The following is a 70753-nucleotide window of genomic DNA, read 5'->3' on the forward strand; positions in this document are numbered from 1 at the left end:
CTAGGAGATCTCGGCATATCCTAGTGCGATCTCAGCTAATTATCCCGTTTCAGGATTGCCAGCGTTCACCGAGTACAGACTCTATAAGCGAGCAGGCTACGTGTGTCGCGCATATAAGGACATTGTGACGTACAAGACGACTTACGGATATTGCTTTAGCCGTAGCAAGGCTAACTGCGGTGCTAGCAAGCTAGTTAATAAGGGAGCAGAGCCTGCTGTTAAGGATGCTACTAGTAGAGGAATAATAGCAGATATAGAGGTAAAGATAGTAGCAATAGAGGATAATATTAAGCTGTTAACGGATGCGAATTTAGAGCTAGAGAACAAGGGCAAGGCACTACTAAGTAAGATCGAACTCCTTAAAGGTAGCTATAGCGCTAAGATTAAGGGACTCGTAAGTAAGATTAAACTCCTCAAAGATTAGTAGGTAGATTTGTTAGCGAGCTATAAGCTAAACTAGGAGGAATTAACAACGGTAAGAGAGGCGTTAGAGGAGAAGGATGCTGCGATTAAGCGGCGTTTAGCGAAGTTAGAGGGCAAATAGGTAAGAAACGCACTAAGATACGGTAAGATCGGCTCTCGAGCTGCCAAATAATACCTAAGTTTCCTCTGTATATGCTTCTATTATGTCTGCTTCCTTTATATATGCTGCCCTTGCTGTATACCACACCGAGAAACGCACTAAGATTACACTAAGATTCGCTCTCAGCCCTCTTCTTCTCCGACGTAATCCTCTTCCTACTACTGCGTCTCGGTCTATTGCTCTCCTGCTCTACCGACTTATTAACGATAGGCTTATTAACGACAGGCTTATCGACATGCTCCTCCACAGCGGCAGCGGCAGGCTCGTCGACCGCAGACTTACCGACGATAGGCTCGTCTATAGATAACTCTATCTTTACCTCCGGCTCCTGCTTAACAGGCGTATTTAGTATCTTAGAGCGCTCTTGCAATAGCGTAAGGTTTGGAGCGGCTAATAGCTTGCGGACACGGTCGTAGATGCTATCCTTCTTCTTCTTCGGCTTAGTTAACGAAGATCGTAGAGTCGCTGTCGTATTAACTGCTCTAGAGGACGTCAAAGATGCTATGGCTATTGCCTTAACTAGCGTCTGTGCTAGCGGCGGCGGTGGTAGCGACGGTAGTAGCGCTACTAAGCTAGATTCGGCCGCCTTCTCCTTCTCTCTTCTAGCAACAGCTGCCTTAGCCTCTGCTATTATATCGTACGAGCTGGACGGGGCGTTAACGTCGTTAAGGATAATAATGGAGTCGTTATGTCTTACTAGTAAGGATAGCTGCGGAAGCTCTGAACTAGCAGCTCGCTTACTAGCCCTCGAGGGACCGGCAGCAGGCTCGGCCTTGACCTTTAGGGATTTAGCGATCGCGGCATCGAGATTAGCGTTAGGATTATCGCTGAGATTATTGTCGTTAGTCTTAAGAGCAAGGGCTGCGGCAAACGCAGCGTCCTATGGATTGCTAGTGTCCTTGCCCTTGCCCGCGGAGGTGCCGGCGGAGGTGCCGGCGGCGGTCTTAGTAAGATCCTTGTTAAGATCGGCTCTAAGAGCGTCCTTGGTCGCCTTGTAAGCTAGCTCAGCAGCGCGCTTCTTATTAAGGTCGGCTTGTCTCTAGGATTTGCTGCTTCCTATAAACTTCCGGTAGGCCTCGTTCTCGGCTATCTTATTAAGATAACCTCTACGGCGATTGCGGGTGTACTGTTCGTTCACAAGCAGCGTAATATATACAGTAGCTTTAACGAGCTTAACTATAGTGTTAGGGTGGAAGGGCGCTAGCATCCGGTAGAGATCCTGCGATACAGTACTCTTATCGCTAGGCCTAATATGCTAATTTAAGCTGTTGTATTTTACAGTAAGGAAGCAGTCGTAGTAGGCGTTGCGTTCGACACGCTTGCGAGCATGCTCGCTCTCCTTAAGGAGGTATTTAAGCAGGTAGCCCTTTCTTATGTTCGCTAAGAGGGCACTAAGATTAGAGTTTATCTTAGCAACAACGCCTTAGCTAGTCCACTCGAAGGGCTCCTTCCGAGGGCTGTAGGTATATACCGCAGTTGTAGTATCCACTTCGACCGTATACATAGTACACGCGAGGCTAACCTCCTACACGATAGGCTCTTATAGCTTGTTGCCTTGCTGCTTAGTAGTTAAGGCTAGAGGTAGAGCCGGACTAGAAGATCGTAGTGTACTATTGCCGGCTATAGCAAGAGCGGCGGCTCTAGCTTAAGCGGCATACCTAAGCAATAGAGCGCGAGTGCCGGCATTAGTAGGGCGAGTGTGCTTCTTAGAAGTGCTCTATCGGACGGTATTAGCACGACCGGAGTAGAAGACGTTGTAGCCCTTATAAGCGCTAGTATCTCTTACCGGCGTAGCGATCTTAGCAGCGATCTCGGTCGTTAGGGGGTCGCAGCCGCAGTTGCTACAGTTCTCGGTAAGTCCGATATCGTAAAGGGCCCCGCCGTTAGTGCAGAACTTGGTAAATAGTCTAGGAGCTATAGTTCGGAGCTGTTACATGTTTATTCGAGTGTGTAGATAGTTAGAGGTAGATAGTTAGAGGTGTAAGTAGTCAGAGGTGTAAATAGTATAGGATATAGAGAAAATAGAGGGTAAGGGTGCAGACGATAGAGGGTGCGAGAGAGCAGAGTTTTTATTTAAGGGCCTATTATCTCGCGATCTTAGCATAATCTACTCTGTATCTTACAGAGGGAAGCTATTCGCTGCAAATACCTCCCTTGTGCGATCTCTTAGCTGCAGGCTAGCGCCCTGTGCAGGCCTCTAAAACTCCACTAGCTTACTACCGGCGGCGAGGTAAGTAGCGGCTACAGCGCGGAGGTGGAGATATGCAACAACATAGAGCTTCTCGCCATTAGCAGCCTACTTACGACTATCTAATTTAGTAGGGAAGCCGCCTTCGACAAGCGTATAATTAACCTAATACATCGTAGCTAGGGGAAGATATAATATAAGGTCTGCATAAATTAATTAGCATATTAGCGCTGGTGTAACGCGGCATGCACGATCTTAGGTAGATCTTAGCGGCGATCCTAGCTAATAGCATACGCACCGAATTCGTCCTTGTTTTGGACTATTTGTCGGATCTTAGGATAAGCAGTGTTAATGTAGATGCTATAGTTCTCGGTCCCCTTTAACTCTAGATATGCGTAGAGTGTGTTCGGAATACCGGCAACATGGCTAGTAATCTTAGGGTGCTTGCGAATGCGGTGTCGGTTGTAGCTGCTAACGAACAGCCAGACTATGTATCGCATAATTAGCACATATACAGCGAGGAAGGCCACACGGTTAGCCCGCTAATCCTCGTTATATAGACGGTTGTTGCGGAGCTTAATAAAGAGGTTACGCTACCGGTTAAACGCTGCTAATGCACTAAGACCCCAGAAACGCTCAATAGTGTTATTGCCCTTGCTAGTTGTATACCAAAAGGCTTTATTAAAACGGAGTTAATAGCCCTCTTAGTTCTCACAAAAGCAAAGGTAGGCGTCGGCTATTATTAGAGTCTCCACGCTATAGTTAGCTCGCAGGATCTGTGTATACAAGTTAGCCTGTGCACCGAGATGTCCACCGAGACGTCCACCGAGATTAATAGATACAGGGCTTACCTGTAGAGTGAACCCGAGCTGATCTACTGCACCGAGATACTAGCTAAAGACCGAGAACTTCGTCTTAGCCATAGTGCCGACGTACGCCTATATAATCTTCCGTAAATACACGTTAATGCAGCAATAGATCTAAATGCCGAAGAGTTCAAGCTTACAATAGGCATCTACCGACTATATATAGTTTGGTCCCTTAGCCTTTAGAAGATAAGAGCGGACCTTCACTCGCTTACTAATGCGGCATGCATCAAACGGCGCTAAGTTCATCCGATAGGCGATCTTAAAGATCCGGTTCCTGTATATAGCGGTTAGTACTAAGATAAGCACTAAGATAGCTGAAATCACGAACCTTCCGATTAGCTTAAACTCGTTCCGCATCTCCCTTGCGAGGTTGCGGTATCCGTAATCTTCCAGCGCTCCACCCTTAATTACTCCGACTAACACGCTCTTAATAATCTTATTATAGGATGGCTAGTTATCCTTTAGAATCCTCCTGTACAATCCTATGCTCTTCCTTAGCTCTACGAACTGCTACTTCGAGAGAGCAAAGCTATTAATAGTAAGGATCTTATAGCATGTAGCATCGTCCTCGTCTGATTCCTAGAACAGCTCCTTAATCCGAGCCCTTAGCCGCTCCTTATTATAGGCACTAAGATTAGCTCTACGTGGTCTTGTTGTGATCCCCTAAGCAGCGATCATACGCTCGAACGTAGCATGCGATATATCTACGCCCTTCTGCTCTTTTATCTATGCTCGGACGGCGTTGTAGGTTAGGCCTAAGACTTAAAGAAGAACCTTAATCTCCTTACGCAGGTAGTCGTAATTCGGCGGTGGGCGTAGCATGGCGAGATCGCGGTAAGATTAGTAGTAAGATAGCGTGAGGGCGGCGGCGAGTTCGTGTGTATATACGCTAAGGGCGTAAGATCGATGGTAGTATGTATATCGCTAAGGGCGTAAGGGCGTAAGGGCGTAAGATTAATAGTGGTGCGAGAGCGTCTTGGCGACGACGACGACGACGACGACGACTATGGCAACAGTGTAACACCAGCATAGTGGTGTGTTGATATATAGCGATATCGCCAAAGGCCAGAATCACGAAATCGACGTAGTAAGGGAAACTCACGAACGGGGCGCTATCATTTGAGCTTCCCTCAATTATCGCTCTGGTACGCCATCACGGTCGTGAAGCTTGCGAAGGCAAATCTACAGCTACTGTCGTCAGGCGAGTCTCGTGGACACAGCTTGATAGCATCGGTTCATGCTCCAAAGATTGCACCAAGCGACACCAGCGGGCTCAGGCACGTTGAGGCTGTCACCTACACCTAGCAGCAACAGCCAGCGAAGTAAAAAGCACATGCGGTCAGCAATAACTTGCAACCTCGACCCGGGCATAGAAGACGCTGCCAATGTCTGTAGCAGCGTTGGCGCATCAAGCCCGCCGGCCGGCGAGAGCCTCCTCATATCCGGACTGCGATTGCTCAGCGTCTTGGGTCGTCATCTGGTCTGCGACCGGTGATGAGGATGTGCTGCGTAAAGGTAGTTATTGCCGAATGTCGCTGGCAAGCTGGCGTTGTCGAGGGTCTTTGAAAGGGCGGTAGAACTAAGCGTGCATATCTCGTCAGCGTCGGGTGCATGAGATGTGTTGGCTAGTCATCGCAAACTTTCCACATTCTTCGTCACACGGAACAAGTGGACAGCGTCGAGGTCGCAAGACAACGACTACCTACTCCGCTTCAAGGACATCGACGCATAAAACAGTCTCCCGGCATTGCGCGATCACAAGGACACGAAAACGGCGGAAAGGAAACAACGGACAGATCAAAACCACAACCCGAAGTGACATCGAGAGCAGGCTCGACAGAGTTTTCACTTGTCCCTGTGAACTACGGCCATTTCAGATCCTCCGTGATCTGGGCGAAGATGCGCTTTCGTGCGAGTGTTTGAGAGCTCTACGGAAAGTAGCCGACAGTCCCGGAGCATTCGAACAGCCGGTCGACTGGATCGTATTTCTACCTCGATTGGACACTGCCGTAGCCGCCCGGAGACAGTCCCATTGGGTTGATGAACATGGCAATCGAAAACGGCAAGAAAGTTGCAAGAATTTGGCGCCCCGGGACGCTGAGGAGGCTAGAAGACATTTCTTCCAGCGGTACGGTATCGACCTGCCCGACTACCTGAGAAGTCCGAACACTAAGGCCGGCCGCGAGAGGTCGACCGCCGCAGACAAGACGACTACTTCTACCTCGGAGCGCTTGGCCGCGGCCCAGCAAGAGACGTAGGAGAGGCAGATAGACTTCGGCGGCTACCGCATCTAACACTGTCGCTCCGGTAGATGTTATAGCGCTTGTTCTAGACAAGCGATGGAGGATGGCACCATGTCCGCGGTGTTTGACGATCTCCTTCGCAATGTACCTACGGCATGCTGCGACAATTCTTCGAGAGAAATCTCTCGATGCTGGAAGTCGATGTACGTCCGAACAGACATGGTGGATCTCGACGAATACGAAAGTCCTCCATCTTCGACCGCCGGCTGGATCGCTTTAAACCAACTTGCTGCCGCACTCCGGCATCGCTATCCTCGCAATGTCAAGAAGGCCGTACATTTTGCGCACCATCTACACGAAACAAGTCGGACGCGCCCCGTACAGATGGTGAAGGAGAATTGTGAGGGGACAAGGCAGGCGGAGGCGTATTCCGACCTCACATCACCGATGTCGCCACCCGATTGATGCATGGCCCATACATCCCACAGCTCACGTTAAGGTGTACCCTCTTTCCATTTTACTACCGCCATGGCTTCCACTTCTGCTGTTTCGTCCAGCGCAGCCCGTTTGTCGACCGCCTCGAACAACTTCCACTCCAAGGGCTTGAATAAGGAGCAGGAAGAATATTAGAAGCGGCGAAAAGGAAAGATGGGGAAGTGGGCTAGGTTCAAGCATAGAGGGAGGCGTATGTCTCGGGGTTGCGGTGTGATGTTCATGCCCGTTGCTAGGTCCGTCATCAGGCGTTCCGAAAGAAAACCCTGCCTCTGCCAGCAATCTGGTACCACTGGTATACACCTCACTAAGCAGAAGCCGACGCATGGCAAACTCCGACGATGGGACTCTGCACCCCGAGCTCTCGACACATCAGACTCTGCACACAGCAGTGACCCTTTGATACTACAGACGCGGATTAGATCAGCTGCATAGCCGGGAATGACACGGTCTAAATTGCATCGAGGCGGTAGAACAGCATTCCAGCCATTGACTCGCACAGCTCAACGATCCTGCCACCGTATCCGCATAGCAACTTCACCTCCAGCGGTGACATATCGGACTTTCTGGACGAACACGGAAGAATGACATGTTCCTCGGCACAGTGATCATTTCCAATTACCCTAGCGCTCAATGTCGCCGCCGATCATGGACGGCACAATCTCTCTCAACGGCCGTTCTCGTCCATCCAGCGCCTCTCTACCATGTCGCTGTGCTCGACCGCAAATGCCGACAGCTCCGATGTATCCTCCCCCCCAAAGTCTTCTGTAACTTCATCCCAACATTCGAAGAACTGCCCTTTCTCTTCCTGCTCGTCTCCAGGTTCACAGTCGGAAGCAGATCCTCATCCACAATCGGAGGCGGAGAGACTTCCTTGGGCTCGGATTGCTGGCTGTTGAACTCGAAGTGTGGGACCTCGGGACCAATATCAGGACCTCCGACTCCGGCGCTATGGTACGATGGCTGGATCGCACGTCTACCCTTACTGTCAAAAGTCCGTCGTGGAAAGGTCTCATCTTCCGCGATCGTAGGCATTTGCATGTCCCGCATAAGCTCGATCAAAAGCTGTCTTTCTCGGTATTGCTGCCGGCTCGGGCTCAGTATCCGTTCCTTCTCGATCTCTTCCTCTTCTTCCACCTACTCTCCGGGCTCCGCGGCGGCGATGGCGGCTTGGGGTTTGAAGATTGCACAGAGTCCAGCACGACAGACTCCAGTTCTCGCAGACCATGGTCGTCGGTACCTCCGAGAATGCGGAGACATTCGTAGAGGCGTAGCCGGATAGATGTTCGTGGTCGGTAGAGGCGGAGGCGCGGGGGAAGATGAGTCTTCATCGGGAGAGTGATTCGTCGGGAGGATTGTGAGTGGAGTGATGGACGATTAATGAAGGAGGCGGTGCTCGTTGTCGTTCGGAGGCAGCAGTTGTCGTTGTTATGAGATCCAGCTCTCGTTCGGAACATGTGTCCTGTTTAGCAACAAAGTCTGTGTTAATGTCGTTGTAGTCAGAGCAAGGTACGGAGCCAAGAGGAGAGCAGGATGAAAGGGAAGGCAAGGGAAGGAAGGCAAGGGAAGGAAGGGAAGGGAAGGGAAGGGAAGGGCTGGGATGGAGTAGAGAGAAGGAAAGGGAAGAGAATGAAGAGAAGGAAAGGGAAGAGAACGAAGAGAAGGAAAGGGAAGAGAACGAAGAGAAGGAAAGGGAAGAGAATAAAGAGAAGGACAGGGGAAGGAATGAAAAGAAGGAAAGGGAAGACTGTCTGTTCCAAGGCGGTGAGAAGCTCGACGGATTGAGGCAGCTTCAACCGGTGATATTTGATCGTTGAAACATGTGCAAGGTTGAGTGGCCGGCTGCTCCACTTCAGAGACACCTTCCCACTCACTCTGGTCGCCATCGTCAACAACGACGATCCGGGAGAGGCGGCCGTGGCATGAAGGGAGATTAGAGAGTGAGCCGGTTCCTGTCGGACACTTTTTTCTCATGCCGTCCTGAGTCCAAAGACTTGGATCCGATGTGCTCTCCAATGCCTACGAGCAATTCACAGCTTTCACCGCATTCACACCACATTCTCCTCAGCTGCATCATCGTGGGGACCTGGTGAGCTGGGTCAAAAATATTGACACCGTCAACTTTTGACGGTCGATTTTTCCAACCGTTAACTTTTAACAGTCAACTTTCGACGGTCAACTTTTCGATCGCACGATATGTAGCATTGCGAAGCTGTCAACCGAGATTGCCAATGCAGCCCCTCCAGTGGCCAAACAGATGTCAGCATCGATGAGTACATCGTCGTTGCGGAACAAAATGGCGTGTCGCAAAAATGCACGATCCCGCACCCTCGATCGCAAATAGTCATCCATACGACAGTTTTCCTGTTGGGAAACCGAGGAGCATAGACGAAGGCGGCATGGGCAGGATCGAGTCAAACGAACATGAAGATAAGGATCGAAGGGAATGGCCGACGATGGAGCATGGGAACTCTGTGCCAAGTCAAAGCACCGGGCGGCAGAGGAGAGTGTTCAGCTGCGGTGAGAGTCGAGGTTTGAGGCGGCAAAAGAAAGTACCGGTGCTGCGAGGGATATGCGAGGCCGACGGTCACCCATTCCTCACGCCGCTCCATCTGGCGGCGCCGGATGAGCTGCTTCGTCTACCCTCTTGCCTCGAGCATTTCTTTCTACGATCTTATAATCAGCGATTCTTCCTTGCTCCATCCCTATCGCAACATCGGATTCTTCGAAGCGACGCTTTGATCGGCCACATGTTTCAAACGGACCTCTGTCCACTGGTGCCTAAGACACGGACCACACTCTTTCACGCACTCCTGGGATGCCTCTGGGATATGGCAGCTACCTCAGCGTGATTACTGACCTGCTCCCAACAGCGATCAGACTGTTCCAATTCTTGATGGACAAGTAGATGCCAAAGAATGGCATTGCGCTTGCTAGCTTCATCATGGAGTCAAAATTGCTGAAACGACCTGTTCTATGATCTGTCATCTGCCAGTTCTCGATCCCTCACACCTCTATCGGCTACTCTCGTAGCGATAATGCAGCTGACCATGACACCTGCATGACCGCTCTCGCAGCAGGATTCCACTTCGACGCCATCAAGCGACGTCGGCACTGTGCCGGCCATATCCTTATCCTCGTGGCCGCGGCCAAGGTCCTCATAGTTGGATGCACTGGCGACGACGATGCGGACGTGCTCGAGCTGGAGCTGAATCGAGATGGCAAGAAAGAGCGTGAATCACTCCTCACGTATGCCGAGAAGCTCAGTGCTTCAGTTAAGCAGACATTCTATAGACAACCATCCCTCCAGCTATCTATAGCAATGATGGCATCCGATGCGCTACACCGGATGTGGACTGTGAAGAGAAAAATGGCAATTCGAGGACGAGGGGCCTGCTGTGGAGGTCCGAGAGAAAGGACAACAACAAAGGAAGACATTGTTCTAGTGTCTGGTGTTGTGTAAACCGCTACAAAGATCTCCTGGTTCCAATGTTGAACGCGAACACTTCCTAGCCTTATCTTAAAGGAACGGAACTATACCTACGACGGTTGATCTAGCCCCAGCTCCGGCTATTCGATGAATCCACCCATCCGCTGGACTGAAGGACACCGTTGAGCACAGTCTACGAGCGAGCACGGTCTTACCTGAAGTTCCACGTCATGGAGGCATATGGACACTTCTTGATATACCGGCGGCGGAACAACCAGACAGACTGGGTGCCCGGTGACATTGCACGGAGCCAGCCTATGTCTTCCGCCGCGCACCACGGTCGAACTCCGCGACCAAATTTTGCCGGCCGCCCAAAGGACAGATGTAGCCGACCTTAGCTAATACTTCACCACAAGACATTTCTGGCCCTGAGAATGTCGTCGAGGTAATGCTTAGAGCACCCCACCGGACCTTTACTCGTCGATTGAAGTTAATTTCATTTTCACTCATTCGCGCCTGCACCACCCGCCGAACGGCCTCAACAACCATGACAGCTCAGGTCGGCGCCAACTCCCATCCATACGTTCTTGCTCGGTCCCACACAGCGTCAGGTAATGACTCTCGGCTAGGAGGGAGCCCGCTGATCCCGCTGCTTCAACTTTGGCGAGTCTTCATCGTTTTGATAACGCACACAGCTTCAGCAAATGAACGACGATGATCTCTAATCCGAGCGTTAAGGCATAGCTCATGAAGAGCTTCTACAATCTCTCTCGAATTTCCAGTCTCTAGCATCCTGAGCCGGACTTCGGATTAGTAGCCGCTGGCAGATTGAGCGTTGCTCCCCTAGGCGCTGCAGCATAGCTGGTCGCAGCCGCACTTGCAGCATTAGATTTCTACGCGGCGAACGCAAGCCCGAAGCCGGCGAATATGCAGAAGCATAGAGCCATACACCACAGAAGTTTCGCCCTTGTCGACGCCATAATCTCGAGTACGAGGAGTACAAAGCGCTAAGTTTCGAGAATCGCATTGCGATGCGATGCAACTCCCTACCTTCGCTATGTGTCGTCCGGCCATCCTGCTAGCTCCTTTCCTAGCACGCTATCCCAGCAGCTCTCCGCCATCTACTCTACTCCTAGAGCTAGGAACGGAGTAAACCATCCCTTTTACTCGGCGCGGCAGCTGGACGTCTTTCTATCCCGTCCTCGACAATAAGACGCTTTAGAAGGAGAGAAGCGCGACGACAATCACTAGCAAGACCACAACAAGTTACGGAGTCTGCGATACCCGGCGCGATGTTGAAGTCTCGCGTTAATGCCGGCGAGAGAGCGGCTCCGCCTTCAGGACGATATGGGGGCTGAATGGAAATTCTACCGTTATAAATGTTTTCCGTTATATCGTACAAGCTTGATTTCTACTGCTTCTTCTCCTCCTTCATCGCGCGACTGAATGCGAACATCTTGCCCGCCTCTCCGGCACGACGTTTTGCTCTTCCTGACATGATCCCTTCTTCCCCGTCCACGCCTCCCACCCCGTTCTCCTTCACATCATCTGCGTCCTCTTCTACTCGTCGAGGCGTTGCAGCTATTCTGCCGACAGGACGTTTCGTAGGAGTCGCGAACAGCATCGATGATGCTTTCTTCGGTGTCGGTGTCGGACGGGGAAGTCGGGAGGGAGTCTCTAGCGCGAAGACTTGAGGACGAGGAGGAGAGGGAGAGAAGATTGGTCGCTGGGATAATGTTGCTAGCTTGCTCGGTGTTGCGACAAGGATTCTAGTAGGTCGAGACGATACAGCGCCTCGCTTCGGAGATTTGATGCGGACTTGCGAAGGGTTGGTCGCGCGCGAGGGAGTCTCGGGAATGGCTATCGCTCTTATCGCTCGCTTTCCAGGAGTCGAGATGCGAAATGGGATGGCAGGCGCGCGTTCGTTGACTTCTCGGTTGGAGGGACTCATTGTGATTTTGAGATCTTGCTGGGTATTCAGAGGTGGTCGTACGAGCTACATAGGAGCAGAGTGGCACAGGGTTCGATAGTTGGAGAAGTACCGGCCTTGAGACTTGCGCTAGGAGTACTATAGCAACAGGCGTCGGCGTCCAGGACGTGTCCCGTTCCTCCTTCGTACGCTGGCGCAGAGTCCCTCGCGCTTGTCCGTTTCTCGAGCATCTATGCCGAGGAACGCTGAAACAACAGAGATCCTTCTCCTATTGCTGCACACCCAGCACCTAGCGCTCTAGGTCTTCTTTTTCGCAACGACTGCACCTTGCGCCGACATACGTCTGGTTGCCCAGAATCATTTCTCTGGAGCAAACAACGTGCAAAGCAATGCGGCTTCTAATACGGATGTCGTCGACTCCCTCTCCTGTTCAAGTCTACCTCCCTCATGGTCCTATTAAGATGCCGAGAAAGCCTGGAGGACTTACCGATCACTGGAAGTCGTGCATTCGACTGTCTGCGCTATTTCCGACACACATCATTTAGAACAACTACGATGCCCATCGCCCAATCTATAGAGTGACCAATTCGACGATCTGGCTTCTGCTCGAGGGAGGTGTGGAGGTCAATAGCAAGGTGTGCAGTGGTCGCCAGCTTCAGCGACTGCCTACGGAGATATCCTTCGCTAGGAAGAAGTGAAAACGAAGAAGTAAAGAGTGCCCACCACGTCAAGTCTTGCAGTGACTGGCCCAGCATCTCACAATATTCTGGCTTACGTCTCCAAGCAAGGACATATCGTTCAAGGCCGCTCTGGTGTGTTTCCCACGAGATCCGAGCTGCTTGTCGTACGCAGTCAGCGATTCCAAGACATCGCCCTTGTCTTCGGAGGTTGGATGCGCCACCTTGCGCCCACCATCATCTCAGAGATCGTCCAAGACTTCGCTATAAGCAAGCTCTGACGAGGGCACGCCACTCCGCTGTTGAATCATTCGACATCTCGTACCGCAATCAGAAGATCACTCGTTTTTTCCGTCTTCCACTGCGCATCTCCTGCTGAACGAGACCACGCTGGAGCACTGAGCGGGGCTCGCTTGGACGTGGATGGATTGTTATTGACAGACCTTGGCCAATCTCTCTCCTGGACATAGGCTCCACACGGACGCCAGCACCGGGCGGATGGCGGAAAATTAGCCGTCGGTCGAGTGGCTCTGAAACATCGATATGGTCGCATCGAAGGACCAACTTCAAGAAGTCGAACTTTGCTGCATCAGTCGGGGAAGAAGTTAAAAGGTGTTTCTCGCGCTTTCATTGCCCTGGCCACGCTCTGATTCCTCAGCTCGGTGATGCTACAGCAGTGTGCAGCACCGACAAGATACCACCTTCCCTTCACGACACAACCCAACAACCTCGCTGGCGCTTCCGCCCACCTATTGGACCCACGACACACGCCTTTCCAACAGGTCCAGCAAGCCAATATGCAGGTCGTGCATGCCGACAGTCCGCCAGTAGACTCCCTCCAATCTCTCACTCGCTCCGCAACGGCACTCCAGCGAACCGGATCCACGGACAACTCCATCACAGATGCCTTGAAACCCGCTACACCGCAACGCGACATCTCACTGACGTTCAGCAACGTGGCGCAGCCTCCGTGACCTCGAGTTTCATCGGCCACGGGAGGTCGTTGTTCGGTGGGAAGAAGGCGGCGGGGGTTGCTTGGCGGTGGGAGGGAGGCGCGGGCGTGGACAGTTCGGTGTTGATGACTGACTGCGTTTTCGCTGTTGAAGAGGAAGCGGAGTGGGTTGGATGATACGCCAAGAGGATGATTGGGCTGATTGGGATTTGATTGATTGGGCGGTACTTGGGTATTGTCGACTATGGCGGGTGATGGCGTTGTACGATCATGACACCGGCGTCAAGAACAGTCCAAGAGACGAAGGCCCTGGCCGATCAACGCACGCTTCGAGGAGCTCGCTAATAATCCATTCAGCGGGAAAGCATTCTCGTTCCGCATCGAAGATTGGTCTTCACGGATGATCCGAGAGCGAGATGAGCATGCGATGGAGTGTTGGAGATGATTTAGCGGCCAGCGCCAATGCGACCTGCACTGTGGCTTCGCAAGCAACAAAGAGTGCAGTCGAGTCTTGGCTTGTCAAGAGTCATGCGCTATGTGGCCTTGCACGCGGTGATTGCGCGGACAATACCCGTGAATGTCATCACTTTTAGCGCTGCAGTCGTCCCGTCCGTCGAATTTGGTACAGACGAAGGTAGAGTAGCAGGCCGAGGTGCGTGCCTGCGAGACGAGCGAGATAGTAGATCCCACTCCCCCATTGCGGTAACTGCGTTTTGGTCGAGTGGAGGAGACATGTCTTTCTCGTTGCCAACGCTAGGAGCCAGAGAATCGTATCGCGCTATCAGATCGTCTAGTTCAGCGATGTCCAACCAGCGACAGTAGGTGCCCACGGGGACCAGTCTTGATCCCTAGGCGAGTACATGGTCATCTCTAGGTAGTCTTTGTGGGCTCGTAAGCTCTGTACACGAGGATCCTCCTAACTGCGACTGCGGGTGGGTGGTGCTTAGTAAGCTTGTTAGCATAGATTGGCATAGTATAACCCCCCCTGCCAATGCTAGCTATTAGTGTTATTAGTATGCCATTAGCATGCCAGTCCAAATAAGGTATTCTAATAAGAGCTAGAAGGTAGTGTTGTAAATAGTAGATGAATTAAACGGCTCTATTAACTATTAACCTTACCCTAACTCTATAAGTCTACCTCCGTCGATACGAATAAGTGTTAGAAGGACTGTTGCTAGCGCTGTTGCTTAAGATTAGCCTTAACATCGTCTACATTATTAAAGGCTAGTGTTATAATACTAGCTCTCTTCTTAACCGGTAGACTAAATGTACTACGAAGGAAGGTATAGGCTTTAATAATGTCGCCGCTAAGCTATAAACGACGGTAGGTTATTATGTCTCTACTAGCGCTAAAGGACCTCTTAGGGTTGTCGCTTATTAAGGGGATTAAGAGGTAGTCGAATGCTATACGTAAGAGGTTTAGCTATTATTGTCGACGGTAGTACTAGTATTATAAGTAATCGAACGTAGGAATAGCCTTGTTGTATTTACCGCTTATCTACTAAGGGTCTAGCAATAGATTAGTCGTTAGATACTCCTTAAGCTCGTCGACGAGGGTAGTAGAAGGCTAGTAAGTTGTCTTAAGCCGCTTAAATTTACGTAGACGGCTATCTATACTATCCTTAGTTAGCACTATAGGTGTTGTTGTATATAATAGAGTAGCGGTTACACCCTTATATTCGCTCTAGAGCTCTAGTACTTACTTATAAACTATATCGCTCTATCTAGCCTACTCCGGCTATTACTATTAACTATTAAACTACTACTTCTTTATTAAAGGGTTAAGGTAGACAGCGGTAAAGAGTATTAGTGTCTTGTTATATAGGGTGTAGTACTTCTTAGTCTTCTTCTACGCGTAGTTATAGTAGCCTAAGATATATTCGAAGGACTTGTCGTAGACTAGCTCCTCTACAAACTCGGTCTTAAAGTTGTCGATAGTGTCTAGGATAAAGCTAATAGTCGGATACTAGTCGAATAGGTTGCGCTAATTGCCTTACGAGTCTATAGTAGCTACCTCGAACGTCTTAAGGGCATCGTAAATGCGATCGAGCTACTTCTATTACTATAGCTTTAGCCGGTTGTCCTTAAGAGCCTTCTCCTACTTATGTTCCTTTAGCTAGCCCTTTATAAACCTCTTAATCCTCTCTTATAGCTCGAGAGCCCTCGTAATTATGTAGTAGGTAGAGTTCTAGCGTATGTCGTTATCTTAGATAAGCTAAGAAGGTAGTTAGTAAGGTATTAAGGAAGGTGTAAGAAATAAGGTTAAAGATTAAGGGTTACGGGAAGCGCGGCAGCGGAAAGTCCCTTATACGGGCCGCGTACGGGGGCTAATTATAAATTCGGAAATTAGCTAGTATAGCGTTATTTTAGAAACTTACCTTTAGCTTGTCGAATTGCTCTAAAACTCTACTAACAACAACACCTACGAATCGCTTAATCCTCTACGGTAATCCTCGAATAAACCGCACCGTATTATATAGTATACTAACCGGCCCTTTCTCGCTCTAGAATGCCTCTACTACGTCGACCGCGCCCTTCTTAACCTTAGCCTCGAGAGCCGCTAACGCCTTACTAGCTCTAGCGCCGAGCAACAACGCCCTCGTATATAGATTCGTAACGTAGCTAAGGTAGCGTAGTCTATAAGTAGTCCGCTATACGGCGGTCTATCCTAGGTAGAGCTACTTAAGAAGAAGGTCGATTATAGTATCGTTAGTACTAATATTATCGCACATAAAGTATCCGAGCCGCTTTTAAAGGCTATATTCCTCGATAACTTCTATAAGAGCGGCCGCCTCGTTCTTAGCTAACTTCGTACTATAGGTCCTTCTAAAGGCTAGTAGCCTCGTTCTACGGTTACCTCTACTATCGACGAAGTAAGCGAAGACGCTAAGGATCGAGTAGTTATTTAGCGAGGTCTAGCTATCGAACGAGAGATATATATTACTAATCGAGTCCCTTAGCTCTCGCTATACCGCCGCCTTCTCCTTCGTATACGTATCTATTATCTACCCTCGAATCGTCGACGCCGTACGTAGTAAGAAAGAGCCTATTAAGGAGTTAAGGAAGGTAATAAGATCGCGGAAGTACTAGTTCTCGACTATTCGGAAGGCGACATAGTAATATACTATCTAGCGAACGAGGAGGTCTTTAAACTTAGTAATAGTATAGTCCTTAGTAAGCTATTAATAAACTATACCGCTATCGAAGGACGACTCGATTAATCCGGTAGTACTAATAATACGCTTACTAGTAGCTCTATCGAGCTAGTGTTTATAAAGTAAGTAGTTTAAAGTACTACTATTACCGTTATTACAATATAGTAAGGTCTGCTTACCTCCGCTAACCTCGTAGTAGTAGCAATAGAAGTACTTCTTCGAGTCTCTTAACGACAATACTAGCTTACTAGCCTTCTATATAGTAGACTTCCCTCTCCTACTCTTATTACTCGGCGTAGCTATAGCTACATAACGAGTATATTCGACGTCCTTAATTAAGAAGGTGTCCTTATAGAGGGTTCGGTCGTAACGAGGGTTAGCGACATTAAGGGTAATGTTATCGGTTATAGGCTTCCTTCGAAGGAGCGAGAATATAGTAACGGTAAGATAGTAATAGTAATAGTAGTAATAGCAATAATAATACAATTAATAATTAACTACTAATATATACGTAGGTATAGAGTCTACTATGTTATATAATAACACCCCTTATATTAACAATACCCTTATTAGTATTAGCATCTCGACATAGCATTAGTATAGTATAACCCCCTCTACTAATACTAGCTATTAGTACTATTAGCAATGCTAATAACTAATAGCATTACTAATACTAGCTATGCTAATAATATTCTATACTAATAAGCTTACTAGTAGTGCTAAAGTCTACGGATCGAATCCTCCGATACGTCGGACATAGTATGCCTAAGACCTTGCCCTATTAGCATAAACGATTATCGTGTCGCTTAGCGAAATATGCCTTAATTCTATAGACTGCCGTAGAAATGCTTCCCGAGCGCTTATAAATTCGAAGGAAAAGGCTAGGCTCCGGAGAGAATAGGGAGCTTCCGGCGCTAGACCTACTCCGTTCCGTAAGAGTTACTACTCCGCTCGTAGCGTAATTTGTTCCGCTTCTAGTATAATTAGATAGTAAGGAAAGACCGCGGTAATACCTTAGTATATATAGTTACGATAATACGAGTAGTAACTTCTACGCCGCTTCGTACCCTCGTCGGCTAGCTCGAGTATATTGTTATTATCCTAACTATCGTCGAATCGCGTAGCCGTAGCACTCTAGTGTCCTCCTACTAAGGTATCTACTTTACTATACCCCTCTACCTCCCGCCCCTACTTCCTCTTCGTCTTCTATACCGCTCTATACTCCCGGGTAGCTAGCGGTGCTATCGTCTCTAGTAAGATGCTCGAGTAGACGTACTAAAAATAGCGGTTTATAGCCCGCCCGCCGAAGCTATAGTTTCCCTTCCGGTTCCTAAAAGCTTAGCGTATCGTGTTCGTATAGAAATATAGCTCGGATAATTTAGCGTCGTAGCGTATAAAGGATTCGGAACGCGGATTTGTTATATGCGCCTTCGCTATCGCTAACCTCGCTGTCGGCTAGACTAACTTAATTATAGAGTTACCTACTATAGAGTATATAACCTTAAACATACCGCTAACCTCGCTGCCCGAAAGCGAAGCAAGATAATGTAGCAGACTTTTAGAAAGAGAAGTAATAGTAGATTTTAGCGTATGCGGCGGAGAGGCAATAGTAGGTATTAATATATACGGCGGAGAAGACTAGTACACTTAGCGCACCGTTCCGAGCTTCGAGCTAACGATTATCTCTCCGGACGTCTAAGGCTATAAGCTTCCTCTATTTGTTGCTCGCCTAGGATAGACCTATAATAAAGCGATACCGTACATTTTCCCTCCTCCGTATCTACTTATTCTTATTATCCTATAAGTAATCTCTTTTTAGTATCTACGAACAGGACTACTACTTATCCCGTCGGCGTTAATCGTACCTATGCTCCGTATAAACGTAGTAGCCTTACGCGGAGTCTCGACGGCGGGTTCTTACTTAATCGTAGTAGGAGAGCTAGTATCCGATAGCGCCGCTACTCCGTCGGGACGTAGGGTAGAGGTAGGTAAGACGGCGCCGGCATATAGGGTAGAGGTAGGTAAGATGTTATCGGCACGTAGTATAGAGGTAGGTAAGATGTTTTCGGTACGTAGGGTAGAGGTAGGTAAGATAGCCTCGGGAAGGACTTAAAGTATCTACCGGATAATAAATTAGTAAAGTCTATCGGGATTAGTTACCGCAACGATTAAACGTACGTATGCTATTATTATGCGCAGGTCCTTAACCTCCGCCTCTAGTGCTTCTACGCGGGTTTGTAGTTGGTGCTCGATGGATCGCTACATATTTGTTTGTTTGTTTAAATGGTCGAAAGTTGAAAGTCGTTGGAAAAAGTTCGGAATGGGGAGACGCGCCTGCACGCGTCTACGTCACTACCCCGCTTTTTTTTATCAACTCAGCTCTCTTTGCAGCGGGTGCTTAAGAAGGCCTCCCCGTCTCTGCTGACTCTCAAGTGACTTTCACTGCTAGTCTGGACTCCTGCCATTTCCCAGCCCAGCCTTTTACCTGATCAGAAAATCACATCTTTGCGCATTCATTCCTGGGTTTTTCCGTGACTCAGCCGTGAGAGCGAGGCGATTGTATCTATGCCGATAATCCTACTTTTGCGAGTATTCGGTAAGGCGGTAAGGCGGTGTGGTCGTGGGGTGAAGCTGGTGGCCGTGCAGCTAGCGATCGAGAAGTCGCGAATCCGTCGCAGTCTGAAGAAGCTGCGGTTGAGTGGCCATGCGGTCGTGCGTATGAGGCACGAGGAGTCGTGGATCCAGCGCAGTCGTCAAGGAGCTGCGGACGTCGGTGAAGATGGGATCCAGCGCAGTCGTGCAGGAGCTGCGGTCGAGAGACGTGGTATTCAGGGCAGTCGTTGAAGGAGCTACGGATGGCGGTAAATCTGGCAGTTGGTAGAACAGATGTGGCTGCTGTCGGTGTTAAAGTCAGGGGATGCGTCGTCCTGAAGGATGCCGAGGACCCTCCGTAAGCACGTGAAACTAATGTTGCCGGAATGCGGTCTTGCGAGGCTCTCTAGATCGCGCAGACAGTCGCAAGCGAAAGTAAGTATCGCGATTACCTCTAGCGTAGGCTTCTTCGGAAGGACAAGAGATGGATGTCCAATTAATAGCTTCGTCGGAAGCGATCGATGATCGTATCGTAAGTCTGCGGCTTCGTAGACCGTCGAGAAGGTACCTTCGCTAATGCGGTTGATTAGTCGATATCGTTAGCTAATGTTCTTAAAGGTCTGCTCCTAGTGGTCTATAGCGTGGAGCACGGAGTCGTCGATGTCTCCCTGCTCGTCGTCGGACATAGTACCACTACTTTCGTCCGAGTTCTACTTCCTCGGTGTCGTCTAGTCGTCCTTTCGCGAAACCTTCGTCTTCGTGTACTACTACAGTCTTATGCGAGCGCCGTGTAGGGAGCGCCATAAATTGTAGAGGAGAATCTGGCTTCTGTTCGTGCAGACAATTATATGCGGATGTTAATGTTGTAGGTTGCCGTGCGACAGGGCTCGAAGCATTGTAGCTTTGACAACGTTTCTTTAAGCGGCGGTAATGCCGGTCTGGTAAAGGCGGCAGAATTGCTTGTGCACGAGCGAGTCCAATCCTGTATCCACGCAGTTCTTGCCCCAAGTTCTTCATGCGGTCGTTGGCCGCAGCGAGCTCCAGCGTACCTCCGTACCTTCAAAGACATAGTGGGAGGCAAGGGGTTAGTATAATCGTGCTCTTCCGAGGCTAGGAATGGTGGTCTGGTCGATGCCAAGGGCTTTTGATGATGCTCGGGATGAGGGTCGCAAGCGGTGACTGCGAGAAATGGAAGTTGTTGTCGTTACACGAGATGAAGACTCTGCGAGTCGGTGTAACCAAGGTATTTTGATGGAGGTTCAGGTGGTATTTCCGGTGCTGGAGCCGTGGGCGCTGCCTCTGGTAGACTGGGAAGGGCTGAGTTCGGCTATCGAGCCATGCGAAGGCGTGTGTGAAGGCGTATGTGAAATCTCGCAAGGACTGAAGATCGCTCGGAAGGCGGTATTTGTCGCTGCGAGCGGACGAGGCTTGAGGGTCGAGGAACTCTTGTAGTGGGAGCTGGGCTTGGCTGTAGTGCGATTGACTTCCTCTTCTTGATCTTTTTCCCGCTCGAAGAGTTTCCAGATTGTGTTGAGCTGAATGGTCCCCGTCTCGTTGATACGCTAGATGTCCATGACCTTGACCTTTCGCGTATGATTTGCTCGCTCTTCTCGTCGGAGCCTTCTTAGCCAAGTCGATTTCTTGCTGCGAAGGCGGAGCATTTCCATCATTCTCTTCGTTCAAAGCCGGCGTCTTGGAGAATGTCTCCACCAGAATCTTGTCCTGCGAAGCACATATCGATGGACGATTGTGAAAGTAAAGGTCGTGGATGTAAGGCCGAGCAAGAAGTCGCGTCGGTGATACTGAGTTTCTTGCATCTCACTGCCAATTGTTAAAGGCCTTCTCGATAGCACCTCCGCAGGGTGTCCTATTCGTGAGACAGACTCTGCTATGCAATGCATTCTTAAGGTCAATGCGGTGAAGAGGCGGCGGTCCGGAGGCATGGGTACGATCATCGTAGGTAGGAGAGGAGGCGTGAAGCGCGATAAAGCTGGCGGACATGGTGGAGTGGAGTTTCTCGCTTCTTAAGAAAGAATGTTATGGAGCTTACGGGCACGTGTTAGAGCTACAAGGTCGAAGGGCCTCCACGTGTTCCTCCTTGCCGAGAGCAGCGGGACACGTTTATTAGAAAGTGTTCGGTCGTTGCATCGGGGCGAGCTCCTGCTCACATATAGCTTCTTCTGCAGGTTCAAGTCGGAGCGTCTTACATCTCAACATTTGACTTATTGCACGCCTTGTAGTGATAACGTGGAGTAGAAGAGAATTCTGAACTCTGCTCCGTCTCTACGTAGCAGCATCGATACTCTACCCATAGAGTTATAAGTATGGTTCCTTTTCGGAATGCACCCTGGACTCCGAATCGGATTGTCTATCGACAAATTTTATGCATGCTCTGCTTCGAATCCATCATCCCTTTCCTCCCGCAAACAGCTGCTTCGACCAGTCGTCCGGCGCTCGCGACTCAGTCGTTCAACGACAGCTCCCCAGTATACTCAATTTCCCGGGCGGCGATGAATCCAGCCAGATGCTGCATATGCCGCTGGACAACCCGCAAAGAGTTGATGCCCGGGATGCTAACCGGTTGTGCTTCGAGACTCTTTTCGAGAACGTTCACCAGCGCCTCGAGACGGCTGACCTCCATCCTAGCGAGTTGATTTCTTGCGGACTGCTTGACGAGATCGCGCTGGGCCTTGAGTGATGCTTTGTGACAGTCGATCTGCTGTTGAATAGATCCGACGTTGTCAGAGTCGTCACCAGGTCCGAGTCGGTCCAGTGCGACAGAAGCAAGGGAAGCGATGAGAGCGGCATCAACGAGGAGGGCCTTGGCCAAGGCGATCTTCTCTTTCAAGGCCTTGCGAATCGCCTGGGTACGAAGAACGTGTGCGCTCTCAAATCGACTGTATGGTTGGGGGGAGACGCTTTCCGAGACCGCATCACCAGATGGCAACACGTCCGTGACCGTCGCGATAGCACTGTGGGTGTCGAGATCAACAGCTTCGGGATCAGCGACCAACGTCCTCAGTGCATATTGCCAAATCGGTGGGTACGCGGCGGCACCGTCTGGAATCGGACGATGCATGCACAGGCATGTCAGTACGGCAACCAGTGACCAGTCGGTAGTACTAGTGCATGCAGGTGTGAAGTCCAGTATCGTGGATTGTCCGTCGAACTCGCGGGAAATGACGTCTGCAAATGCGTTCACCTTGACAGTGCTTCCGACCGGGACATACGTCTGCCAGGCTGGAGTGTTGGTCCGATGATCCACGTATGCAGCGGCAGCTCTTTCATCTCCGTTGTAGTATATAATGCAGGTGCGGCTGGCGTGGGGTCTTGCGGTGGTGTCTTGCAGGTCACGATGCAAGACCTTGAAATCGTCCTCGGCTCGCTCTTCATCGCCGCCCACTTCTTCGCCTACTCTTCCCGCTGACACGGCGGTCAGCCACGAGTCGAGGTCTCGTCGTTGCGGCGGAGGAGTTGCTACAGAGGCAATTTGTAGTTGCTGGCCGAGCCGTCGCTTGGCGTTGGGCTGATCGTCGGACATGCTGCCCAGCTCGCGCTTGCGCATGTCGGCCGTGCGAGAGCTCGAGTCGTTCGCGGTGGAGGGAATGGCGTTGAGGTTGATGGCGCAGATGTTGTCTGGCTTCGGAGAGGAGGCGTCAATTTTGATGAAGGGACTCGCTGGCTTCGGAGAGGAGACGGCTGTGAAGGCGGCAGAGGTGGTGGTGCACTTCGCGCGAGATGTGAGGGTCGACTGAGTGGCAGGGCAGTCAGTATGGGATTTGTCAAGCAAGTCGTGATTGACAATGTTGTAAGGTAGTTCCCGTCTTTCTAATGAATGGCGGGGCAAGACGTACTTACCTCGTGCGGGACGTCCTGCGGGATTTCCGACCAGTGCGGCGATTCTGATTCTGATCTTGCGCCCTCTGCACCATCATCCAGGCCGTTGAAGGAGGATTGGTCCAGCAGAGCCTCCCCACCACCACGACCCTGCTCACACTCAACCGACGCTTCGCTTCCATGTCCATCGTCTTCGTCTCCTCGTGTCTCGAACCCATTGTCCTCTGTATTCTCTCCGTCTTCTTTCTCGGCCGTCTCATCTACGCCCGAGTCTTCGTTGCTCTCCTCTTCATCCGTGTCCACCCTCGAGTCGTCGTTGCTCTCCTCTTCATCCGTGTCCACCCTCGAGTCGTCGTTGTTCTCCTCTCCATCCGTGTCTACCCTCGAGTCGTCGTTGTTCTCCTCTCCATCCGTGTCCACCCTCGAATCGTCGTTGTTCTCCTCTTCATCCGTGGCATCAGCTGCTTTTGACGTTTCAGCTTTGAACGCATCCAACGCCGCCTTCGCATCACCCGCCACCCAATCCGCTTTCGAATTGACATTGCGCCCCTTCCTCTGGCCTGCCCTCCTCTCCTCCCGCACAGCCCTCAGTCGACACACTGCCTTCTTGCGCGACTTCAACAAACCAATTAGCTCCCTCGTGCAGTCCAGAAACTGGCGACTGCGGAGCATATCGCCAAACATAGCGTAGATGTGTAGTTTCGGAAACTTCGACCAACCCATGCATTCAGCAAATGTCTTCGCGGCTTTGGCCCAGCCCGCCTTTGCATCTCCGCCGAGAAGCTCCTCCAGCCGCGTCACATGTTTCACGGCCAGCTTGTCAATCACATCGCTAGTCGCCCAGTACTTGGTGCCGGTTTCCTCTCTCGTTGCCTTTTCCCACCACCACGCGCGGAGGATGACAAGTGGACTGTGAGGCGCGCTCAACGCCTGTCGTTGTACCCGCGCGACCGTCGCATCGTTGTCCGTGTCATTTTCCGCCGCCTCTCTGTCGAGTAGCAGCCGAATCTCTGCATGGCGGTCGACTTGTTCGACTGAAGAAGGGCGTTCGCTTGAGGTTCGGCGGCGTCTCGTGCGCGCCATGTTCGCGGCAATTCGTAGGCTGGCTCATGCGTGAGGAGTCGTGAGCGGTGGGTGTAGTTGTTTCGCAGATGGGGTGGGTATTTCGTAGTGATGGTAATGGTCGCGGCGCGGTCGGTGGGACGTTTCCGAAGTTTTTGTTGCAGCATCTCGGAGTGATGGTACAGTTGTCGCAATGTGAGGGTCGGAAACGCGGCACGGGAGAAGGGAGACAAGAGGTTGGTGGGAGAGTTGGAGCAAGTTCTCCGGCGGATCGTGGCCAGTCTCGAGCATGCGGTTAAGCAGGCGCGAAGTGACGGGGAGAAGTGGAGGGATGCGGCGAAGAAATTTGATCGGAATTTGATTGGAATTTGATGGGATTGATCAAGTTTGTTGTAGCACTACAGGGTGTCGCGATAATTTGTTGCAGCACTACAGGGTGTCGCGATAATTTGTTCTAGCACCTCCAGGTGCCGCAATACTTTGTTGCAGCACCGCAGGTATACGTGGAGGGATGCGGCGAAGACGGTAGGGGAGCGGAACAATTGAATCGGAATTTGATGGAAATTTAATAGTATTAATCAAGTTTGTTGCAGCACTACAGGGTGTCGCGATAATTTGTTCCAGCACCTCCGGGTGTCGCAATACTTTGTTGCAGCACCACATTCAGGCCAGCATACTCGCCGTACACGACAATCCCACCGCGCACCGGCATCGAGCATACCGCCTGCCGGCATTAAGCATCATCGGACTTGGGAAGGATTAGACAACTTGATGTGCTCGCGACTCCTTTGCTCTCGCACTCTTTGCCGTCACGGGAAACTGGATAGTCAAACTCTGCTGACTTCAGACACGTCTTTAATCCCTCCCGCAAGGGTGAGTTAATACCTGGCCTCGATCGCTTCCCTTCCTCCCTCCCGTCTCTAGGCACCCTGTAGTGAAGAGCTTCTCACCGGCCTCCAACCCCTCGCCGGCGCCCGCTGTACTCGATATCGATCCTCGTCGTGCGCACACACACTATTACATGATGCGGTCGTGGTCGAGCTTGTGCTGCCGCAAATGCGCAAAATGCTAGCGGCGGATCGGGAGAGTGAAGCGCACAAGCAGAGGCATCGGGGATGAAAAAGTCACATCGGGCAGAAAGGAACCGGTGCGCGGGATGAGGCTGACACGGAGGGTGAAGCGATGGGTCTGACAACCAATTCGATGAGGAAGATGAAGTCCCATTAGTGCTAGCAACTGGCCGAAGCTCCCAACCGGGCGACGAGTTCAAACCGAGGAGCCTCGAGACTACGATTCGACACCGCGCACGATCTCCAACACAGTACAGCGCCGCCTCAATTGGTCTCGCGCAGCAAATTGAGTAAGCACGCATCCGCTGGGATCTTGTAGGAATGATGAGATAGAATCAGAGGATGGACAGCCAGAGCTCGCACGCTCAATATCGAGATCTTTAAGAGAGGAGGAGGACGAACAATCAGCGGAACATCGAGACAACCGCGCGAAGACGTCTGAGGCCTGCAGAAGACCTCTATCCACAGACCGGCATAAGTATCTCGGCCAGCACCGCACGATCCGCCTTCAGCTTGTTTGTGTGGTCGAGGCATTTGATCTCAGTTCCAGGTCCTGACACACCATTTCGGCCACATTGAGCCGCTCAAGTAAATCGTGGCAATCATCAAGATGTCTCCTCCTCTCGCCCGCGAGCTCTTCCGTTCAGCCTCCTGCTGAGATTTTCTATCCTTTCTCATCCTTTGCATGTCTCTCGTTCAACAAGCAAGGACGACTACAGAAAGCCTGGATTTGCTTGAGGAGACTGCCCCATCCTCTATCCATCGCCTAGATTCGCTTGAGGAGACTGTCTTCATCCTCCTCCGTTCCAACGAGCCTTGATTTCAAGCCCTCATCTCATTACTCCTTAGCACTCCATCAATCCATCAACGAGCAGCAAGATCAATCATGAAATCTAATGCGCAATCTCGACCTCAGTCTCCGCAAAATCGAACTGTTTCCAAGTATCGACCCTTCGCGCACGGGTGGCGGGTTCGGTAGGCGAGACTGCAACGAGCTGTTCCTTGTCTTCACGCGAATCCGGTCATGCTCCTCCGGGAATGTAGGCCGATTTTGACGTTTATGTTGAAGCATCTACCGCCGACAAGCCATCGACCCGCATGGAGCAGGAAGCCGCTGAGGTGCCTCAAAATCTCGACGCCGGGTATCCTCGTGGGCTCGCAATACGTGCGATTGTTCATCGGTATTGGACTGCACATCCGATTCGGCACATTATCGTCAGCCGCGCCATCTTAGTTCGCTTCAGTGCTTCATCTCTCACCACTTTCTATTGGACCGCCGCCGAAACTCCGAACGAGGTGTGATCAGAGAGTGCGGCGGATGAAGGCGGCTGCGTCCGTGGAGATGGGCTTGCTGTAACCTTGGAGATGGATAGCGACCACTTGGTTTCATACAGGAGCTGCGCTATCTAGGAATGTCCAGGGGCGAGCCGACGCGGTTGCGGCCCTCCTGTCTTTGGCGAAGGTTTTCGAAGCCCAGCTTGCCGACATTCTTCGCTTCTGATTGAAGGGCATCGGTAACGAGGAGATATTTCTTGTAGGTTGCCAGGAGCCAGCCGTCTTGCAGGCTGCGAGGAGCTAGCAGCCGTCGGCGGAGACGTCTATTCCGAGGATAGGAGCACCGAGAGCTAGGAGAGCAGTCTTTGCGTTAATGCCGAGACGGTCGAGGAGGCGAATGTCACCGTTGTTGGAGGCGACGGCGATATAGCCTCTCTCGGTCAAGTTCGTACCTCGAATCGACTCTTAAAGCGCTTTCCTCGCTTCGTGTTCTTACTAAGCTCTTACTTCCGCACAATCGCCAGAGTAAAATGGGGTATATCGGTGGGACATTCTGAAGCGACATACGACTTTTAAGGTATTAAATTATCGCCAGCTCTTCTTCGCCCATACCCGAGCGCTCTCTGATCTCTGGACACGCCCTACACATGATCTTCTCGTGCAGGATGTCCTCGCGCTTGCCCTTCCAATCTTACTATACTTCCCTAACGATATCCCTTCGCATTGCACGGAAGCGTCCTAGCTCCTGCCCTTGTCCTGCTTTTCCTCCTCTCGCAAGATCGTCGACCCTTTTGCTACTCGCAGAGCTCGACGCATAAAGGCTTAAGCTCTTACCCGTATCCTTCGGTCCCATTTCCCATGTGCTCGGCGTTCGAAGTGCAAGCCATCGAAGTCTTAGAAAGCTCATTGCGGCGGGAGGTAAGCTAGCGGTAATTATCTCGTTCGCCGTCGACGTCAGATTGGCTGTAGATAGTGTCAATTGGTTCAATCGTCGATCAGCTCCGGTACTATGGTCGAGGGAGTTAAGTCGGAATTTGGTGCGAGAGGAGGCGTAGTGAAGGACAAGAGATTCAAGAAGAAACACCAGACTCTTCCTCCGCGCCAAAGGTGAAGGACAAGGAGAAATGTATGAAAGAAGAAGACGTTGTCGAATGTGTAGATGGAGCGGAAGTTTTTCTCCCCAAGGTCCGGTCCGTCTTTAATATTTGTTTTTGTTCTTTCCAAAGCTCACCCGACCCGACCGTCGACCCGTCGACCTTTAGTTTCCCTTCTTTCTCCCTTTACTTTATTCCATTATCTCTTTATCCACCGCCTCTCGTCTCCCTGGACACAATCCTCCACGCTCCACCACCAACCTGTTCTGCGGAGTCTCGACACCACCACGACCATGCAGTCTCTACGCCTCATCGACCACTTAGGCCGCACATACCTGCCGCCACCCGTTTTCCCACCACCTCCAGCCTGCCACGACTGCTGACCACCGTCCCACAACTATTGGTGTCCGTCCTACTGCTGCTGTGAAGCCCCAGGCTTCGACCAACAAGACGAACAACCGCTCGAATGATCAGGAAAATGACGTCCGACCGAGCACATCCCACAGCGGCTTACAGGCTCCCAAGATGACGGCCCAAACCTCGACCAACAAGACGAACAACCGCTCGAATAATCAGGAAAATGACGTCCGACCGAGCACATCCCACAGTGGTTTACATCCCACAGCGGCTTACAGGCTCCCAAGACGAAGGACGCCCGACCCAGCACGTCTCACAGGTGTTGAGAAGAAAGTCCAGCCCGCACAGAGCAATATCTTATTCGCCGCCGCAAAACGCCCTCTGCCCATCACCGCTACCAATCACCGTGTTGGCGTTCTTGCTTTCCGTCTCGATTATACGGCTGGTCCTCATCGCTATGGCGGTATCCGCAAGGGTATGGATCTGGACTTACCTCTTAGCTTTGTGCTCCAGGACATGCGCTGACACACCCAAGATTGACCGAACTCGCGAGCCACTGCAGCGCAAACGCGACTTGGAGAGTGAGATTGAGGAGGATTTCGGGCAGATCGACCAGGCGATGAGGTCGACGGTTGCGCAGGCCAAGGTTGCTGTGGCGGTGCCAATGGAGGAGCTCACGCTGAAGGAGGGTGAGTTCGCGCGCAGATAACCAGCAAATGAACGAAGGAGAGAATGGATACAGACGTCTTCACAATCAGTCCCGGCACAGGCGAGTGGTGACATTGTTGGAATGGATTGTGGAATAATCTGCACCTTTGCTGCTCGTTGTCAGCGTGCCCGTTACCGATGAGGCATCGTCTGATACTTCATGTTAACTCCTTGCTCGACATTGTCCTCCTCTGGATCCCATCAAGCCGATCTTCGAAATGCCGAACACAGCTCGAAGCATGAAACGTCTTCCTCGCACCGTTTGATTGCAGATTGCCTATACCGTCCTCTCCTGTGCCATGATCATGTTCACGTCGCTGTCATCGGACTCAAAAGTCATGTCTATAGCGCTCTTAGTGCCGCGAGCCACCTTGCAGACCCAACCTTCTCTACCCGAATCCTCTAAACCCTTCGCGATGAGATAGAGGACGCACTTAGTAGCGGCACCCACAGGCCGACAGTTCGTGCATGTCCGCCACTCGTGCCAGTGCTGCTCCTCCATTAGCAAGACACCTTCATACGGTATGATCTTGCTCTTGCGAAACAAGCGGATGAAACATGGGTTGGGAAACGGCGCAACGCAATCGAGGTATTTCTCAGTTCTGGCTTCAATACGAGTGATGTTGGCGGTCTACAATGCGTGGCTGCTGCAGAATCTCGTAAAGGCGCAAGTGCTAGTGACGCTGAAGATCTTGCCGGGGATTGGCAGTCTGTGACCGGGCTGGCTGTAGAGTCCCTGAAGTTGAAGCATGATAGCATGCCCCATTGCTTCGCTGAGAGTCTCTCGAGCGCGCGGTCCGATGGCCTATAGAAAGCTAACGGCGGTTTGGAAAGGAGAATCGTCCAGCGGTATCTTTAATTCGGTTTTCGCTCCGGTGAAGGCCGCGTCGTGCTTTGTCGGGCGCATAATACGCAAACACTAGCAGGGCGAGTGTTAGCTCAATTTGCGCGGCTCTTCGGAAGGGAGAGTGAGGCTTACGTCGAAGACGTAGCGAAACATCAGGACCATTCCATCGTTAGAGTACAGGTCCACGAGCGAGTTCTGCTGTGCGGTTGGCTTGGATTTTGGAAGCTGATGGCCGTTGAGCTGTGCCTAGGCGGCTGGAAGTGACATCGTGACCCTGTTCACGATTGTGAATTGGACTCTTGATATTCGAAATCGGTGCGCAAGAAACAGTCCCATGTGATGTTGTGCATGCCCTGCCCTGCCCTGGATCTGGCATTGAAGAGCATGTTATCTGCGCCGCTCTTTACCGTGTTCACACTGCAAGCATCCGCCATCTTTCACTCGCCCGCCTGCCTGCTGCGCAAGCGATACTGTGAATCTTCCATCCTCCAGAGCGCTGCGCCTATGAACTCCATGTCATCATTTATGATCTTCTTCATGTTCCTCCCGTCGCGAGAACTCATCCGTCCATTTCCTCCTTAGCGTCTCTTCCGTGATGGCGGCGACGATGTCCAGCAGGACGGGAGACCGTGCTCGCGTTTCGTCCATCAACTCCATCCGCTCCAATGATCCCATCAGCCATCTCTTCTCGATTTTCGCGGAGAGGGCTGCTGCTCAACCCTGCGTTGATGAGCACCTTGCTTGTGAACATCTGCAGATGTGTCGAAGAAGTGGTGGGCTCGCGAGTAGTCCCGACCGCTGATTCTTGCTTGGCTCGTGCATCTCGGATGGGAGAGCTGCTGTCATGTCGCGCTGCGGCGTCGCCACGCAGGGTCGGTGTGGATGAGATGGCGTCGCCACGCAGGGTCGATGTGGGTGAGACGGCGTCAGGGAGGGCTTGGAGCATCAGCTAGAAGGGACCAGTTAGTTTCGTCGAGTCGAATGCTGCGACTATTGTACGCACTTGTCTCATCATCTCGTGTAGGTTGTTGACTTCGTCTTCCAGAGTCTTCACTCGGGCTTTTAGCTGCTGAATCTCGTGCTCGCTGGCTGGCTGCATGTTGCGGTCGGCAGGTAGAGTAGTATGGAATCGATGAAACGTCGTGAGTTGATGGAAGGTAGTAAAGAGTTGATGCAAGGTCGTGAAGAGTTGATGGAAGGTCCTCGGTCGTGGAGAGTTGATTGAAAGTTGAAGCTCTCAGCTGAATTGCGGGGAATCGGAAGGGCGAAAGCTGAGGAGACGCGTATTGCACGCGTTTCGAGGCACGTGACGTCACTGACCCTCTTCGGCAATTGACCTCACTTCCAATCCACAATGCCCAGGTGGAATTCCGCTTTTGATTATACCTTATCTTTACCTACTACTAATATAGATAATAGTAGTATACTATTACTACCTTAACGACGAAGGGTAAGAGTAATTACTATAAAGAGGAAACTCTATATATTTCGGTATCTACTATAATATATATAACCGCCGGCGCGTAGTATACCGTATCTACTATCTAGCGGTCTATTAGTACGATTAATAGCTAGGTACCGAGTAGATACTCGTTATAAGGAGTAGTATATACCGACTTTAACCCCGAAATTCTAGGTAGGATTCGTATAAGTAGTAGCTCGGTAGACTTAAGTTTCGTTGTACTAGATCTAGGCCAGGGAAACCACGACGAGTACGAAGATTACTGGACCGCTGGCACCAATCGCATCCTAGGTCTGGCTCATACTCGCAGCCATATGCCTACATGCCGCATGTAACTTTCTGGCGGGTTCCTACAGCGGGAGATGACAATCTCGAGCTGCGATCCGAATACTCTCGCATTACCTGGTTGCAGAAGGGCCCGAAAATCGACTCGATCACTTGACTTCTCATCTTTCAGCACAGCATCACGACGATATGGTTGACCCGCCTTAGCACAGCCATGTTGACCACGAACATGCAATCCGCGATATCCAGCTATGTTAACTACGAACATGCGGTCTACGATACCTACGGCACCCACCAGAGAGGTAATCGCTCTCGCCACAGCCATGTTGACCACGAACATGCGATCTGCGATACCCACGGCACCCAGCACGACCTTTACTTTCACTTTCACGATTGACACTGTCACAGTAAGATGCACAAACCTCGCATCGTCGACACGTCTCTTTGCTCGGCCCTTTCAAGGTCTCTTTGCTCGGCCCTTTCAAGGTCTCTTTGCTACAATCATCAATGTTTTAGCGCTGACCTTCACGACATCAGCTACTATGGCCATCGACATGTGCTTCGCTCTGGCGAAGTTCTTACATGTAACGAGACTAGAGGCGACTACCAAAGGTCTATAGAACCACATCGTTGCCCACAACATGTTCGTAACGATTCGACAAATCTCATCAGGATCGTGTCGACATTGGCGCGTATCCTAATCTTTTAAAGCGGTTCCAAGCGAGCAAAGAGAACGACGGCCTCCAGTATGCGATTTATCACCTCCCAAGCGAGCAAAGAGAACGACGGCCTCTAGTATGCGATTTATCACCTCCCAATCAGCAGAGAGGTGATCGCTCTCGACATTGCCGCGTATCTTGATCTTTCAAAGCGGTTCCAAGCGAGCAAAGAGAACGACGGCCTCCAGTATGCGACTTATCACCTCCCAAGGGGCATAGCTCGGTCCACGGCACTGCACCTCTTGCCATGACCATCGTCCAAGGAACAACTTGTCAAGCAGCTCCAAGCGAGCAAAGAGAACGAAGGCCTCCAGTATGCGACTTATTACCTCCCAAGGGGCATAGCTCGGTCCACGGCACTGCACCTCTTGCCATGACCATCGTCCAAGGAACAACTTGTCAAGCAGTTACAAGCGAGCAAAGAGAACGACGGCCTCCAGTATGCGACTTATCACCTCCTAATCAGCAGAGATGTGATCGCTCTCGCCAACGGCGAAGCCAATACAGTACAAATTTCGGTGTGGGAGGCTTTACTTCACCTGGAATTCGTCATTTGAGGGGCGTTTTGCCTCTCAGTCGCGTCGCCGTTTTGAAACCCTGCAGAGTTGTCCAGTGGCGTGGCTAGTAGAGTGTCTCGCGAGATGAGATAAGATTCTCGGACCGAACGCAACGAGGCACGACATTGCTACGTTTCCGAGAAAGTGTGCGACTGTGGCCAGGTCAACCAAGTCGTCACGACCGATCCGCACTGCTCCAGTTCAGTGCAGCTAATACACCGGGTCCAAACTGCTATGCTTCGACGGCTGAATGTCATAGTTGACGATGCTTCCTCGCAGACATAACGCGGTCCACATTGACGAATGCGGGACGACCAGTGAGCGCATCCGCATCCTCCGCCCAGCCTCTCCACACTGACACCTTTTCGCAGTAACATCGTCGCGCAGTACTCTCCCGATCATATCAACCCTCGGGAATTCGGCTTGGACGTTCCAACGCCAGAGCTTCAAATTCCGACCTACGAATTGACATCGCGCACCGTTCAGAAACCTAAACACTCTGTCATCGCACCCGCTGCGACGAGCGGTCAAGGGCATTTCAAAAGCGTTAAGGGCCACCAAGATCAAGCACGAGCCCCCCTTTTTGAGGCATCCAAAAATCTGCCGTCGCCAATACAGGCTTGCTCGCGCAATCTGACCGCAACAACATTGGCCGTCGAGCGACACACACTTACCCATCAAGTACGCCGAGCAAAAGCAAGATCGCCGCAGCGACGCCATTGTCCGCGAGGTTAACGACGACGGCTAACTATTTCCCGCCACTACTTTCTGAGCTGAGCCCGACGTCTGTTCTGCATTGCCGAGCATTCGAGACGGCGGGATGGTTTTTTACCAGAGCGAGTTGTTCCACGCCATCTACAGATCCCCGTGAATTAGGCCATTGCGACAAGGCCGCAAATCAAAGGTGATCGACTCTGCTTCATCCACCATCCCTCACTGCATTAACGAGTTCATCGACCACCTCAAAGCCATCCACCCTTCGTCCACCATCTCAAATCCATCAACGACCTTATCCACTACCCGAAGGCCATACTTGCACCACGCAATGCCCGACAGAAACCGGAAACGCGATCAAGACGGCGATGACAGCGACACAATCATGGACGTCGATCATGTCTTCTCGCTCTTCAGGCGAGACTCAGACCACGTCCGTATTCCGAAAGAGTAAATCCAAACGGCGAGGACGTTGGAGTTGTTTCACAGCAAGCTTGAGGCAATGCTGAGTGACGAGGTCGCCGTTACGAGGAAGCTGAAGTGGGAAACTGAGTCTTCCAAGGCGTCGATGCGGTCAGAGCTGATACAGCTGACGAAGATGACAGTGGCAACACCAACGGTCTCGTCGCCCACCAATCGTTGATGTCCGGCGGAGATGTCGCACATTCACGGCACCAAGCGTGCCCACTCTCCCGGTCAGCTTAGCCCAGCTCCACCCCGCCAACAAGCTTCGCATCACGGAGGGAACGGTGGCTCCTGTATTCGAGGTACCATCAGTCCCATGAAGCAGTTCCACTTTGCGAACACTGCGCAGGCCGCCAGAACAAACCTCAGTTAGCGGACACAAACTTCACTTGACATCCTCCAAGACTTAAGCCGGATCTGCAAGGTCTCTGCAAGTCTCCTCTTCATCACCGAGATGGCGCCTAAGTCATCCATCCCAGCAACGTACACAGTCGTCCGGCGAAAGCTTTAGCGACGAACTCAGCTAGCCCCTTGAATACTCTCAGCCTGCAGCACAAATCAACAACGACCAGATTCAGCAGGCTGTCAAGTCTCACAAAGAGAGAGTATGTTTCAATACAGCATTATCGTGTCCGCTAGATTCCGTGTCTGATCTTCACCTCCACCTTCAGTCCCAAGCCCGCCGTGCAGAACGTGAACATGCTATCCGAGCCGAGCGGAAGAAAAACCTCGCACGTATTGCGAAGCGCAAGACAGAATGCGAGCGGAAGTATGAGGAAAACCGGTGGGTCGTCCGAACAAGCGAGCGATCAAGTGGAGATCGTCAAGGGCATGAAAGCCGGCGGCGCGTCATTTGGAGATCCTTAACGAGCGGACAGTGGAGACTGTCAAGGTCATGGAAGCCAGGGGTGTCCCTCAGAGCCCACTCACTCCATAAGACTCAGCGGCATTTTGGTCGGCAGTCCACTTTAATGGACGAGCACTGAACATCACAAGCTACCCGAGCCTACCTCCTGAAGCAGCAGATCAGCTGTGTACTCCTCCAATCCCGATAAGATCGTCGTCGCTCCTTACTTGACCCGATTCACCGAGTAGGGACTTCGACCTCTCCGATCCTACCGCAAAGTTCGATCCGACAATTGGCCTGCGATAGACCTTCTCGATCTTGTTCGCCTGTTCCGTCTCGGGCAGAATTGCAATGACGCGCTGGCTTTAATCGTTTCCCTTCGGACGCCTGCACCAAGCAATACCAGATCCCGAGAAGCTGCCGGCAATAGGTAAGAGGAAGACCATGACCATTCCGAGAAAGAGCTTCAAGAACGCCCGAGTCCTGAACAAGGCGCCTATGAGGAGCAAGGTGTTGTAGAGTTATCGAAGCAGAGATAGGTTGATGCTAGGTGAGTCCAACACGCAATACAGCTACTGCACACTTCATCCCTGGTAATTGAAGTGCTAACGACATCGACTATGCCGGCAGCGACAGCCAGGCTGCCCAGTTCGAGGGCAACGCAGATGGCTTCGGCAGCGACAGCGACAACGACAGTGAGAGCGACAGCGATGGCGACGGCGATGTTGCTCCTAATGATGCTGGTCCTAATGATCTTGATGCCGACACCGAGTCGATCCAAACCTCACGATCCAACGGGGTTGCGCGACATACTGTTCCCGAGAAGCGCCGGCAGTCTTCCTCTGTATCACCTTCCATGTACTCAAACAAGCGCCAACGCCGCGGAAGTGACGCAGATCCTACGCTCCTGTCCGGGCAAGTTCCGAATCCCGGAAACCACACCCCAAGCTTGTCCATCGTGGGGGATGGGAATGAATAGGATGTGCCTAGCGAGATCTCCCAAGATGCTGCAGGGGATCCGTTTGCACAACCGGAGTTCGAGCTGAACCCCGTCTTGGCCGAAGACGAGGCATACTCGAGCTCTCTACATGAGACAAAGGCTTCAATCCTAATCCTTGAGCAGTCGAAGCTTTCCCAAGAGCACGCCGACCCAGAATCTAAAGACGATCTAGTCCCTGCAGACATTGCAAAGGCAGCGAGTGCAATAAACCTTGACCACTCGACCCGTTCCACGCAGCATGCGGCGTCGGGAAAACACCCAGCATGCCAGGTCCACAAGGTCCTGCCAAATAAGGCAAGCTTATCAAATCTCATGCGACACTCGACTGCAGCACTCTCTCAGCACGACTCAGCTTCAGTTCCGGCACTCTCACAGCACGACTCGACTGCAGCTATCATCCTGCAGGTTCAACCTGTCGGGTCGACTTCCTCCGCTCGGGATTTTACATATGTGCTGGAAAACCTGCTTTCGACTGACGAAATCAAGAGTGCAACAACCCCTTCTCATCCCGTCAGAGTGTGCCGCAAGCTCACGGACTACACTCCGACGCTGTAGGCCGCTGAATCACTATGCACCAGACGCGGTGCCGAACATTCTGCTCCCAATGTGTGACGGTGCCCATTGGGTCCTTGTGGCACCGATGGAAATCTGACAGATCCGAGTCTACTGTTTCTGCGAGCAGCTCAGACTGAAAACAGAAATGTGGGTTATCGACCAAGAATGTCTCCAACAGGTCGACACAACAAGTCGCGGCGTCTTCACTATCCTGAATGCCGCTCACTTCGGCAACGACATCTCGAACGGCGAAGATGTCAAGGTCGACACCTTGGTAGTGCGACGGGTGCTTGCTGCTGTGCTCCACGCCAACTCTCAAGAGATCGCAGTTAACCATCTACAGTTTAGGAGATCCGGAAGTGCCCGAAGCACAGTCTCTCTCAGCCGCTCGGCATGCCCAAAACCCGTCGCAGATTGAAAAAGCTTCGAAAACAGGAACGCAACCGCCGCATCGCCCCGACACAATCCCTACTGACCTTAAAGCGGCTAGACGCTACGCTCATTCAAACAGAAGCACGCTCCGACACAGGATTCAGTGCCGAGATCTACGATACTGTCGTGACCCTCGGGGACAGCAGCAACGCCGTGCGAAAGCTATAATGGCTGCCGTGCTAGGCCTCGACCCGGTATAGCTGCAGACTAGATGCAGACAATCGATCGCAGAATAGGAGGACTCTCGCGTTCGCTTGGATCAGCAGAGAAATGAGGGCTATGCAAAAGCGCTCGAATAATAAAGGACATGTGGAGTGCTGTTCACCACATGCGTAATAGGCACGAGCGGCACGACGTTTCTGGCCGGCACCCGTCCAAGATTGTAGTCCTGTGCTTGTCCTTCTACCGGTGGGTGGCGGTGACTGGGCGAAACCATGGCGAAACAGTAAGCACTGGCTCCCAAAAGTAATGGAAAGTGGAGGAAACAATGCCTGCGAGATAGCTTAGCTGCAGGATTGTATGTCGTGTACTACCGTCCTATGCAGGTCCGTAGGATTTCGTGCAGACGTCTACATATGCATGCGTCCGCGGCGTCTGTTCTACGCCACCGCCGTGCATCCCAGCTATAAGTCCTGCGGCAAAAGTACCCGTGCGTAGCCCGAGCTGGGCGCATTGCTCGCGGTGCACTGATCAGTCTTTGCTCTGGGGTCGCAGTGCGGTCGTTCTCCCATTGCGGTGTTCGCGATGGTATCAACGATCTCTCGGACGAGTGATCGGCACTGTTGCGACCACTACGGCGGGGACGATCTGCTCTGCCGATGACCCGACCACCGCCTCCATCTATCTCATGTCGACATGTGTTACGGCGACGAGGCAATATCTGGTCTATACGATCAGCACGGTTACCAACTCGTAGCCGTGCCCAGCCGCGTCCAATTCACGTGCATCTTTACCTTGCATTATACCTTCTGACCCTGCACTCCCGACTTTTGCTGGCACACTTGCACGCCGCTGCCAACTTTCCTCGCACCTCAGACCACCTAACGTCGTCGGTATGCCACCGCTTCAGCTCTCTGTTCCGCCCGTCGAGATATTTCCGCCCGACTCTACCCCTGTCGAAACCCTTCGGGCGGGAAGCGGCACACAGTAGAGATTCATGTCTCAGCATAGTAACACGACCCACTCCGACGCAGAGTCTGGTTACCGCAACCACGTGGGCGACATGCTACCCGGTGTTGAAATACGGTGGCTGGCAATGGCTGGCTAGCTCCAAATGGTGTATATTAGTAATATCTCTCTCTTGTTAGTAGTTAGTTCTTCAATAGATCACTCTATTAATCATACATTTTCAACAGGTTATAAGCCCGGGTTTTGCGCATAACACATTATTGTTGTTATTATTTATATACTCTACTATACGCTTATACCGTTATACTACCGAATTTAAGATAACACCTTATTAAAACCCTAGAATTAATGGCCTCGGTTACGGATTTACCCGCCACCGCTTAAAATTAAGAGGCTAGGCATAGCTAGCGTAAAAAACCTCTTACGCTAAAATTACTAGCTATTTTAATTAATACTTATACTAACCTCCTTACTTTATAACAAAATCAAACGCTAATATAGATACTAGACGAGACATAAAAGGCACTACCTCCTCCTTACGAAAGAGATATAACGTATAGCTCGTATCCTTCTTCGATTCCCTCTACGTTAATCTTCGACCTTACCGTTATCGTTACCTCCTTCGAAGCCGTCTACGCCTTAAGAAACCCTTACCTAGACGCCTCCTTACTAAACGCTCCTTCCCGTATATCGTCGAAATAATATAAGAAGAAGTCGCCGCCGGTAAGCTCCTAAAGCTCGACATCGATCTAATCCCTTTTAGATACGAATCCGACTTTAAACCCTCGAAGCGACATCGTAAGGAATACGGATCTCCGTCTCTAAGAGTAGTCGCCCTCGATATACCCGATCCTCTATCGCCTACCCTTCGAGACTTCTTTAGACTCGTTCCCCTTATACTACCTACTCTATGTCTTCGGGTCGATAAAGATAGAGAAGACGAATAATACCTTTATTTCTCTCGAGCCGAATCCGTACCGCCGTATAAAGGATACGATCTTCCGATATACTAAACTCGTAAGATCCTTCGAAGACTATTAGAACTATCGAACTCCTTTCCGATTATACGACTATATCTTTAGCTCCGGTAGCCGATAAACCGCTAACCCTATTAGTCCCTCTCCTAGAGGAGAAAGACGACTAGGTCCTCTAGAGCGATAAGATCTAGAATTAACTTATCGCCTTTAGCTATAGTGCTATTATTAAGATAGATAAGCTAGAGAATAACGCTACGTTACTATACGAAGGCCCGGACTAGGTTAAATACTAACGGGATTTTAGAGATAAGTAAGAGCGCGCTATAGGTGTTATCCGAGATCGCTATAGATATAACGCTAAACAACTTATTCTCGATATAGAAGAGAAGACCTTCTCTCCCTTTAGCGCGCTTAGTACTCTACGCGAGCATTTCGCGAAGGGCGGAGCTAGCGAATTCGCTCGAATCTTAACCCTCTAGAATCTAATTACGATAGATAAGGCTAAGGGCATCGGTTACTACGGTTCTAAGATTATAGAAGACTATAGAATCGCTTCGCCGAGATTAATTCCTCCTTAAAGATACTAGAGCCGTACGTAGTCTAGAAGTTTATTACTAGATTACCGGAAACCTTCGAACCGTTTATTATATCGTTTAACTAAACTAATAAGCTTATTCCGAAAACCGTAAACAACGCTATAACTATCGCTACTATATCCCTTAGAGAAGCTATATCCGCCGTAGAAGACTTCGAAAGTCGTCGAGTCGCTACGAACGCCGGAGAGGAACTCGGACTATATAGTAGTGCTCGGCGAGCCGCGTCTACGAGACGCTCTATACCTCGCGATTAGTATAAATACTACAAACGTCGTTACCGAGGAGAATACTTCTCGCTAAATCTAGATAAGGCACCCGAATAGTAGAAGAAGTAGTAATAGGGAGACTCTTACGAGTCGAAGAAACGTAAGGCTAACGACGGAGAAGAAACGTATCTTAACTATCGACCCGCTAGAAAGGATAATTCCTATAGAATCTTACTAACTAGTAACCTCGCCTTTACGAGCAACTCGTCCGGCGAATCCTTCGCTTTTTATAAAGGCTTAAATATATTTAATACTTAGGTTATCGACTCCGGCTATATATCCTACCTTATCGGAAGAAAGGATATCTTTATATTAATAACGCCTATTAAGGGTTATACCTCTTACGGCATAGGTAGCAACGCTATTAGCCCTTCTTATATTAGTAACATTCGGATACCTACTAAAGTTAACAGCAAACTATACTAGCTAAACATCTCGAACGTTAAATACTTACCTTAAGCGGGGGTAAATCTCCTCTCTCTCGAGATAATTTAGCCTCTCTTCGACAACATCCGCCCCTTTAAGAACGGTATGTCCTTTATTAAAGGAAACCGAGCATTTAATACTATATTTAATAGTAGCTTACTTATCCTCGATACCCTTCCTACTTAACTAATACTAGGAGAAGACTTCTACCTCGCTACGTACGAAGTATAAGCTAGCTAGTCGTAGCTCTAGTACGAGCGTATAGGACATCTCGGCGAATAGAGCCTATAACGCCTTCGTTAGATAACTACTAGTATAGAACATAACCGTCTTAATAGGCTATATCTCTATAAATTATACGTTATAGGCCGTTTTTACGCTAAACTATATTACGGACACATTAAACCTTCCGAAAAGAAACTCGAGCTACTCTATTTAGACTTAAAATACGGCCTAAGAAACACGCCTAGATACGACAAATTAAGATACTAGCTTACTATTATTAACGACTTTACGACGAACACCGACTATAAACCGTACGAACACGTCCGAGATGTACTTAGTTACCTTTAATACTATCTAAATCGGTACGAGACAGATGTATTTAAGTGTCGCCGTATTCGCCTTAACTAAGGTAGCGAGTTCTTTATAACGCTGTTTAAAACGTTCTACTATAGCGCTAGAATCGAGCTCGAATTTACCTCTACGGAACAGAGCTAATTAAATAGTCTCGCCGAAGTCGTAAATAAGATTATTCTCGAGAAACTCGAACTAACGATATACGCCGGTAACATTACGTAGAAATAGTAGCCCGCCGTTGTTTAATTAATAGCCTACCTACGTAATCGTTCCCCTAATTCGAAGTATAGAATTACCGGCTACGAAGCCTTCTATAGCGAACGGCCAGACCTATTAAACATTCGAAAACTAGGCTCGAAAGCCTATTGCCTTACAAAAGAAGCTAAGGACCGCCTAGGTTATATCGACCGTATAGAGATTAGGTAGCTTCTTAGTTTTAAGGGCAACCGCTAATACCTTATTATCTGTCCGCATTAGAAAGAGCCTCGCTAGGTTTAAAATGTCGTGTTTAAAGAACACCGTAAACACGTCCGAATCCCGGAATCTAAAAGCGATACGAGTAAAGATAAGGCTCCTCCGCCTAAGCGTATAGAACGCCCTATTAGACTCCTTAGTCCGGTTTAACGTTCTAGGCCTATACTAATTTTATTACTAATTTTATTAACCGCCGCTCTAGGGGGAGAGAAAATAGATAAATTAGCGGACAATAAAAGCGACGATAATCTAACTCCTCCTCCTCCGTCGCCGCCTAAAATAACACTAACGCCTCCGCGAGGGCAAACTCCTTCGTCTTCTAAAATAACACTAACGCCTCCGCGAGAGCTAATACCTCCGCGAGAGCTAACGCCCCCGCCGCCTCCGCTAGTAGAAACTATTAACGGCGTTCTTCTAGAAGGAATAAAGCGACAACGGTAGAAGAACTTACTCTTCCCTAAAGCTAAATACGCCCTATTCTACGTACGTACGAATCCCTTAACGAAGACTCTCGACTAGTATCCTACCCTATAGCAAATAATAATATATACGTTTCTCGCTACTACCGCCGCGGCCTTTAAACCCTTTAAGCCGCGAACTATACCGGAAGCGAAGAATAGTATATACTAGTCTAAATAGTATAGCGCTATAGGCGAGGAAGTTAAGTCTCTACGGAAAAATAAGACCTAGCGATTAAAGAAGCGCTCCTAAGTTACTTCGACCGCGAATATCCTACTAGGGAGATAGGTCTTTAAGCTTAAACGAGGACCGAACGGCGAGATCCTTAAGTAGAAGGCTAGATAGGTTATTAAAGGATATAAATAAGAAGAGGGCTCAGACTACACCGAGACCTTCGTATCTATTATTAAACTAATAAGCTATAAGGCTATCTTTACTATTACCGCCGTACTAGACTACGAGATCGAACAGATAGACGTTAAGACTACCTTCCTCTACGGGCTTATTAAGGACACCGTCTACGTCGAACAGCCGGACGTTTATCTACTTAATCGTACTCTTTACGGCCTTAAATAGTCCCCTCGAACCTAGTACGAGACATTAACCGCCTACTTTAAGAAGATCGGGTTTAAGCTACTCGACGCCGATATTAGCGTCTTTATCCGAGACAATATCTTTATCGCGGTATACGTTAATAATCTACTTATCGTTAGGCCTTTAAAGAAAGAGATTAGCGGCATTAAAGCCTAGCTCTCGAAGAGATTTAAAATATCGGACCTTAGCCCCTACGCCTACTACCTCGGAATAACTATACGAAGAGACCGCGTTAACCGAAAGATCTACCTTAGCTAATAGGCCTATATTAAGAAGTTCCTCCGCGACTATAATATATAGGAATAGAAAGTAAAGACTACGCCTATAGATTCGTCCATAAAAATCGAACTAGTAGAAGAAGGGTACACCGCTTTAGATAAACTACGTAAGAAATACTAATCGGTAGTAGGATTACTAATGTACGCTATACTTAGAACACGCCTAGATATCGCCTACTTAGTATCTATCGTTAGTCGGTTCTACGCTAACCCTACGGAAACGTACTAGAAGCTCGTTAAGCGGATTATAGCCTACCTTCGTTATACTATTTAATTCGAACTTATGTTTTAGGGAGACCTACGACTACTAAGCGGGTATATAGACGCCGACTAGGCTAGAGACATCGAGATACGCCGCTCTACGTTAGGCTAGATATTTAGCCTTAGTAGCGGAGCTATTAGCTAGTCGTCTAAACGATAGACGAGGGTAGCGCTATCGATAGTCGAAGTAGAATATATAGGACAAACGTAGGCTACGAAAGAAGCTATCTAGTTAAAGTCGCTACTTAATTAACTCCTTCCCGAAGGAAATTAAGGACTATAAGCGACGATTATATACTACGATAACTAAGGCGCGATAGTACTCGCGAAGAACCCCGCTTTCTATTCTCGATTAAAACACTTTAGCGTAGACACTTACTTTATCCGCGAGCGGGTATAAGAAGGAGATGTCGAGCTAGTATAGGTCGAGACTAAGAAGATAATAGCGGACGGCCTTACTAAACCGCTTCTAAACCGACAATTCTACGTATTTCGGAAGGCTATCGGATTATTACTCCCGTCTACGGTAGTAATACTAAAGTAGCTAGAAGACATAAAATAAGTTAGCCGACTAGGGGGAGTCTAACTAGGGGGAGCCGCGCTAAGACGGCGACGGCGACATCGTTATTAACGCTATTAATTTTCTACGATAACGAGCCCTAAGCTAATACCGTCTAGAAGGATCCTACGAAGTTTAAGGACAAGTTAACCGATCGTTTATTAAGATATCGCTATCGACCCTAAATCCTTATATAAAAGTTCGAGTTATATAATCCTCGGCGCTAACCTTAGCACTAGAGTATAAGGATTTTCTAACTTTAGAACTAAACTTACTTCCTTTCTCGAATATCCGATACTTCTAAGACCTACGTAAACAATTATAGAGGACACCCCTTTCTACCGAAACTATATATATAGAACCGAGTCTAGATTTAAGCTTACGGAGAACGAATTTGTCCGCCCTACCTTAAGAAGAATTAACTTAGACTAGTTAATACCTCTGTCCGATATAGCTAACTTTCTAGACACCGCTACCGGAAGAGTTCTTCGCTAGAGAATTAAATAGCGACGCCCCTTACTCCCTAAAAACCTTACTAGTATAGACTTTAGTATACTTACCCTAGAGACTCTTAAAAGAATCTATAGGGACTACTTTATATCTACCGAGCAATTAAAGGACTACCGCTAAATAGCTAGGATACTATAAGCCTTTAACTAGGGATCTAAGGAGAAATACGGTTATAAGAGACTATATATTTACCCTAAGCTACTCGCCTTCTTATCCGACTAAGAACGAGTAAACTAGTTAACTACGTACGACGACGCTAAAGACTCGGACCTTTAGACCGCTTTTTAGATAGCTAGTAAGACGAGGAACAGACTGCTCGAGCCCTATACTACTTAGACCTAGATCGTACTAGTTAAGAGCCCCTAAGCTAACTAGGTAAAAGACTCTAACTAGAGCTAACGCCCGTAGTACGTATAGGCCTTTACAATCGTTAGTAGACTAACTAAACATAGGAAGAACCTCTTTATCTACGACTACGACGGCGGAAGCCTTATACGTCGACATAAGGAAGCTAAGCTAAATAAAATCTACGGAAGTATCGTCCGCTTCTATAACAAAGTCCGGTCTACCTAGCGAATTAACCGAGTGTTTATAGGTAATATCTATAACGATTTTATTACCGACACTATAGACTAGGCTTAATTTAGCGACACTAGTATTAAAATCGATAAGAATTACTATATCGGACATACTATACGCTAGGTTTATAAGATAAGCTAGATAAAGGACCGTTACTTCGATCCTAACGACAAGAAGTACGGCCTTAACGATCTAAGGTAGGAATCCTTTGTTGAAATAGAATACTTAACGGAACACTATACTACTAAGTAAGAGTAAGCTAGTACTCTTCCCTTATAGAGGGTTTAACGAGGCTAGTAGCATAGAACAGCTAACGAGGGGGAGTATTAAAATACGGTGGCTGGCAATAGCTAGCTAGCTCCAAATAGTGTATATTAGTAATATCTCTCTCTTGTTGGTAGTTAGTTCTTTAATAGATCACTCCATCAATCATACATTTTCAACACCCGGTACATAGATCAACATGACACAATGCTGAGCCCATTTCCCGCCTTTACATGTTGAGCCAGTGGCATACAAGAACGTCTCAAATCTCGTTCCTTGCTCTGTCCTTTCGCTAAAACTTCAGCCAACCGGTAGTGCGACCCTACCGAGTCAACAATTTCTCCCCTACCAACTCTCCATTCGAGCGACCCGGATCCCTCCCAAGTCTGGAGAAGATCCACTCGTTCCTCGACTAGCATTTCACTAATCCGGCTTGAATCTGGCACAACATGTCTCTTCACAACATAGGCATTTCGGGATCGGCGGCCTTCGAGCTCATGCGCCCACACTCCTCGGCACACGACTTCGACATCGACTTCTATGTCGCGCCCAATCTGCACTGCATCGCAGGCGCCATTACATCGCTGGAGACGTCGCTTTCGAGGGTCCATTCCAGTTCATCGACGACATGTTTCGGAACGGCGGTGAACGCAGGATGAGCCGGTCGGAGGACTGTAGCTTTGCCACTTAGTGGCGGCGAGAACTGCTGCAGGAGTCATCCGACACCCCATCGGCTGCTGTCACCGATTTCCTAACTCGACTCAAGAGTCTGGACGACGAATTCGGTGGCATTGGCTTCGAGAAGGAAATTATTACCGTGCCCGTCGGTCGCGGAGCTGTTGTGTTGGCCAATCGTATCGACAGCGGATGCGACTTCTTGACTTGGATGCGCGTTCTCCGTGGCCGCTGCGAGTCATTAGAGAAGATCGTCCAGCTGATTTTTGCGCCCAACTACTCGCTGCTCGCACACATCTGTCGCTTCCATTCGTCGCTGGCGCAAGTGCTCCTTACCCTAACTGACGCAGTACACCTGTACGAGGAACTGATCTCCACGAACACCGCCTACTCTTAGGCTGCGTCGACTTCGAACTCACAGGGACTGCTGGCCCCCACTTCGACTCGCTACCAGGCCGTGCGTAACAAATGGGTGCGGCGTGGATTTACGTTCCTTGCCCGTCCGAAGCAGAGACACATGTTGTGTCGCATGGTCGACCCCGGGACCTACTTCCGTCCGTATGTGAACGAAGCTGTGCATAAACGAACTACTCTAGCAGAGCATCGGCGCGTTAATCTTCTCTCACACGCGTGGGATGAGACGGATAATCAGACCATTCCTATGGTACAATGCTCCCCGAAGTGGACACGCAGAACTAAACCGGCACTTGTGCTCGAGGGGCGGGAGACCAAGGTAATGAATCCACATACGATCGACGAGCATCGATCTACACGTAGAGCTTGGAGCTGGAACTTGCGATCTAAGAGGTTAACATTAAGCGCGGCTCTTTGATTAAGCGTTGGCGTGGGAGGAGCTCGGTGGTAGCTCCGTCTTCGTCGTCGGATCATAAAGGTGGTGGATTCGGGATTAAGCAGATTTCTGTAGCGGAAGCGACGATGCAGGCAGCAGAGAAAATGGACATGGTGTTGGTGCGGGAAAAGTTAAGTGTTGTTCCTTTAGGATGAGATTGTAACTTTCATTGAAGAATTTGACGGAGATTGCGAAACTCGTAGTCGGTGTTAAAGGTGAGGGTGACTTAATGGGCAATGAAGCGAGGTTCCACCTCATTCCTATTACCTACACTGCAGTAGCATAGTCGCAGATAATTCCGTCGAATTCGAGTCCTCCCTCACTTGGATATCATCGATAGAGAGGGCAGATCGATACATCGCTCTAAGCAGGTCAGAGCCGGTAGGTAAGAAAAGCGATTCCTCGACTCTAGTAGAGTCCGATAGAAGCGGACAGGAGCGTCGAAAGCTAGCCGTAGGAACTCATCTGCATTCGTCCTTGAAATTCTTTAAGGGAAGGAACTCTCCTATCCTTAGTAGACAGCGGGAACAGCAGTAACTGGTTCTTACTATAGAAGAGCTTCCGCTCTCGCATCCAAGAGTAGTGTAAGGCCTCGTCGGGACGCTGTTTCTAGTTCTTACGGCGTAATCGAGAGCATGCAGTATCATGCGTTGATAGGACGTTATCGCGGAGAGACAACGGAGGAGGAAGAAGGAGACAGGCTGTTGTTTCCGTAACATCAACGTCGCCCAGTGTATGGATTGGGGTACTGTAGCGCTGACGTCGACTTTCGAGTTCAACGGATTGAACCGTTTGCATCGATCGCTTGTGGATCTTGCGGTACAGCCAGCATACTGTCCTTAGCCGGCATCGTCGTGATTTCGTGAACAGAGAGTTCTCGTGCATCTCAGGGAGAACGTCGCAAAATTCGATGGCGGGCGATGTCGAGAGCTTAGTGCCCGTAGCGGTGTGTTCGCGGATGTTGTCGCTAAATCTCCTTTAGGAAGCTTGCACAAAACCAGGGCTTTGCGGCACGGCATGCAGGAGCATTCTTGGTACAGCTGCAAAGTAAATGCTCCGATAACCTAGATCTAATCTCCAGACTATCCCGACCCTATGCGTCATTCAGAAATTCGCCTGGTGCACAATCCTTTTTCTTTCTTACGCACGTAGCTTAGAGACTCTTGGGATGTCACGATGCGGGCAAAGGAGTGTGACGTGGGCCACTCAAATGGCTGGTGATATAATTAGTAGGTGTTGGTAGCACTCGAATAAACGCCCTGTCTGTTCGCCACCATCCGATCCTTCTTTATATTAACGGCGTCCTTCGGTGTTAATTGCCCTTTTCTACTTCCTCTTGCGGTCCTTCAACTCCGTTACTTAATCTCCGAAAGCAGTTACAGCATCGAACAAGCCCAGCGTGAGGTCGGGCACAGCTCGTTTGTGAAGCGGAGGCGCAGTTTGCATGCTTCCGGGCTCGCGTTACTTCTCCAGGGTTGATTGATCGTAAGATCCTCGGGGTTGCTAAGTAGACGTAGATTGGCCTGGATTATAGATGTAGATATCTACGATGTCCTGCATGTCCTGCTCGTAGTTCGTCCGTCAGTTATTACTTAGCTGTAATGCTTGTGCGTAGGCGGAGGCCGAGTACTATTGGAAGGTAAAGGCGGTAAGCAAAAGCGAGGCTTTCGGTGGGCGGAGTTCTGGGATCTTGAGCTCGAGCCAGTCTTCTATCTCGAAGTATAGAGCCGGCGGTTGTAGAACATTACGTCTTTCCACGTCGTTCCGTCAATCCGCACGCCGTCGAGGAGGCCTCGAGCTGCCTTGCTGCTACGCTAGAAAAGAGCCTATTCTGCCGGGATAGCGTGTCCTTGCTTTAGCAGCTCTGCGGCGGCCGGAGCAGGTGGCTTGTCTCTCTGCATAGAGATATCTGTAAGGGTGCTAGACAGGTCGGAAGAGCAGCAGTGGACGCAGCTCCGTAAATTGCTGGCGTCGCCATTCAGAGTCGCAGGTTCTGTCGTCACTGCGAATAGTTTCAAAATGCTGATTTCTTGGTCTCCAGACTTCCCGGCATGGCGGTGCTGCCGTTCACTGGTGATATGGACGCTCCACAATGTATTACCAACGTTGAACCAACTCGGCGTAGTCGATAGGCGGCCTTCTTGACGTTTCTGCTTGAGCAGGTCATCTGGTTTAGCAGGGCACTCGAGCAGAGGGCTCAAGCTACTCACAGCCATCCGTGATATTGACATACTTGATGGCTGTCGATTTTGTGGCTGGGTCCGCAGGCTTTCGATGATGCAAATTCGATTCTCATTCATGCAGTGTACATTGGACCAGGTCTGGGCCACAACACCGGGAGTCCCACTTGCGACCACAATCCTGTCATAACGTTCGCCTGCGTATCCATCTTCCCCTTCGCCTCTTTCGCATCATCTCGACCTAGTATAGCTCTCTGTCTGTCTATGCGAAGGAGAGTCGAGATTCGCTCCGAGCTAAGCTTAATATTAAGGGCGATCTAAATGGAATTAGGCTCTTTTGAGTTCGGAATGGGTCAGGCGTAATAGAGCGCGTAGCAAGACGGCCCGGTGATAGGCTGGTTGTGCAGTAGTGGGAGAAAGACAGCAAACGTTGTGGCGATATCGACCAGGCTCGTCCGCTGCGTAAAACTTGATCCTTCTCTTACACATCCTCCGTTCATCTCTTCCACGACATCCTGCGTCTCTCCCTCTCGAGGAACCGATCATGACTCATCGTCATCATCCATTTCATTCTCCTCCCAATCTAACTCGAACTAGGCATGCTCCCGCCTCTGCTCGACCGTAAGCCGCATGCTCGTGTGCATTTCGAGCACCTTGCGGTACTCCTCCGTCTTCTGCTGTGTTCGCCGGTTGTTAGCCTCCAGCCGGTCACCTAGGTCTTTCATGCGGTCCCGCAGCGTCTTCGGGTTAACACCGAGTGTAGAAGCCACTAAATCGAGCTCGTGTTTGGTGGTGATGTTCGCCAGGGTCCCGACGGCATGGCGAGTCTCGACACCTGAGCCCGGCGGCGGTCTCTGGCGTGATAACCACCCCTCGAACAAGGCCAGCGTCGTGCGTTGAACATTGAGGGCTTGGCAATGTTTTCCCAGCTCGATGCGGCGTTGATCCCTCTGTTGGCGGAGTTGGCGAATTCTCCGATAGATGTTGGGGATGTCGAGGGTCTCGGAGACGGATTGCACTTCGGGAAGATGGGCCAGACAGGTCTCGGGGAGTTCCTCGAACGGTAAGGCATATCTGACGGCGACGATGGCAGCCAGCAAATATCGCACAACTGCCGCGTCGACTGGAGCATCCGTCGGTTCGTCTTCGATGAAAGCGGCATTCAAGATAGTGAAGACACCGCAGTTGATAAAGTTATGCTGTTGCAAACATTTCTGATCGGTCCATACCCACGATTCGACGTCAAGATGGAGCGATTGGCAGAACCGACGTGCTCTGGACTGCCATTTATTCGTAGGGAAGTTGACTTCCCTAAAGGAATCCAATATGAGGAGGGTTTCTTTTGCGGGGGATATGGCCACCAGAACCTAATGGGTATTGTCACACATCGGGAGAAGAATGTTTGGCATTGTTTCGGGGGTGTAGTGCGCCAATGGCTTGTAGCGGTCTCGAGATGTCTTCGAGGCTGCGGCGTCTGCAACATGCCAATCTAACGTGACCACCAGAGGAAGCACCAGATCGACTGTTGAGCTTTTGACTTCTTCGTTGGAAAGCAGGTTTGCGATCGCGCATTTGGCATCTTCGAGACTGAAGGCTGGTAAGGCGGGGACAATGATCGACTTTCCGGGGATAATAATCGACTTCTCGGGAACAATGATCGACTTCTCGGGAGCGGTCGACTTCTTACGGGTGGTCGGATTCTCACGGGCGGTCGACTTCTCGGGGGCGGTCGGATTCTCACGGGCGGTCGACTTCGCCTGAACGATCCAGTCTTGAGTTCGTGTGGCGCGATTTAAAACCACTTCACTGGCTCCGTCTGGATGGCTTGGCTCAGAGAATTCCGAGCTCCGTGCTTCTGGCAGGGCATCTTCCTTTAACGGCAGCGATAGCGAGAGTGGAGGAAATTGTTCCATAGATGCAGCGAATCCGTCGTCGACGATTATCAAAGAGTGTCCCGAGCTCGAACGTGGGCGAGACGATGACACGTCGTCTTCGTTCCTGCTGCGACGACTGCGCTTCCTCTGGCGAAAAGAAGAAGGGGAGTCACCCGATCGGCGTTTTCTAGGGTTTAGGGTTTAGGGTTTAGGGTTTAGGGTTTAGGGTTAGGGTTAGGGTTAGGGGTTCATTGTACTTGTTTATATAGGCTAGTCTACCTTTGCACCTGATCTGAACTGAAGCCCCATCCAAGCCCTTGCTCCCGGCTCTTTTGGCCGTCTTCAGAGGGGAGGAAACAGACCTACGCTCCCACGTAAAGCGCCTCGCGATGCATAGCACCGCAGCTACTCCTAGCCTAACTACGTTTTATAGTGTCCTTTTTACTATCTCCCGAGTTAACCAAACCGCCAAAAAGAGAGACTACCGATAAGCTAGTCTGCATCCTAACGCAAAATATCGCTCCGGCAATTGCTTACTGTCTATTGTACCTTGGGTTTCTAAACCTCCCAGGTGACGGACGAGGTGTGCGTCTCCTCATCCGCCCGAAACTGTAACCCCGTCTCGTTGAGGGGGAACATCCCGCTTCAAGACCGTCTAGGGTTTTAGGGTTAGGGTTAGGGGTTCATTGTACTTGTTTATATAGGCTAGTCTACCTTTGCACCTGATCTGAACTAAAGCCCCATCCAAGCCCTTGCTCCCGGCTCTTTTGGCCGTCTTCAGAGGGGAGGAAACAGACCCACGCTCCCACGTAAAGCGCCTCGCGATGCACGGCACCGCAGCTACTCCCAGCCCAACCACGTTTTACGGTGTCCTTTTCACCATCTCCCGAGTTGACCAAACCGCCAAAAAGAGAGACCACCGATGGGCTAGTCCGCATCCTAACGCACAATATCGCTCCGGCAATCGCTCACCGTCCATCGTACCTTGGGTTTCCAAACCTCCCAGGTGACGGACGAGGTGTGCGTCTCCTCATCCGCCCGAAACTGTAACCCCGTCTCGTTGAGGGGGAACATCCCGCTTTAAGACCGTTCGGTGGAGCTCTGTCCTCCCTCCGTCCGGCGTATCCACTGTCGGAGACATTCGATTCCGATCGAGCCGCTTGCACACTAGTCCACAAGTGCTTCCCAAACGGTTTGGGGAGAGCCGTCTTCCCTTCGGCCAGAATTCCTCCTCTAGCGATCGTCGTCGTCCACTCCTCTCCCCCACCACGCCGTCGCCTTCGCTTTCCTCCAAGCCTCCCACTGCTCTGCAGAGGTACCAGTTTTCTCCCTCCCGCTCCCCAGCTTTGAGAGGAAGCAGCCGCAGATCTAGGGTACACGCCTCACATCCACCGCTAGGCCTTCCGGATAGAGTTGATTGTCCGGTGCGGAGCCAGTCCGGGCCTCGCCAGTCGCCCACGTCTCCCACGTCGCAGCGCAGCCTTTTAACGTCCTACCGATCGGACGCCCACTTTCATCTCGAGGGAAGAGACTCCTTTTCAATAGGGTAAACGCCTAATTTATCCTCGAGGGATGATCTCCGCTTTTACGTCCCGGGTCGACGGAGCCACTTTACGTCCTACTCATCGGACGGAGCCACTTTACGTCCTACTCATCGGACCGAGCCACTTTACGTCCTACCCATCGGACGGAGCCTTTTTACGTCCTACTCATCGGACGGAGCCTTTTAACGTCCTACTCATCGGACGGAGCCTTTTAACGTCCTACTCATCGGACGGAGCCTTTTAACGTCCTACTCAGGACAGTGTGCACTAGGTCTGTGCCGCCGCTTCCTCCGCTTCCTCCTTCGCAGCTTCCTCCTTCGTAATCTTCGTCAAGATTCGCTCGAGGATCTCGTTGGCTCGCTCCCAGCATCCTGTATTTAGAAGGAAGTCTACCTCGGTAAACTTCGTGTTCGTAGTGCCCATTTTCTTATGCATCTTCTGCTTCGCCCGTCGTTCCTTCCTCGAGAGCCAGCTCGTCCTGTTTTCCCGGTAGCAAGTCTCGTGTCCTCGGATGAATTTGCTCGTACAGACGTAGAAACCATGGGTATGGAAGGTTCTACGCCGATACTGGAGGAAGCGCTTCTGGAAGGACCGCGGCGCCTTTAAAAAGTGATCGGCTCCTCGTAAGTCCCGCTTTAGGCAGCTTTCTTCTAGTATAATCCGGGTCAGGCTCCACTTCTTGGCCTCTTCGGCCATATCTTCCTCTCTCTCCTGGCGTAGGAACCGCTGGACAGAACAGCGGTCTTCGCTGAGGCTTCGGTCGCGAGGCCAGGACTCGGGTGTCTTGCGGTACTTCTCGTAGAGCTTGTCCTCCGTTAAGCGCCGGAAGAACGCTTTGGGTTTCCAGATCAGTAATCCCAACTTCCGTAGCGGACTTTCTTCCGGAGCATGCTTCTTTACGACCTGAAAGCTAGTTTTTAGTGCCTTAAATCGCGAGGGTAGGGCGGAGATTCCTAGGAGATTGCGAGTAAAGTGAGGGTTAGAAGCATAACCCGAGATCTACTTCGTTAGCTTCGTAACGTCCTTAGTCGTCTCGTCCCAGAACTTAGGAGAGTCCTCGGCAAACGCCGCGAGGAGAGGCGCGCCATACTCGAACATCGGTGCGAGATACTGCCGATAGACTCGCAGGCGATGCGCGAAGCCCCAACCGTCCGCGTCGAGGGTCAGGAAGTCGCTTCGTTTCCCGGCCTGTTCGAGCCGGCTCTTAAGGTGCCTCCTCAAGTCAATCCCTCGCGCCGTCACGGGAAATCCGAGGTAGGTATATACCTCTCTCCTGGGTACCTCCGCACCAAAGAGGTAGATCGCCTCCTGCGAAGACGCCGGTGCTAGATAGGCGCATTTTTTAATGTTTAGGGCGATGCGGTTGGCGGAGGACCAGCGCTCGAGGATCTGGATCAGTACACGCACCTCGTCCAAGTCGCTAGCGAGGAGAACACCATCATCGGCGAAGAACAGCGCGCGAGGAATCGGCGGCACCGTAGGCATTACGTCGGAAGAGCCGGCCAGGGCGAGTGTCCCAGGTCGATTCAAGTCCTCGAGCAAGCCATCGATGAAGATGTTAAACAGATAGGGCGAGAGGGGTGAGCCCTGCAGAACTCCCCTCGTCCGCGGAAACCACCGAGAAGCCGTACCATCCGAAACGACAAAGGACCAGACGTCGAAAAAGCAGAGGCTCGCAATTAGAGCCAGCATGTTCTCCGGACATCTCCGCCGGCGTAGAACGTCCGCGAGCAGTACATGATCCACGACGTCAAAGGCGGCTTGAAAATCGAGGAACACGGCGTGTGTAATCCGGCTCGATTCGAGGAGGGCGTGGACGACCGCGGCGTTCGTCACGGTGGAGTGGTGACTTCGAAATCCCGCCTGGTTGGGATGCATCCTCGCCCATGTCCTGCCATTAAAGCGCCGGAGGAGCAGGCGCTCGAAGACCTTTCGAAACATCGTCACCAGCGAGATCGGACGAACGTTGTTGGCGTCCTTCGCCGGCATCGTACCATCCTCCCGTCGGGTCTTGTCCTTGACGACCAGACAGACGACAGTTTCGTTCCAGCTCCGCGGCGTCTTACCATTCCGGAGACAGGAATTGTAGAGGGCGGCCAGGATCCGGAGGAAGCTCGTCGTCGCGAGGGTTTTCATAAGACGGATGTATACCCTATCGTTTCCGCAGGCCTTCGTAGCATCCTGGTAGGTAAGCTCCTACATTATCTTGTCGATTAAGAAGGAGAGCGAGGCGGATCGATCGTCGACAGGAAACATCTCCTGTACCAGGAGGGTCGCCGTCGAGACGAATCGACCGGCAAATCCCTCCGTCACCTCGTCGATTGCCGTCATCCCTCTCGCCTTCCCCGCCGGGGTCGGCACCAGCGGTGTATTCTTGTTCGCGCGGCGCTACGCTCTCTTATAGAGACGGACCGTCTCGAGCGTCCCGCTATCGGCGTCCGGATTCGGCTTCGCTATCGCCTTAAGACGCCAGTCCTTCTTCTTCTTGCCACGGCGGCGTAGCCGCTTTGGCTTGCGAGTAGCGTCGTCATCATCCTCGGCTCGCTTTCGCTTCGGGTCTGTTATTGCCTTTCGAGGCCTGTCGTTCTTCTCTCCACCTCTATTCTTCTTCTCTCCGCCTCCATCCTTCTTCTCTCCGTCTCCATTCTTCTTCTCTCCGCCTCCGTTACTTATATCCTCCGCCTTTCGTCTACCCGGAGGACGATTTCGACGACGCGTAGAGGCGAGTCCCAGCACGGCTTTGCTTACCTGCTGGTAGAGCGACACGATTTCCGCATTCCGCTTGTCCACATCGGCGCTCATATGGTACAGATGCCGTCGATGCCGCGCCCTTCTCTCCCAGCCATAGCAGAGCGCCTACGCCGTATCGTCGTCGTTCAGCCGGCTTATCGCATAGCGTCGAAGTTGATACGGCACGGCTGATCTACCCGGAGTACCCGTAGTCGGGTCCAGCTGGAGGTAGAGCTAGTAGACATGGTCGGTATTCATCTTCTCCGTCGGTCGCGGTAGAGCCAGCGTCGCATGCGGCAGCGTCCGGCGGACAAAGCAGTGGTCAGTCGTCAGTTGTTTCTCGTACACGGCGTCCGCAATCGTGATCGGCTCCTGGATCGGCTTTAGATGGGTCATCACGGAGTCCTCGATCTATCGCGAGACGACCTTCCGTCTCGGAAGCAGCGACGCCTTCCTACTCTGGAGAGACATCTTACCAAAGCGGACGTTAATATCTCCGAGAACGACATCGGAGCCGGCAACCGCCTCGAGCGTAGACCGGACCTCATCCGGCTTCCGCTTGGGGGGAAAGTAGACTCCGCTAATCGTTCCCCGGTCCGTCGGTAGGGTTATGGCGTCCGTCCCAATGATCTGCGCCTCGCCGGTGAGCCAACTTCGCGCGCGTACTGTCCCCATCACCAGAATCCCACAGCCTAAGCGACCCTTTCTCGGCACCGTATCGGGCTTCACCGTGGTCGCAATCACGCGGTGATCCGCTCGGCGCTTCTTATGCTCGACGAACCAGGTCTCGACGATAAAGAGGTAGTCGAGGACGTCGTCGTCAATTAGCGCCGCTAGGATCGGCCACCTATTATCCCCTAAGCCCCGGATGTTAATACATCCAATCCTAGCATTCCTCCTGGTCTCGCGACCCGCGAGAGGACTCGCCTCCCCCGGATGCCTCTCGACTCTCTCTCTTAGAGGATGCTCCTCGAGTCTCTCTCTTCGAGCCTGGGCCATCCTCCCGTCCCGCCGGCTCCTCTTCTAGCCCCTGCCGTATCAGCTCGGCTTTGAACTCGTCGAAGACGCCGGCACTCTTCGCCTTCTGCCATACTACTCGCCTTTTGAATTTGTTATCGGCTTCTCGATAGCGATCGACGAACTCGCGGACCTGATCCGCAGACGATCTCCCGGGAAGGTTTACAGAGCGGGGTTAGAGTGGTTTCCGCTTACGGTCCGCTAAAGGAGAGGTCGGTTTTGTTCGTGGCTTTGGCTCCGCAGAGAGAATCCGGAAGGTCTTCGCTTTCGGGGAGGGCGTCACTAGTTCGGCACGCGCAGCCAGGTCCGCGATCTATGGCCTCCACCGTCCCGACGAAGAGAACGGAAAGGGAGTAAGCTCCTTCGCCTTTGCGGGAGAGGGCGTGTCCGGAGAGGGCACGAGGGGAGGAGGGACGGATGCCGTAGAAAAGGGCGAGAGAAGGTCGTAGTCCTTACTAGGAAAGAGGTCGTAGGGTCGCACCTCGGGAGGAACACTCTTCCCTCCGCGCTTCTCCTCGACGGAACAGTGCGGAAGACTCTTCCTCCGCCGTCTCTCCTCGATCGACTCCGCTTGCGCGTCGTTCCGGCTAGGCGGTGGGGCTCCGTTCGTAGCGGGTCTCGATTCCTTCCGGTGCTCGCTCGCGCCGTCTTTAGGTCCAGGAGGGTCCGGAGGATCTTTACTCGAGCAATAAGGAGGACCTTCGTCCGAGCGATGAGGAGGACCTTCGCCCAGGGTGTATAGGAGGCGGTCAACTGATCGCTTCGTCTCCTTCGCTACGCGGATCAGGCAGGCCTCGGCGTATTTCTGAAAGAAGGGTATCTGTACGATAGGCTTCGGTATAGGGTCGACTAGAATCGCGGCAGGGTCGGTCTCCGGGACGAGGACGGTAGGGATCGTTGAGGGGATGTCGATCGAAGGCAGCCCAGTCAAAGGGATGTCGGTAGGGAGCCTCGTAGAAGGAATGTCCGTAGACGGAATGTCTGTGGAAGGAAGATTCGTCGACGGAATCTTCGTCGAAGGGATGCTCGTAGAAGGAAGATCCGTGGAGGGAATATCTAGGAACACGTCCTCCTCACGCCGGATCGTCTTCCTTAACCGACAATCCGCGGACGCCGTCTCGATCGAAGACTCGGACTCTAGTGCTCGCTTCGCCGGCGCGGTCACCGGCTCCTCCAGTCGATCTTCAATCTAGGCAACGAGCTGGGCCGTATCCTCACTACAGTCACGAAGCTGGTCCAGGATCGTTTACGCCACAAGCGTAAGTCTCGACCGGCCGATTTCCGCAGTGACGCTCTTGATCCACGCCTTGACGGTACGCCTTTTGTTCGTACGACACTTCTTGCACTCGAAGGTGCGGTAGTATCGTCCTTCCGTGTCGGGATGTCCAGTCTTGTTCCTTAGGACGCCAAAGTGGTCGATCTCGCCGCCGTACGGGATGACGCCCTTATAGAGCTCCCAGAGGGCGTCGGCAAAGGCCGTCAGACCTTCCTGGGGCCGTACCGCGCTCGTCGACGGTTTGGATGACATCCGAGGGTTAGAGGGCAGAGAGGGCGACGCCGAGGGTAGAGGGGAGGAGGAAGCCACGAGGAACGTCGAGGGAGAGGTCGGCGAAGTAACGAGTCGGGATCGGTAGTAGGAGGCACTCGAAGGAGAGGGCAACCTAGGCAGAGAGTGCTTACGGATGGTTCGAAGTCTCCACCGTAGAGGAAAACCGAGGCCAAGAGCGTAAACGGGTGGTAGCGAGGCTCCAGAGAGGAGGGAACACATCCGGCTCTTATAGGGCCGGGGTGTGGTCGTCCTTCTTACAATTACGAGCAGGGTCAGCCTTACGATCGTCGATGGTCATCGTCGATGGCCATCCTCTCATCTCGCCGTCTACCGGGGTCCACGGCTTAATTACAATCGTCGCACTCGACGAGGTAGTGGTATAAAGGGCCACCCTCCCCTCCGTACTTACTCGTCCTGCTCGTCGTCTCTTCCTCCACTCCCCGGTCCGAGAATGGGCTGTCCCCGGCATCGTTATATCGTCCTCTCTAGGCATCGTTACATCGTCCTCATCTCGATGCCATCCCGTCCTGCTGGGCCTATATCCTCTTCATCCTCCCGTCTTCCTCTCCCTTCGCCTAGCTCGTCTCCGGTCTCGTCTGTTGCCTCACCGTCTCGCTTTCGAATCTCCTGTGTCTACGTCTTCTCCCTCCTCCTCCTCCGCCCTACTCTCGTTAATCTGTTCTCCCTCGTGCCGTTCTCGTGCCCGAGCCGTCCTCTGTAGGCCGTTAAATCCACGTTGGACTCGCTATCCGCGTATTTTTGCTAACGAGGAGCTCGACGACGTAGTGTAGTGCTCTCCCGTCGTAGTAATTCCTGCCCACATTCAGCACCACCCCCTCCTCATCGGGCACCCGGTGGAAAGCGTAACAAAGCTGTACGTAGTAGCGCTGGCGTCGCAGGCTCTTATATCGTGGGACTTCTATGTCCGTAGAGGTTTCTACGGTAGCTGTTCTTGAGCGTCGAGCAGGAGGTGTATGCCGCTTACGTGTTCGGCTGCTGGGTCAGCTCTCTGCCCATCCTAGCATTGGGCGGAAAATCCGCCCAGCGGCAAGGTGGGCTGGAAATCCACCTATCCCGGCATTAGGCGAGAAATCCGCCTAGCGGCAAGGTGGGCTAGAAATCCGCCTAAGGTGTGGAAGCTAAAACGGAAATTCCGACACATAGTCTAGCAGCGACACCTCAAGTTTCTCGACCTTTTTTGACACCACAACAACGATCTCAAATTGAATATAGACACATAGAAAGGAACTTCTTATACTGGAGTTACTCTCCGTGTTCTCAGAATCTTTGAAATTAGCTATGTGCGCGAGATACAAGAGGTGAAAGCAGAAAGCCATAATTCTTGGAAGTTTCCGTTTTACTTTTAGGCGGAGGCCGCCCATCCTGGCATTGGGCGGAAAATCCGCCTAGCGGCAAGGTGGGCTGGAAATCCACCTATCCCGGCATTGGGCGAGAAATCCGCCCAGCAGCAAGGTGGGCTGGAAATCCACCCATCCCGGCATTAGGCGAGAAATCCGCCCAGCGGCAAGGTAGGCTGGAAATCCGCCCATCCCGGCATTGGGCGAGAAATCCGCCCAGCAGCAAGGTGGGCTGGAAATCCGCCCATCCCGGCATTGGGCGAGAAATCCGCCTACACCCGTAATCCGTAGCCGGCCTGCCCTAGCATCGTCTATATCGTGAGAAGGGTAGACTTCAGCTATGGCTCCGGAAAGCGATACAATCCGCGTTTAGGCGGAGGAGGTAGAGCAGTTCGCAGTGTAGGCCATAGAGGCAATCCCAGCGGAGGAGACGGCGAGGTTGTAGCAGAGAGGGAGGAGTCTCAGCGGGAAGTTCAGCGGTGCGCCAATTGGTCCTAGCGACCGGATACGGACCCTCCTTGGTCAATTGACCAAGGCGTAGGGCTCAGAGTTTGCGGTCGACTAATCAGAGGAGCCGGACGGGTCTGGAGCAGGGCTCTTTCGACAACTCGCTGGACCTCGTCTCCTTCGCGCTTCCTCTTAACCATCGAAAATCCTTCTTAAGGGTCTGCCGACCAGTCGGGGCGAACAGACGAATTCGAGGCTCGTCGTATACTTTTAGAACCTAACTTCTTAACCTTACGACGGGTTCTTTCGAAACTAATACAAGCTCCGAGTGCGGGTCATGACAAGAAGAATTGTCTGTTTTCAATCTTCGATATCGTATATATTAGATCTTCCTTCGCCCGCTAGCAGATTTGGATTGCACGAAATCCACGTCGGAGTCCAGGAGATGGAGGAGTTCGGAGCGGAGGAGACGGCGAGGTCGTAGTAGAGAGGGAGGAGTCCAGGTAGGAAAGTTCAGCAGTGCGCTTCTATGTCCACGTGACCGGGCACGGACCCACCTTGGTCAATTGACCAAGACGTGGGGCTCAGAGTTTGCGGCCAGCTAATGGGTAGGGGAGGACGCAGCGGCCCTCCCGTCGCGGCCGATTCGTCTACGCGACCGGACACGGACCCACCTTGGTCAATTGACCAAGACGTGGGGCTTAGAGTTTGCGGTCGACGAATCAGAGGAGCCGGACCGGTCTGGATCGAATCTATACTTGGATAACTCGCTGGACCTCATCTCCTCCGCGCTTCCTCTTAACTATCCTCTTCCGCGGCAGTACTATGTCTTGCTCGGGTGTTGTTAGTTGTGGTCGAAACCCGAAAATCCTTCGTAAAGGGTCTGCCGGCAAGCAGTGAGCTTGTTGTATTGTATCCTTGTTGTATTGTATTGTATTGTCGTATATACAGCTGTCGTGGATCCTCACCTTAAGGCTGGTGTATTGTATTGTCGTGCTGTACGGCTGGATATAATACAGCTGTATCCGGTGATGGTAGGCATGGTTTTAAGGGCCATGTTTATAGTGGTGTATTCAGAGGTAGTGTTTTCAGAGGTGTATTCGGAGTCTGCGCCGGTGTTGTTGCACTGCATGAACAGAGTCTGCACCTGAGAAGTTAGCCATCAATCTACTGCTCTTGTGACCATCGTAACAACACCATTGCTATCAACATGGCCTCATCTTCAGCCTCAACACCCTCGATAGTAGGCTGGCAACTGCCACCACGTAAGGATCGCACCTCCGACTATGTTACGCTCTGTGAGAGTAGCGCTGTATTCGATAAGGCCCTTTAGCCGGACTCCTCTCAGATCAAGGGCACTGAATACACTCGTTGTGCGAACGCATACCACTATTCGACGCCATTGCTTGGTAGATGGCTCGTCGCCGTTAGTGGCTATGCCTCTTACGAATGGCACTCGACTGCCTTTTAGTCCCCCTTATGAGCGACAACCCTAAGCGCTCATTCAGCTCCGGCAGAGATATGATTGACTACCGCCGTTCACAGCTCTATGGCGACATTATCGAGGCTTATGCGTTCCTTCGCAGTGCATATGGACCTCTAATTAAGACAACAAGAGCCGGAGCAACAACACTAGCATTTGACGACGACGAGGACATTGAGAAGTCTATAGATGGTCAGACAACAAGCTCATTTATGAGCGATACAACAGCCGGCTTTACAACCTTCTGCACTGCTTAAGGAGACTCATAAGCAACAGTGGTGGACGATGAGGTCTGAGAGTGTTGTATACAGTGGATATCTACTGTATGTTGCCAAGATACACGTTGTATTGTATTGTCACCACCCTTATATACAATACAATCCAATACAACAAGCTCACTGCCAGCAAGTCGGGGCAGCAAGACGAATCCGACACTCGTCGCATACTTGGAAAACCTTACTTCTGAACCTTGTGACGGTTTCTTTCGCAACAAAGACAGGCTCCGAGACCGGGCAATTACGAGAAGAACTGTCCATTAAAAATCTTCCATGTCGTATCTATAAGAGCTTGTTTTACCCTCGAGCAGACTCGGATTTAACGAAATCCGCGTCGAGGCGGACGAGACGGAGGAGTTCGCCGTGCAGGAGATAGAGGCAATTACCGCGGAGGAGGTCGTAGAAGGGAGGGAGGAGTCCGGGTGGGACAGTTCAGCAGTGCGCTTCTGGGCCCACGTGACCGGGCACGGACCCACCTTGGTCAATTGACCAAGACGTGGGGCTCAGAGTTTGCAGCCAGCCAATGGGCAGGGGAGGACGTAGCGGCCCTCCCGTCGCGGCCGATTCGTCCACGCGACCGGACACGGACCCACCTTGGTCAATTGACCAAGACGTAGGGCTCAGAGTTTGCGGTCGATGAATTAGAGGAGCCGGACCGGTCTGGATCGAATCTATACTTGGATAACTCGCTGGACCTCATCTCCTCCGTGCTTCCTCTTAACTATCCTCTTCCGCGGCAGTACTATGTCTTGCTCGGGTGTTGTTAGTTGTGGTCGAAACCCGAAAATCCTTCGTAAAGGGTCTGCCGGCAAGTCGGGGCAGCAAGACGAATCCGACGCTCGTCGCATACTTGGAAAACCTCACTTCTGAACCTTGTGACGGTTTCTTTCGCAACAAAGACGGGCTCCGAGACCGGGCAATTACGAGAAGAACTGTCCATTAAAAATCTTCGATGTCGTATCTATAAGAGCTTGTTTTACCCTTGAGCAGACTCGGATTTAACGAAATCCGCGATTAAAGTCCTTCGATACTAGCTGGCTACTATCCTAGGCACGGGTCTTTCCCTAAGGTCAAGAGATACGAGAGAACAACGATTGTACATAGATAGACTGCTGTCGCGAGACAGCCGTCCTACATAGTCATAGACTCCTACAGGACGTAAATGGAACAAACAAACAAAACAACAAACAAACAAAACAACGAAATCCGCGTCGAGGCGGACGAGACGGAGGAGTTCGCCGTGCAGGAGATAGAGGCAATTACCGCGGAGGAGGTCGTAGAAGGGAGGGAGGAGTCCGGGTAGGACAGTTCAGCGGTGCGCTTCTGGGCCCACGTGACCAGGCACGGACCCACCTTGGTCAATTGACCAAGACGTGGGGCTCAGAGTTTGCGGCCAGCCAATGGGCAGGGGAGGACGCAGCGGCCCTCCTGTCGCGGCCGATTCGTCTACGCGACCGGACACGGACCCACCTTGGTCAATTGACCAAGACGTGGGGCTCAGAGTTTGCAGTCGACGAATCAGAGGAGCCGGACCGGTCCGGATCAAATCTATACTTGGATAACTCGCTGGACCTCATCTCCTCCGCGCTTCCTCTCAACCATCCTGTCCCTCTGTAGCCCTTCCGCCTATGTCCTCGTCGTTCAGAAAGGTCGAAAACGACGAACCCCAGTCGACGTCGGTCACCGCATTGCTGGGCTGCGACAGGACACTCGGATCGCACGTCCGCGGCCCGCCGTCCTCGCTGCCCGAGAATTCAAACTGCTGCGTTGGCGACAGCTCGCGATACCCGCGCATCTCGAGCCGCAGGTTCGCCACGTATGGTTTCGCGGCGGTTCGCGCACGGTCGTAGTACCTCCACCTCTAGAGTCGCTCGGCCGTCGGCGCAATCTCCGGCCGTACTCGACAGATGAGATGGACCTAGGCGACAAAGACGGGAAGCGGGATAGTGTGCTGGATGTAGGACAGATCCCTCCCGAGGTCGATAAGGAGCAGGGCGTCAAGGTTTAGAACCCTCACGAACCTCCTCTAGCGCCTCCCTACCTTGATCGTACGCTCAAAGGCGTTCCATTCCGTCCCCAGGCCCTCCTGCACTACGTCCTCTTTCGTAAAGCCGGCGGGGAGTCTGTTGGTCCAGTCCGGACGCATCTCCCGGAAGAGGGCCCCCCTCGCAGAGGGCGTTTTGTCCGGAAGTACCATCGCCGTCGTCTGCGACGATCCTCGCGGCGGGAGCTTCTTGTAGAGGTCCAGCTGGTCCGCCAGGCGCACCGTCGCGCGGCGAAACTCAAAGTTCGACCGCCAGATCCCCACCTCACAATCCACGGCTGTACGGTACTCCCGATATGCCGCGGCGACCACCTCCCGCCTCTCCTCCTGCCTCTCGTCCTCGACGAACGCTGTCTCCCCCTCGTCCCTATCCCGCCGGCATAGGTCTCGACTCTGTTGCAAAAAGCCTCGCCACTCGTCGATTACGGTCGTTCCTATGGTCCTACGAGTAATGGCGAGGCATTTCTCGAAGTGCTTCCAGAGACCCAGGTCGACCTCCCGTGTTTTCCGCAGGCTTTGCGCGCTCACGTGATGGTCCTCAGCGCTGCCGGCGTTGTCGGCGACGTCCTGAACAAAGTCATACTAGAGGCGGTAATCCGGGTGGGTGGGGGAAATGCCTCCCACTCCCTCCACACCAGACACGGCGCCCGCCGCCGCAGGATGCTAGCGGAGCTGTAGGAGGCCCTCCGCACATCGGGCCTTAGCGCCGGCTTCGGATAGTTAGCAGCGGATAGTGCAGGGCGGAGGGTTTCAACGTACCATAGGGCGGCTGGCGAGTATCTTCCTAAGAATCCGGCGTCCCTCTAGTGCTTACAGGAGGATCTGGTCCTCCTCTATCGCTTCTAGGAGGGTCTGGTCTTTCCCTAGTGTTCTCCGGAACATCCGATGTCCCTCCAGTGCTTATAGGAGGATCTGGTCCTCCTCCATCGCTTCTAGGAGGGTCTGGTCTTTCCCTAGTGTTCTCCGGAACATCCGACGTCCCTCTAGTGCTTACAGGAGGATCTGGTCCTCCTCCATCGCTTCCAGGAGGGTCTGGTCTTTCCCCAGTGTTCTCCGGAACATCCGACGTCCCTCCAGTACTTCTAGGTGGGTCTAGCCCTCCTCTAGCGTTCTCGGGAGGATCTGACCCTTCTCTGTCGCTTCCAGGTAGGTCTGGCCCTCCTCCAGCGTTCTCGGGAGGATCTGACCCTTCTCTATCGCTTCCAGGTGGGTCTGGCCCTCCTCTAGCGTTCTCCAGTCCGCTATTCCCCTCCGGATCCGTAGGGTCCTGCTCTCTCGCTTCCGCCGCTGCTCCCGGTTCTCGACCCGTTATCTCGTCTACAGTCTCACGGGAAATGGTCGATCTTAGGGTCCCCTTGCTAGACTTGCGCTTCTGTGGCAGTAGGTCCTTTAGTACCTTGAGCTGCATCGGCCTCTGCTTCGGATACCTTTTTGGGCGATAGAATGAGGAGGCGGCCCTTACCTTGGCGACCACGATCTCCTCGGGCTCCCCGTTGCCGTCGTCGCTGCCGTTGTCAACGGCGTCTTCGTCGGCGTCGCTTTCTACTACCTGCCGCGGCGAAATGGGCTTCCGACGCTTCTTTAACAGCTGCTCGTCTTCCAGCTCGTTTTCTTCCCCGTCGCTCTCCGCCGGCTGGTCTTCCTCTACCCCGTCTTCCATAGTAGGTTTGGAGTACTTCTCTCGACGAGGAGAGCGTCGAAGGGGTGACGTCGCTGGGCAGCTCCGTGCGCGGCAGTCGTCCCGCTTTCGCTTTCTTCCCGACGTAGGAGCTGTCTCCTCACCACCCGCTCTGCCTAGTGCCGGCTGCGCAGAGGAGGGATACTCCGTATACGCCGGCGGAGGCGAGGAGGTCGCGCGTAGGCGTTGTTGTCCCCGCCTTTCCGCTCCCACTGCCGACGAGATCCGTCGGCAGGCCTTCTCTTCGAAATATCGCGACATGCGCTGGCGGACCTCCTTGTTCATACGAGTCTCTATCTCTTTCTCCGTATGTGGCCTTAGTCGCTCCTTAGCCTGAGCCTCGGAGACGGCAAACGGTTCCCGAAGGCGTTGGGATCCTCGAGAGAGACAGCAGACCTCGCGGCAGTCCTGGGCCTCGTCAGCGCGAACGATGACGAAGTCGTTCGTATCGCCGGCTCGCTGTTTAGTCGCCCGGAAGAGCGCGTCCAGGATGTCTAAGGGAATTCGCACCACTCCGTCTACTTCGTCGAGCATTGTTGGCAAGTAGGCGGTTGGGAAGGTTACAGGAGGAGGCGACTGCGATAGATAGGACTGCGGAGAATTCGATTAGGGAGGAGGTGATTGTAGTGGATGCGACTGCGCTGCGATTGCGACAGATGCGACCGCGGAGGATTCGAGGAGGAAGGAGGCGATTGCGCTAGATGCGACTATGCTGCGATTGCGACAGATGCGACTGCGGAGGATTCGAGGAGGAAGGAGGCGATCGTACTGGATGCGACTGTGCTGCGATTGCGACAGATGCGACTGCGGAGGATTCGAGGAGGGAGGAGGCGATCGCGCTGGATGCGACTGCGCTGCGATTGCGACAATAAAGGCTCTTCGGAGGATCGGGTTAATTAAGGCGGCTACAATGCGAGAGAAGAGGTAAGGAGGAAGAAGGCTGTAGGGAGGAGAATTGCGATTCGGTTTGTGACTCGTTAGAAACAGAATGGTTACGGAGAAGAGAACTCCGAGGAGGAAGATTACGAAGAGGAGGAGAGAGTGCACGGCACAGGCAACAACAGCGTAAACTCGTAGGGATTATCCCTCTCCGCTGGGTTCGGCAGAAACCCTAAGCCAGGCCTAGGGTAGGGTAACAAAGCCTAACCGGACACGGTTCCTGGAGGTGCCTTAGTTCTCTTAGGCACGGATAACCCTCCGTGCTATCCAGCCCTCCACTTCGAAAGCTACGCCCCCAGCGGCGAGAACCGCCGTAGAGAACCATCTGCGAGAGCAAGGACTTTTGAGCCGCCCTCTCCGAGCATATAAAAGAGCGAAGGACGCCAAACCCCGAATACGAGAGGCCTAGGCCTAGCGCGATGCCGTAGCCGGACAAGGAACAGTCGAGGAGGACCTCAAGCGTTCGTAACAACACTTAAGCGAAGACTCGGGTCACATGCCACCGCCCTCAAGTAGGCGTACGTAAGTAATCTCGAATATAATCCGTCTCACTTCCACTGTTTGAATTTGACAGCGCTGACACATGCCATTCGCGATAGCGGCCATTACGGGCATTGAGGTGCAGGCGCGGTCAAAAGTCAATGGCTGGAACATCCTTGGTCGCACTTCAAAGCTTCCAGACCACACTTCATTAACCACCTCACGAAGCAACGTTTTACCGGCAAGTTGCGCGCATTCCTTTTTACCTCTACGGATATTCGTTTTGCGGATATCTTGGTCTGCTATTTCTTCTTTGCTTCGGCAGATCATTACACTGCGTGCACGGCTTGCAAGGTAAATAGTTGGTGCATTCACTCTTGGACTTCACTTGCAGCTCTAGCACTCGCATTGTGCGATTTGGTACACTTACCGCGGACGGACTGCTTCGAGCAACGAAAAGAACATGGCGCCTTTGTAGCAAGACAGCGGCATTCTCAACCCTATCACTACCTCGCATACGACGGCATTAAGCAGCACGGCAACTATGAAGAGACGGATCAGCGGCGACACGATTGTTATTAAGGATGACGAGGACAACATTGTAGTAGGACCTACTTCGAGGCCTTCTAAGAAGCCGCGGCTTCAGAATGGACAATTGCAGATGGACATTTTGCGCGCTGGAGCTTCCCTAAGCAATGCGATTGTGATTAGTCCTGCGGCTTCTGAGCAGGACCGAGGCGAGTCGAAACAATAAGAAGAAGATGGAGTGCAGAGAGCGGTTTAGTATAAGATGGAATCGGGCGAGGAGTAGACGAGCCAAACGGTTGGAGATCGGGAAGTTGAGGACCAGGGCCTACTACGTACGCCTAGACAACAAAGGCTCAGGACTGCACTTACTCCTCTAGCGACCGAAACAGAACTAGGGGACGAGCCTGCTGCTAGAGCAGAGCCTGGGGCCACAGCTCGTTCCGGGAAACGACGGCAGCTTCGCTACTTAAGCCACATCTCCATTGTAGGACCAGCATTTCCGAGAAGCGCTTACCACGGATACAAACCTCCTTTGCAACCTGTAAACGAGGTCGAAGCAAGCCTAGACTTGAGTGCAGGCTTCTTCGCAGCTGCGAAGTCTGCTGGCACCGAAACTCTGGAATGTGCTACTTTCAAACTCGATCAATTCTCGGTATATATGGCGGACGGACGACGCGCATCGGACCTCGTTACTCTTGAGAAACTGCGGCAATCAAACTATGCAGAGTTCTGTTTCGATGGCATTCTGTCGGCAGGTAACAAAAAGCGCTACGTGCAGGGCGTGCGGTTCGAGATCTTGGCTATTAGTAGGTACGGCGACCTGGACTTTACAGATTTTGCCGGTAGCATCTGTATTTAATCGAAGCTGCAGTCGAAAGCGTCCGCTCTGTTTGGTCATTGGTATAAGCTGGGAACGCCTGCACCGGAATATCGTCGATTCTACGAGCCGTTCCTTTGGCTAGCACGGTTCGGGAAGCACTTCGTCGACTACCTCCTCAGCAACTAGCAGATCACCCTTGGACATTTCCGCAGACGATTTTACTAATGGCTGACTGGACTCTACGGCGATGACACTAGCTTCAACTAATGGCTAGCTGAATGCAAACTTAAAGACTTCTACACGACCATTGCCGCAAATGTCGGCTTCCTTTGGAAAGAATGCTGGGATATTAATAACAAAGAGTCTGGATTGTGCCGACAACCGATCTGGGGTGAAGTCGATCCCTATAATCTTACAGCTATCCTAGCGCAGCCAAACAAGGAGTTGCGAACGATCGTTACGCCTTTTGTCTACCAGTGCTTTCGACATATGTACTTCGGTGACCAGCTGGAAGAGCGGACAATCACAGACCGAAATGTGCTGAAGAAGTCGGATGAGCTAAAAGCAAGGCTCAGACTGACGCCGCGACGAGCATCTCCGAGTGCACCGCCAATGCAAACCTTAACGCCTAGGAGTATGAGCCGAAGCGAATCTCAAGAGGGGAACAAAGCAGTCACGGTGAACACAGGGGATGTCGTATGCGTCGCGCCGGATGTCAGTACCAAATGGGGGATCAAAGCGCACGCATGGTATGCCTATGTTCAGAACGTGCACACTCGCAAAGATCGTACTTCGCTCGATGTTCTCTGGCTGTACGAGCCAAAGGACACTACACTTGGCAAAGCCTATTACCCTTTTGCGAATGAGCTCTTCTTGTCCGACAACTGTAGCTGCGGCACATCGGCTCTCGACCTGGATTGCGTCTTGGATAAGGCAGACGTATGTTGGTATGCTAAGGATCCATATCAGCAGGGAGGACACTTCGTGCGCCAGAAGTTCCGCACAGTTCACGAGCAAGACACATACGACTTCGTTGCAATTCAAGCAAGCGACTTTAGGTGCCAGTGCAAGCATGACGTTCCTATATTCGACGAGTGCCGGAGCAAATATGCAATTGGTGACACCGTCCTCGTCCGCGAATGGAATGACGACCTTGACGAGGACCGGCTCCAGCCTACCCAAATTATCGAGTTCGATACCCAGAAGCGGCGCGTCGTTCTGCGTCAATTCTTGCGGAAGAGCGAGCAGCAGACGGGCGCGAAAGCTAGGCCGAACGAGCTGGTACTACTTATAGCGTAGCTCGGGTCGACGAAGTCGACCCGAGCGGAGCTATAAGGCGATTTTTCGCGAAGCGACGAGTCGTTCGAGAGGGCTTTAGGGAATTTTCTATAAGCCCTTAAGGCTTATAGATTAAGGAAAAATTAAGAGACGTCGAAAAAGTACTCTCTTTAGGAAGCTAAAATTATTTTAAGATAATCGGTATTCTAGATATAATTTTCTAGAGCTTACTATAATTTAGAATCCTTAGCTAGTATTTTTATTAGAATTAGAATACTTAAAGAAAGAAGAGAAAAATAGAACGAGGGCTAGAAAAAAAGATTAGAGCTTAGAAAAATTAAGAGTAGATATCTACATAAATAGCCTCTTTTAGGACTTTATAGTTAATATATAGGGTTATTAGAATAAATAGTAGCCTTCTTAAATACTATATAGAGTTAAAGGGGCGTTAAAAGTATATAAACTACTTATATAATACTAAGAAAATATTAGAAGATCCCTAAGAGTAAGCTACTACTATTTTTATATTTACTATAAGAATTACTAGAGACTAGCGACTATTTTTCCTAGGCTATATAGATACTAAGAAGGGTTAGAAAAAGAGTAGATAGGTAATAGAAATTCTATAGAGCCTAGAAAAAATCGATCGGTAATATTAGAAGAGATTAGTATTAATAGATTTCTTTAGAGCTTAGGAGATTTACTAAGGACTAGCTACTATTTTTCTAAGATTATACTAATAGTAAGGAAGCTATAAAAAATAACAGTTAGGTAGTAGGAATTCTAAAAAGCCTATAAGAAATTAGTAAAAAATTTAGATAGGACCTAGATTTAAGCAAATTCTCTAGAGCTTATTAGATTTACTAAGGACTAGCTATTATTTTTCTAGGGCTATATAGATACTAAGGAAGCTAAAAAAAATAGTAGTTAGGGTATAGAAATTCTATCGAGCGTAAAATAAATTATCGAGTACTTCTTAGGGAGATAAGTTATAAGGAAATTATCTAGAGCCTATTAGATTTACTACGGACTAGTTATTATTTTTCTAGGGCTCTATAGATGCTAGAAAGGCTATAAAAAATAGCAGTTTAGTTATAAAAATTCTATAAAGCTTAAAAGAAAGTGTCGAGGAATTCTTAGTAAGATAAGTTATAGTTAAATTATCTAGAGCTTATTAGATTAACTATAGACTAGCTACTATTTGTTTAAGGCTATATAGATACTAAGAAAGCTATAGAAAATAATAGCCGGGTAATAGAAATTCTATAGAGCTTAAAAGAAATCGTTAAAGAATTATTAGGGAGATAAGTTATAAGTAAATTATCTAGAGCTTATTAGGTTTACTACGGACTACTTACCATTTCTCTAGGGCTATATAGATATAAAGAAAGCTATAGAAAATAGTAGCTAAGTAGGAGAGACTTTATAGAGCTTAAAAGAAATCGTTCAACAATTCTTAGGGAGATAAGTTATAAGCAAATTATCTAGAGCTTAGTAGATTTACTACGGACTAGCTACTATTTTCTTAAGGGTATATAAATACTAAGAAAGCTATAGAAAATAGTAGCCGGGTAATAGAAACTCTATAGAGCTTAAAAGAAATCGTTAAAGAATTATTAGGGAGATAAGTTATAAGTAAATTATCTAGAGCTTATTAGGTTTACTACGGACTACTTACTATTTCTCTAGGGCTATATAGATATAAAGAAAGCTATAGAAAATAGTAGCTAAGTAGGAGAGACTTTATAGAGCTTAAAAGAAATCGTTAAACAATTCTTAGGGAGATAAGTTGTAAGCAAATTATCTAGAGCTTAGTAGATTTACTACGGACTAGCTACTATTTTCTTAAGGGTATATAAATACTAAGAAAGCTATAGAAAATAGTAGCCGGGTAATAGAAACTCTATAGTGCCTAAAATAAATCGGCGAGAAATTCGGATATAGTCTAGAGTTAAGGAAATTCTTTATAGCTTATTAGATTTACTAAGGACTAGTTATTATTTTTCTAGGGCTATATTAATGCTAAGTAAGCTATTAAAAATAGTAGTTAGGGAATAGAACTTCTATAGAGCGCAAAAAAAATTCTTAAGTAACTCTTAGTAAGATAAGTTATAAGTAAATTATCTAGAGCTTATTAGACTTACTATAGACTAGTTACTATTTTTAAGAGGCTATATAGATACTAAGAAAGCTATAAAAAATAATCGCTAGGTAGTAGATACTCTATAGCGCCTAGAATAAATTAGTAAGTAGGTCTTAGGGTAGGTAGGGTAAAAGAAATTCTCTAGAGCTTTTTAGATTTATTAGGGACTAGCTATTAATTTTGTAGGGCTATATAGATACCTAATACTCTATTAAAAATAGTAGTTAGGTAATAGAAATTCTATAGAGCTTAAAATAAATTATTAAGAAATCTTTAGAGAGATAAGTTATAAATAAAGTATCTAGAGCTTATTAGATATACTATAGACTAGCTACTATTTTCCTAGCGTACCTAAATACTATTAAAACCTTAAAAATATAGGATAAGTCTAAGTATATTATAGCTAGCTTAAGGTTAATTACTCTAGTTCTAGGAATCTATATTATATATTCTCTTAAGCTATAGAGTTCCTAGTATTTATTATAAGGATATACTACTAAGAAAGCGTAAGGAA

General features: G+C 50.9%; 7 protein-coding genes across 7 annotated transcripts; 3 read left to right on the plus strand and 4 right to left on the minus strand.

Moving 5' to 3' along the window:
* Positions 1 to 11216: 11216 nt before the first annotated feature.
* MYCGRDRAFT_97843 (uncharacterized protein) lies at positions 11217 to 11756 on the minus strand (the record flags this gene model as incomplete). Its single annotated transcript, XM_003847130.1, has 1 exon — positions 11217 to 11756. One exon carries the CDS (start codon positions 11754 to 11756, stop codon positions 11217 to 11219), a length of 540 nt encoding a protein of 179 aa, XP_003847178.1.
* A 10700-nt stretch (positions 11757 to 22456) lies between these two features.
* Positions 22457 to 23398, minus strand: MYCGRDRAFT_64849 (uncharacterized protein; the record flags this gene model as incomplete). The annotated part of the gene is made up of 2 exons (XM_003847129.1): positions 22457 to 22862; positions 22970 to 23398. The coding sequence occupies 2 exons, from the start codon at positions 23206 to 23208 to the stop codon at positions 22589 to 22591; spliced, it is 513 nt and encodes a 170-aa protein (XP_003847177.1).
* Positions 23399 to 29920: 6522 nt separating this feature from the next.
* On the minus strand, positions 29921 to 30460 carry MYCGRDRAFT_97845 (uncharacterized protein; the record flags this gene model as incomplete). Its single annotated transcript, XM_003847128.1, has 2 exons — positions 29921 to 30310; positions 30365 to 30460. The coding sequence occupies 2 exons, from the start codon at positions 30458 to 30460 to the stop codon at positions 29921 to 29923; spliced, it is 486 nt and encodes a 161-aa protein (XP_003847176.1).
* Positions 30461 to 33429: 2969 nt separating this feature from the next.
* On the plus strand, positions 33430 to 35389 carry MYCGRDRAFT_97846 (uncharacterized protein; the record flags this gene model as incomplete). The annotated part of the gene is made up of 6 exons (XM_003847124.1): positions 33430 to 33531; positions 33704 to 33865; positions 34109 to 34168; positions 34235 to 34347; positions 34817 to 34840; positions 35041 to 35389. The coding sequence occupies 6 exons, from the start codon at positions 33430 to 33432 to the stop codon at positions 35387 to 35389; spliced, it is 810 nt and encodes a 269-aa protein (XP_003847172.1).
* A 721-nt stretch (positions 35390 to 36110) lies between these two features.
* On the plus strand, positions 36111 to 36565 carry MYCGRDRAFT_97847 (uncharacterized protein; the record flags this gene model as incomplete). The annotated part of the gene is made up of 2 exons (XM_003847125.1): positions 36111 to 36242; positions 36314 to 36565. 2 exons carry the CDS (start codon positions 36111 to 36113, stop codon positions 36563 to 36565), a joined length of 384 nt encoding a protein of 127 aa, XP_003847173.1.
* Positions 36566 to 44796: 8231 nt separating this feature from the next.
* MYCGRDRAFT_97848 (uncharacterized protein) lies at positions 44797 to 45419 on the plus strand (the record flags this gene model as incomplete). The annotated part of the gene is made up of 2 exons (XM_003847126.1): positions 44797 to 44952; positions 45039 to 45419. The coding sequence occupies 2 exons, from the start codon at positions 44797 to 44799 to the stop codon at positions 45417 to 45419; spliced, it is 537 nt and encodes a 178-aa protein (XP_003847174.1).
* A 3226-nt stretch (positions 45420 to 48645) lies between these two features.
* On the minus strand, positions 48646 to 50022 carry MYCGRDRAFT_111767 (uncharacterized protein; the record flags this gene model as incomplete). The annotated part of the gene is made up of 2 exons (XM_003847127.1): positions 48646 to 49251; positions 49547 to 50022. The coding sequence occupies 2 exons, from the start codon at positions 49622 to 49624 to the stop codon at positions 48646 to 48648; spliced, it is 684 nt and encodes a 227-aa protein (XP_003847175.1).
* Between the last annotated feature and the right edge of the window lie 20731 nt (positions 50023 to 70753).

Source organism: Zymoseptoria tritici, chromosome 17, assembly GCF_000219625.1.
Source record: "Zymoseptoria tritici IPO323 chromosome 17, whole genome shotgun sequence".
Classification (NCBI taxonomy): domain Eukaryota; kingdom Fungi; phylum Ascomycota; class Dothideomycetes; order Mycosphaerellales; family Mycosphaerellaceae; genus Zymoseptoria; species Zymoseptoria tritici.